This window comes from Colossoma macropomum, unplaced genomic scaffold (assembly GCF_904425465.1).
Source record: "Colossoma macropomum unplaced genomic scaffold, Colossoma_macropomum, whole genome shotgun sequence".
In the NCBI taxonomy this organism is placed as follows: Eukaryota; Metazoa; Chordata; class Actinopteri; order Characiformes; family Serrasalmidae; genus Colossoma; species Colossoma macropomum.
This window is the reverse complement of record NW_023494887.1, coordinates 2,700-74,788: the sequence shown is the minus strand read 5'-3', so window position 1 is coordinate 74,788 and position 72,089 is coordinate 2,700. Positions and strand designations below refer to the sequence as shown.

At 40.0% G+C, this 72,089-nt stretch overlaps 1 protein-coding gene and 2 long non-coding RNA genes across 5 annotated transcripts; 2 read left to right on the top strand and 1 right to left on the bottom strand.

Moving 5' to 3' along the window:
* Positions 1-1,878: 1,878 nt before the first annotated feature.
* Positions 1,879-3,890, bottom strand: LOC118800402. Its single transcript, XR_005006234.1, has 3 exons — positions 3,664-3,890; positions 3,508-3,578; positions 1,879-1,988 (listed from the first exon to the last, which is right to left on the bottom strand). It is a non-coding gene; the product is annotated as an uncharacterized LOC118800402 (long non-coding RNA).
* Positions 3,891-15,251: 11,361 nt separating this feature from the next.
* Positions 15,252-31,979, top strand: LOC118800401 (stonustoxin subunit beta-like). Of its 3 annotated transcripts, none has more exons than XR_005006232.1 (5): positions 15,252-15,369; positions 15,910-15,999; positions 18,490-18,586; positions 30,543-30,589; positions 31,188-31,979. XR_005006232.1 is itself a non-coding variant. In XM_036560611.1 (2 exons), the coding sequence occupies exons 1-2, from the start codon at positions 30,514-30,516 to the stop codon at positions 31,724-31,726; spliced, it is 615 nt and encodes a 204-aa protein (XP_036416504.1). In that variant the 5' UTR covers positions 30,082-30,513; the 3' UTR covers positions 31,727-31,979. The 3 variants fall into 3 exon arrangements, 1 of the variants encoding a protein (XP_036416504.1); XR_005006233.1 differs by lacking the exon at positions 15,252-15,369 and adding an exon at positions 15,409-15,504; XM_036560611.1 differs by lacking the exons at positions 15,252-15,369; positions 15,910-15,999; positions 18,490-18,586 and having other exon boundaries at positions 30,082-30,589.
* Positions 31,980-61,545: 29,566 nt separating this feature from the next.
* LOC118800400 lies at positions 61,546-69,295 on the top strand. Its single transcript, XR_005006231.1, has 6 exons — positions 61,546-61,652; positions 65,036-65,081; positions 65,231-65,251; positions 65,473-65,514; positions 67,908-68,031; positions 69,238-69,295. It is a non-coding gene; the product is annotated as an uncharacterized LOC118800400 (long non-coding RNA).
* The last annotated feature ends 2,794 nt before the right edge of the window (positions 69,296-72,089 follow it).

Here is a 72,089-nt window from a genome sequence, read left to right as displayed (position 1 = left end):
AAATGAAAATTTGTTAGAAAATACATACAAGAAGAGTAAAAGAATAAAACAATGACAGACAAAATGCATTTAATAATGAAAAACATCAAAGAATCAGAACATATTAATAGATGTGTGATTAAATATGAGAGATTATATCGACCCTGAAGGTAAAACGATTTAAAAATCAGCACATTTGGTAACAGAAGCTCTGTTAATTCTCAGTATGATGCTGTAACACTTTATTGTGTCTTTCTTTGTGCTTTTCTAACTTAACTAAATTAAAATCAAATGTAATTTACAAACCCATTCCTTTATAAAATCATGTCTGTTATAGATTCATTCTCTGATTTAAAACGCAGAATGTTTAAGTATGAAAAACTGAAGAAGACTTTACTTGAACTCTGCTACATAACGCTGACATAACCGTGCCATAAACATCTATAACATTCCCTGCTCATGGATAACTTAATGTTCAGGAGAGTCCTGAGATAACGGTGCCTAACTGTGCTCCAGTTAATGTGTTTTTATGATAAAAGCCTTTCCTGACTTCCCCACAACCCACTGATAAGAAAATCTGTGGAAGCTAAAAGAGGCAGCGTTCCTTATAAACACACTCTGGGCTCTTCCTCCCAGCTACACCTCTCCACCATGCTGTTTGTGTTTGGAGGCACTAAATTTATGAGTAAATGTTTCCTGAAAAAATGTTTCCAGTTTATTTTTTCCAACCATTTTCTGCTAAAGCTGAACAGAAAACAAGTTTTGTTGACATTCATAAAATATTGCTGAACTTTTCCATTTCCGTAGCCTAAATCGACAGACTTTCTAGAGCAGTAAATCATGTCCATTAAAAATCCTTTGGATGGCGACATACAGCATATTTATCATATGTTTATGAGATGTTAATGTCAGGGTTACATAACAGAGTTCTAGTAAAGTGTAGAGGACCAGCAGCATGCTACTTGGCTTTTGGGAGAGGATCGTCAGACGGGGGATTAGGAACACTGGTAAATCTCAGGTCACGGCAGTGGAGGACAGGTTCCTTGCCGAAGCCGAGCTGGTACTGCCACACGTACATTTTTTTTTTGGGCGGCAGGGTCACGCTCACCGCTTCTTCCTCGTCAGTCGCATCTGTCCAGATTTCACTGTCTGTTTTCACATATTTTCCACTGTATTCTGCTGAAAAGGACAATTCAGACATCAAGATGAGTTTGACCAGATCCGGCAGCAGCTTTCCAGTTATGTTCACCTTCCAGTTTTGCTCTATACTTGATGTTCGGGACTTGGTGTAGCCCACTTTGCGGGTTGTCTTCTTGTCGCATTTTACGTCGGTTTCAGAATCGTTGTGAATCGTCTTAATGAGCTCCCATTTCCCAAACACTGCGCCGTGTGTTTCCGCCACCCCTCCGGGAAGGAAGTTCAGAACATCTGGGTGAAATGACAATAGTTTCATGTCAGGAGATCTAGAAGGACTTTCAGAATTTCCTTTATAAAACTTAATCATCTGGAACTGGCTGCCCCACTCATTTGGCTTGATAAAACACGAGTAGGTGTCTGAGCCCCAGTAGTACAGGGCATCCTTTACTTCAGCATCAGATGTAATATTGTAAGTCTGTACAATTTTCTGGGTCAGGTCAGATGTTTTGAGATATGTGCTTTTGCTCAGATTGATTATGCAGAAAAATCCATCAGCCCACAGATAGAAGTTCCCCCCTTGACATTCTGGGTGGAGGTCAAACACTACAGCATCAGAATCTTTGCTCAAATCCGTCACACGGCGATAAGATTTGCCCTTGATGATGTAAAACTTGTTTTTATCGGCCAGGTAGTGGTCTCCACCCTGACAGCAGGGGTGCAAGCTGTAAACTTGAAGATCTTTTCCTGTATGGAAATCTGTTGATTCCATGTAGCAGCCGAGATCAGAGCGAATTATATAATGTTTTTTCTCTGTACCGCAGATATCCACACCTTTGGCTTTGCTCTTCGGGATGATGGCAGTCTTGTTTACGCTGAAAAGTGAATAAACAGATTTATTGTCCTCCAAAGCAGCAAAATTTATTATTTGAGCTTGGATAACTTACTGTCATTGGAAAAATGCAAATGAAATATGGACTAAAACGCAGCCTTAGCCTTCTTGAGATGTTCAGCTATGAACACACTCATACTGTAGGCTAACATTGCTCTGATATGACTGTGAGGGTTTATGAAGGAAGTGAATAGATTACGCCTGTAAAATGTGAACCCCAGGCTTTGTTCTTTATTCAGACCGCTGATCATGCTGGTAGATGAATCAGTGTGATACAGCCTGGCTGCAGTGGCTTATCAGTTTAGGCTACAAGCTCCAGCGTGAAGCCCTCAAATAAAAAAAAACAATGTTAGCTCAGTTTTAAGTTCACACACTACAGCCAGCATTTGGAGCTCACTGCACACCAGCCTATTGATTTCATAATATCACATAATTCAGAGTCAGCAGGCAGATCAGGCCAGACTGTGACTGTATGAGGAGCCGAAACTACCCTACACTTTAGATAGGGTTTGGTAGAGAGAGAGAGAGAGAGAGAGAGAGAGAGAGAGAGAGAAAGAGTGAGTGATGGAGAGGGACAGAGAGATAGAGAGAGAGATAGAGACAGACAGAGAGAGGGAGAGAGAGAGAGAGAGGGATAGAGAGAGAGATAGAGGCAGAGGGGGGGGGAGAGAGAGAGAGGGATAGAGAGAGAAAGAGAGTGAGTGATAGAGAGGGACAAAGAGATAGAGAGTGATAGAGAGTGATAGAGAGATGGAGGGGGTAGTGTAGGTTTCAACACATATTTCCAGCTGAAACTAAACATCTAATAAGTAGTTCAATTATTCATTAAATACACTTAAACAGGGTAGGAGTCTAATCAGTTTATGGAACAGTAATAGCAGTTCGTGGAAGAATGGAGGGATGAGGAAGAAACAAATGAAAGAAAAAGGTACATAACAGTTATGGATGGTTAAAAAGGAGCAATAATCTTGTTAAAAAACTAAAGGAGAAACTTAGGGTTGATGTAATTTTCATATCCAGCAGTTACTTTATTCACTGTGAGATGTGGGTCACATTTCTCCTAAATGGACATCATTAAAGTCCTGATCCTGATTACTGCCCTGTGTAGTTTGGACATCAGATGTGAAGCACGTGAAGTAAGATGCACAGCAGTGCTGCTGGAGCTTTTAAACACTGTGTCCACTCACTGTCCACTCTATTAGACACTCCTACCTTGTCACTCCACCTAGTAGATGTAAAGTCAGAGACGATAGCTCATCTGCTGCTGCACAGTTTGTGTTGGTCATCCTCTAATCCTTCATCAGTGGTTACAGGACGCTGCCCACAGGACGCCGTTGACTAGACGTCTTGAGTTCTCAGTCCAGCAGCGACACTGAGGTGTTTAAAAACTCCAGCAGCACTGCTGTGTCTGATCCACTCAGACCAGCACAACACACACTAACACACCACCACCACATCAGTGTTACTGCAGTGTTGAGAATGACCCACCACCCAAGTAATACCTGCTCTGTGAGGATCCCTGGGAGTACATCTTTGAACAGCAAGCTAAACTGAAGCTGGTTACCTCTTCTGTCTGTAGATGATGTGAAATGCTGGATTAAGTGGAACTGTAAAGTAAATGATACAGTAAAGCAAGACAAGGCAGAACAACTACTTACCGAAATACTTACAGTTAAGCTGCGCAGCAAAACAGGTGCAGTTCAGTCTTTCTTCTCCTACTGAAAGCAGTGAATGATGTTCAGTGGGGCATCTCTATATATACTGTACAGGGAAACATGTCTCCACCCGCAGGAAGAGAAACCAACCAATCACATCAAACTCATCCCACGCCAACATGTCCACAACGTGTCTGGGCACATCGACGGGGATCTGACTCACCATAATGATAATAACCATAATAATAATAATAATAATAATAATAATAATAATACAATAAAAATACAATCATGCAGTAAAACTGAAAAACAGACACAGAATCACAATCAATTTAAAAAAGGAATAAAAGAATCACTTTATTTCACCAAATATGTTACATATACAAGGAATTTGTCTTTGTCAGTGCATGTGTGTATATAACTCACTAAACAGACCAAACAAGCACAGAGACGTTACAAGCATTAAAAAAATACACTAAAATAGAAAAGAAAATAAAGATAAGAGAGCAGATATAAAACGATATAGATATAAAGTAGCACAGAGACGCTCATCTGAGGTCTGAAGATGAACAAATCAGAGCTCTTTAAGAACAATGTGCTTCCCAGCAAACACAAAAAGTCACAACATTGTAACAACCGCTGGTTTCATCATTCATAACACTGTAAAAAATGTTGTTGAAATGAAACACTTTAGAAGATCACCAAAATGTTGTTGTGTGACGCTACCTTTCAACAACGGTCCTGCAACGTTCCATCTCGTTTCAGACTTCGGTTCAAAAGGTAGACGTAATGTTATTGTTTAGCGCTATATTAACCCCTCCATCGATGGTGTTCACACATGAGGACTTTCCATTACCTGTTTAATAAAGGTGATTTAGTATTTAGTAAAAATCTTTAAAAAATTGGAGGCTTTTTAAAGAATACATGGACGAAATGGTTAAAACTGCATTTTTCTCAGGGTCACACATCTGTGCTTTTTCCCTTATATCAGTGATCAGCACTCCAGTGCTTGCATGGTTAGTTACTTTTTCTTCAAGAACGTCTTTCAAAGGTGTATTAAGTGTTTTTGTGTTAACTGATAACATAGCAGATATATTATGAATTGTGTATGAACATGTAATGTAAATATTATACGGTTGTATTGTAAAGAATAAAATCATTTACTAAATAGCAGAATAACAAAAGTAACTGATCATTTCTGATTAAACTGCTGGCTTCATTTGAGATGCTGCTGGATCCAGATCTGCCAAAGGCTGTGAGAAAAAGATGCATTTCACAGATTAAGAACTTTGCAGTGTGTCCACATAATCCTGCCATGAAGGCCGTAGATGGATGTCTAGCCTCAGTTTCTGCCATCTTTGACCCTGGATGACTTCTTCACATCACTGCTTCTGCATAGTTGGAACCACAAAATTTTAAACTTGATATATAAAAATTAAAAAAAAATGTATTTTTTCCCATAAACATGGATCATAATGATCGTTAGTTTGTATTTGCACACAAGTACTGCAGTCCACTCCTTATCACTGTGTATGTGGTTTGATGCTGAAGTGGGACTTTCCCTCTCCTGCTCCTGAGACTAAAGGAAGTCCATACTCTGGAGGATGCCAGCATCCGCATTGTGTATCATCCTGAATCTCCAAGAGAATTTCCCCCTAAGGTGGCAAGATACCCGACCTATGAAGAACTGGATATTTAGTGCAAATATTTTAATGTACGCTAATGAGGCCTAACAAGGCCTAATGCGGTTTAGGCCAGAGAGGCCTAACAAGGCCTAACGCAGTTTGCGCCTCATGTATAGAGAGAGGAAAATTCAAGGAAGTCAGAGTTTATCCAAAGGTCTTTATTTGCCATAATTGTTGAGCAGGGGTCTTTAAACATGACTTACGCTTAATTTCATATGTACTGGTCTATTGATCTTTGTAGAGCTTGATAAAGATCGTCAGCATAGATGTCAAAAAGAAAACCTTAGTGTGAAGCCAGCACAGCACAGGATGAGGGGATGGAAAAGAACGAGAAGCAAAAGAAAAAACTGTTTTTCTGTTGAAAACTTGCACAACACCCACATGGGAGTGAACTGTGTGTTTCTCTGGAACACGTTCCTCAGTTATAGGTGCTCATGGATGAGATGATACAGACCACAGTGAAGCTGTCAGTTACAACACAGTTGAGATGGTGATTAGGAGCACAAACAAAAACAATGCAGTGATGTGCAAATCATTTAAACCCTGTATTTAACTGAAAGAAGTACAAAGACAACATATCAGCTGTTGTCATCTCACCACTAATGTACGCTAATGAGGCCTAACAAGGCCTAATGCAGTTTGGGCCAGTGAGGCCTAACAAGGCCTAATGCAGTATGGGCCAGTGAGGCCTAACAAGGCCTAATGCAATTTGGGCCTGTGGGTCCTAACAAGGCCTAATGCGGTTTGGGCCGGTGAGGCCCAACAAGGCCTAATGCGGTTCGGGCTGGCGAGGCCCAACAAGGCCTAATGCAGTTTGGGCCAGAGAGGCCTAACAAGGCCTAATGCGGTTTGGGCCTGCGATGCCTAACAAGGCCTAAAGCGGTTTGGGCCAGTGAGGCTCAACAAGGCCTAATGCAGTTTGGGCCTGTGGGTCCTAACAAGGCCTAATGCGGTTTGGGCCGGTGAGGCTCAACAAGGCCTAATGCGGTTTGGGCTGGTGAGGCCCAACAGAGAGGCCTAACCAGACCTAATGTGGTTTGGGCCAGTGAGGCCTAACAAAGCCTAATGCGGTTTGGGCCAGTGAGGCCTAACAAAGCCTAATGCGGTTTAGGCCAGTGAGGCCTAACAAGGCCTAATGCGGTTTAGGCCAGTGAGGCCTAACAAGACCTAATGCAGTTTGCGCCTCATTTATAGAGAGAGGAAAATTCAAGGAAGTCAGAGTTTATCCAAAGGTCTTTATTTGCCATAATTGTTGAGCAGGGGTCTTTAAACATGACTTACGCTTAATTTCATATGTACTGGTCTATTGATCTTTGTAGAGCTTGATAAAGATTGTCAGCATAGATGTCCAAAAGCAAACCTTCGTGTGAAGCCAGCACAGCACAAGATGAAGGGATGTAAAAGAACGAGTGGCAATAGAAAAAATGTTTTTTCTGTTGAAAACTTGAACAACAGCCATGTGGGAGTGAACTGTGTGTTTCTCTGGAACACGTTCCTCAGTAATAGGTGCTCATGGATGAAATCAGACCACAGTAAAGCTGTCAGTTGCAACACAGTCGAGATGGTGATTAGGAGCACAAACAAAAAGTAGTGAGAAGAGACTGAATACCAGCTTGAAGTTCTTCTGAAATTAAAACTGTAATGGGAATTAGATGCGTCTCATGACTGAAATTGTGTTTTTATTGTGTTCTCTTTTGATGTCTAGTGCTTTCCCACCAGAACATTATTCAGCCGACATCAGTGGAGACTTATTTTCAGGTTGGTAAACCATCTGGTAAGAAGAGATGAGAAAAGAGACACTTTCTCTTATTCCATTTTGATTTTACTGAATATACTGTGAAGCCTAATAAGATCTGACTTACACATGATGTACAGGTGATTGATTAAAAACTGTACATATGTGTGTATTTAATTTAGAATGATTAAATACACTGAACAGTTCATTAAAGGTTTATAAACAGTTAAATCCTCATCTGCTAGCAGTATGGATAAGTAAATGAATATGGAGGAGATATAAACCCAGAAAGTCACTCGTTAATAGTGTTGATGTAAATCAGAGCTTTACCCAGAGTAAGGATATTACCCACTCACCTGTGTGGATGTAATCGTAATGTTTACTCTTTTCTGGCCTACAGTGGGGGGTTAGCCAAGCTTTTTCCCCTTCACCCCATTCAGAACCTGCACCAAACGCAGACAGCAGATTCAGTCCTGCTCACTGTAGGACGAGAAGATGCACTGAGGAGGTGTTTGAGCAGTTAAAGTCCAGATTTAACTGCCTGCAGCTTCTCCTAGTCACTCCACAGAGACTGTAGGCAGAACAGGGGAAATGACAGGAGCTGAAGACCTCATGGAAGGTAGATCTGTGAGGAACAGTGATTTACCCCCCATTATTAACCTGCATGTGTTCTTAATTTCACAAACTGCGAAGGCGAGAGGACAGGAACCTCCTCACAGTCCCTCTGCACAGCATGCAATGCACAGCTTTGGGAAGCACACGTTTTATATACTGTATTTGTTTCCACTTACAGAATAAGGAATCAGCAGAAAACTGATTTTCTGAATGTGTCCAACATGTAGTACAGCTCATCAGTTCATACAGATGAAGGATAAAGGAAGCAGCATCTCCAGACACACATACTCCTTATAAAGAAACAGGACAGTATTTGCCTTGTTTAATCCTCCAATATGAAGTTCACGCACTGCAAGTCTGTGCAGATGTCCAGTCTGCCAAACACTACCACTGCAAGCTGCTGCTTACGTCCTACATTTTCAGCGTCAGTGAACAGAGATCGGTATGACTCTTTTGAAAAATAGGTTCAACTTGAATAGGACTATAATCCAAATTCCACTCCTGGATTTTGTAATCGCTGGTGGTTAATTGAACTGTTGATGTAGCAGCTCCAACTCATCAGCTAATTCTGACATTCTTTATTAGCTGAATCAGGAATGTTGGAGCAGGAAAAATTAAGACTGTCCAGAGTAGAGGAGGACTGGAGGTGAGAGCCGCTGTTCTACAATATAAATGAATGAATGAAAATGAAATTACAGAATCCAAGACCAGAAACTGGATTCAATGGATTCTGGGTTCGGGATTTGATATGTCTGCCATAGATGTTTGTGACGTCTGGACAAAAATGCCCGGATATATCTTTTTCCCAAAGAGACACAGTCCTGCCTATAAACTCGTGGGTAGGTTTGTTTGTTGACTTAATTATTGTTTGTTTGCTTTGCATAATTAGGGAAAACTGAAATGAAATGAAGGAACACAAAAAGGATGCTTTGACTTGTATGTGCACTTTCACTTTCATTTCAGAGCTCAGTCCTTCAGCAGTATTGATGGATTGTTGTGGTTTCTGCCAAGTAGCCAACATCAAGTAGACCCCCAAAATGTTAGTGTGTGTTAGATACAGTGCCATGACGAAGAATTTGCCCTTTAGTGATTATTCAATATTTATCACAGTGAATACTTTTACCTAATTTATCTATTTAATATCTAATTTAAGGAGAAAAGTCGTTCACCATGAAAATCACCACCCATGTGAAAAAGTCCTAAGGAGATGAGTTGAAGTTGAAATATATCAGTCTACAAAGGGTCAAACAACTATTTCCATGGTTCTAGGACATCACCAAACCACAGTGGGAGCCATTATGTACAAATGGAGAACCCTAGGAACACTGGTGAATCTTAGCGGGAGTGGTCAGCCTGCCAGGATTTCTCCAAGGGCAGATCATCCAGGAAGTCACCAAAGGTTCCAGAGAACATCCAAGGAACTGCAGGTCTCTGATGCTGCAGTTAAGGTCAGTGTTCATGACTCTGCTAGAAGAAGGAGGGTGGGTCTCAGTGACATTCATGGAAGAGCAGCAAGGCAGAAACCCCTGCTAAGCAAAAATCACCATTCATTTCACATTTACAGCACAAGTAAATAACTAAATAAACAAGAAGACATGGAGAAGTTCTGTTCTGTATCAGAGAATTCTTAGAGAGTATCAGCTCATCTGTCCATGAGCTGAAGCTGAAAGGACATAAAGGTTTTGGAGTGGCCTGGTCAAAACTCTAACTTGAGCCCAGCAGAGATGCTGTGTCAGGGCCTCAGGTGGTTCATGCTTGAAAAGCTGCCAGTCTGTCTCAGTTAAAGCAGCCCTGCACAGAAGAGTGTGCTCAAATTTCCTGATAAAAATTAGAGGAAAGTTGTTTGCAGTTATGGCTGCTAAAGGCCTTGAAACAAGTTATCAGATTTAAAGGCCATTTTCTTTTTCACATGGGTGATTCACATGTTGGATGACTTTGCTTCTAAAATAAATGAAATCATTTGTAAAAAATCTTTTTTTTTCTGTTTCAAAAGTTCCTCTTTGTCTAATATTACATACAAATACATAAGAATAGTGACAATCAGGAAGGGGCAAGTACCTTTTCACAGCCCTTTAGCAGCCGTGGAGCAAAATCAAACCTTAGTGTGAAGCCAGTGCAGCACAGGATCAGGGGATGGAAAAGAACGAGAAGCAAAAGAAAAAACTGTTTTTCTGTTGAAAACCTGCACAACAGCCAGGTGGGAGTGAGTTGTGTGTTTCTCTGGAACACGTTCCTCAGTAATAGGTGTTCATGGATGAGATGATACAGACCACAGTAAGCTGCCAGTTACATCACAGCTGAAATGGTGAGGAGGAGCACAAACAGAAACAATGCAGTGATGTGCAAATCATTAAACCCTGTATTTAATTGGAAATAAGACAAAGACAACGTATCAAATGTTGTCATCTCACCACTAATTAGGCTAATTAGCAACAGGTCAGTAACATGACTGGTAAAAAGGGGAATCTCAGAGAGTCTTTCAGAAGTAAAGATGAGGAGGGGTTCAGCACTCTGTGAAAGACTGTTCAGGCAAATAGTGAAAAAATGCAAAAATAATGTTTCTCAGAGTAAAACAGCAAAGAACAAAATATCAGTATAAGATTCAGAGAATCCAGAGAAATCTCTGCGTGTAGGGACAAGGCTGAACACCAATATTGTCTGACCGTGATCTTCAGCCCTCAGAAGTCTTGGCTTCTTTTTTAAATGGAAGGGGCAATAAATGTTTAACCACCAGCTTTAGGATCCTACAGCAGCATTTGGCCTTCAATTTTGATACTTCTAAGTAATGTTTTTTGAACATATGTTGAGTTGTTGGTGGGGGGTGGGGAGGTGGGGGGGTGAGGTGTCATGCAGCAGTCACGGCTCCAGAAGAGTTTCACAAACCTAACGAAGGATTTACTTTTCCCTGTGGATTGTGTTCTTTGTGTATATAGCTCATTGTCCTATTCTTGTCCTCAGTCCCAACAGCCACACCTTATATAGTACGTAAGGGGGCTTTGGTCACTATCATGACTCAGTATCACACATAAAAATGGCTGATATCAGTATTATGAGCCGGAATCTTCAAGGCTTAAACAATCCTTTAAAACGATCAAGATGTCTGGAATTATTTAATTCAGGAGCCCCACCTTAGATTAGAAGATGTACCTTGTGCATAATAAGCAGAGTTGTCTGAACAGACTTACTGCATTAAGAGGAGAATTTAATTCTATTTCAATGGCTAAAGCTCTATTTTCTATTCACCACACTGGACAAAAATATTATTATCAGAGGGAAAGTATGAGCAAATTATTAGCACTTAAATCAAAATAAAGTGAATCTAAGGCAACAATCAACTCAGGATGAAGGTTGATACCGTAACAGCTAATGTAGAAACTACTGATCAATCTTTATTGGAGAATTAGACAAATCTGACCGGCTTTTGGACCAGGAGAGATGTACACTATATTGCCAAAAGTATTCACTCACCCATCCAAACCATTGAATTCAGGTGTTCCAATCACTTCCATGGCCACAGGTGTATAAAACCAAGCACCTAGGCCTGCAGACTGCTTCTACAAACATTAGTGAAAGAATGGGTCGCTCTCAGGAGCTCAGTGAATTCCAGCGTGGTACCATGATAGGATGCCACCTGTGCAACAAGTCCAGTCGTGAAATTTCCTCGCTACTAAATATTCCACAGTCAACTGTCAGTGGTATCATAACAAAGTGGAAGCAACTGAGAATGACAGCAACTCAGCCACGAAGTGGTCGGTGACGTAAAATGACAGAGCAGGGTCAGCGGATGCTGAGGCGCATAGTGTGCAGAGGTCACCAACTTTCTGCAGAGTCAATCGCTACAGACCTCCAGACTTCAAGAACAGTGTAGAGAGCTTCATGGATTGGGTTTCCATGGTTGAGCAGCTGCATCCAAGCCTTACATCACCAAGCGCAATGCAAAGCATCAAATGCAGTGGTGTAAAGCGCCGCCACTGGACTTTAGAGCAGTGGAGACATGTTCTCTGGAGTGACGAATCACGCTTCTCCATCTGGAAATCCGATGGACGAGTCTGGGTTTGGCGGTTGCCAGGAGAACGGTACTTGTCTGACTGCATTGTGCCAAGTGTAAAGTTTGGTGGAGGGGGATTATGGTGTGGGGTTGTTTTTCAGGAGTTGGGCTCGGCCCCTTAGTACCAGTGAAAGGAACTCTTAATGCTTCAGCAGACCAAGAGATTTTGGACAATTTCATGCTCCCAACTTTGTGGGAACAGTTTGGGGACGGCCCCTTCCTGTTCCAACACGACTGCGCACCAGTGCACAAAGCAAAGTCCATAAAGCCATGGATGAGCGAGTTTGGTGTGGAAGAACTTGACTGACCTGCACAGTCAACCCGACAGAACACCTTTGGGATGAATTAGAGCGGAGACTGCAAGCCAGGCCTTCTCGTCCAACATCAGTGTCTGACCTCACAAATGCGCTTCTGGAAGAATGGTCAAAAATTCCCATAAACACACTCCTAACCCTTGTGGAAGCCTTCCCAGAAGAGTTGAAGCTGTTATTGCTGCAAAGGATGGGCTGACATCATATTAAACCCTGTGGATTAAGAATGGGATGTCACTCAAGTTCATATGCATGTGAAGGCAGACAAGTGAATACTTTTGGCAATATAGTGTATAATCAGAGAACCTTGAACCCTAATTCCTCTTCTTTTCAACATTAGCTTTAAATACCAGCATAAAAAACCTCCCGTACATCAATAAACAGATAGCAGGTACTGTGCTAACAGCTTTAAGCTATTGTGTTAACCAGTTTAAGCTACTGTTCTAGCTGATGAGAGCTACTTAACAGTAGTTTTATATGATTTGCACTGGAGTATTCTTCATCAAGACAAAAAAACACAGGATGCATTTTGTTTTGAAAATGGCTTTCATGGTAAATGATGTGTTGAATAATGTTTAGCCTGCAGTGTTTTAATCCATTCAGAGAAGTTCCTGTAAAAGAGAAGTAATTACTGTAAAAAAAGAAAAGTAAAAGAGACTAAACGTTGGTAGGAGTATGTGATGAATGATCCTGTAAAGAGTGATGCTGATTTTGATCTGAATGTGATCGTTAAATATACTCACAGACCAGTTATTTTCTTCTTTTTTTCTCCCTTTCTTTTGTCTTTTTTGCTCCTTTGTGCTTGGAAATAACCTGTGCAAACACAACTAAAGCTAAACTTGAAATTACTGCTAAAGGAGAAAGTTGTGATTCCTGAAACTGACCCCAGTACATTCCGTAAGTGTAGATCAGAGGAATGATTCTGTGAAAAATCAGATTCACACAGTTTTTCACTTACCTCAGATGTACTCCATCACCCAAGACATGTTTGGTGTCAGAATAACAATAACATTCAAATAAAAGATGAGGTTTTGTTATTTTTAGTTCACAGTAGAAGTGTAACTATCGACTAAATCTCCAGTGAGTGGAAAATCATAAATTAAATTTTTTGTGGAACCATTCCTGAAATCTTTCTGTGTCTTTAGGCATAAGGTTTTGATTAAAATAAAAAAATAGGCATCTCAAATAAAATTATACTTTCTGAATTAGAGATGAGTGATAAGTGATTACTTGACAGTAATAATTGCATTATTTGCAAGAATTCTGATTGCAAATGTATCAAATAACAGACTGATTGTCCACATTGCGGGGAGCTATGAGCACTCAAGTGGCTTTTCTGTTTCACACTATAGTAAATGAATGAAACTACTTTTAAAGTAAAAGTTTCTGCATTAAACACTGCTGTATAACAATATACACAGCTGATCATTTTTTATTATAATTTAAAGCTTCTTTGTTCTTTTTTTCCAGTGAAGTATTTGGAATCCTTGAAAACTATACAGAGTTCATTATTATTCAGTAAGGTCTATTTTTGGCCTTTAAAATATATTCCTTGAAAATATATCACTTGATTTATCAATTAGACTATTACAAGTGATTGTAAAATAATGGGTAGATAATTTGATTACTAGTATAATTGTCAGTGATGGTTAGCTGATTATGCTAGTAATTTACATCACAGTATGTTTTCTCAGCATATTGTGGATATGATCAGTACTTAAAGAACACTGAGGCCCTGTTTACACCTGGTATTAAAATGTGTCCTGGGTGGTCTGATTGTAATTGGACACCAGGTATAAGTATAAACGGGATAGAATTTGTCTCAGAGACATGCTGTGTTCCGATCCCCCAAAACACCTTCGGAGGTGGTCAGGGACACAAATGACCACATAATCTTTGTAGTATGAACACTAAAGCATCTCAATACATCTTCAAAAGCAGTGGAGGACCACCTTAATCAGCTGAGTCATCACAGCACAGATGAAAGCAGCTGTGTAGTTTGTTTATTCGTCTCCTCTTCTGTTTGTTTACAAGTTGCGTTAGCAATCCATGCAGTCTAAACTGCTGCAGCAGCCATTACATTTTTACCAAAAAGGATGGACGCATGGGTGATGTTTGTCTAAAAACAAACACAGCGAGCAACTGCCATTGTAAATGTGGGTGTTCCTCTACTTCCAGCCACAGTATCCCACCACATGTGGTCACTGGAGATGCATTTGAGACTTGCCAGGTGTAAACAGCTATACGTTTCACTGTCCACTTATAATCACATTCTCACATCATTCTACTCAGTTTTATGGTGGCACTACTGGTGCATTCTGTCTGTTCTAACTTAGCAAAGCTCATAAAAAAAAACAACAATATTGTGATATATTTTGAATATCTTGAAACTTTGTTCTAGTATCATGATGTTATATTTTTAAACTGCATAACTGAGCAAATTAAAATACATAACTGAACAAATGGAACTGTATAACTGAGTAAATTCAATCTAATTAAGATCTGAATCACTCACTGGTCTGATTTAGAATCACTCACTGATCTGACTCAGAATCACTCACTCTTCTGATTCAGAATCACTCACTGATCTGACTCAGAATCACACACTGATCTGATTCAGAATCACATACAGATCTGATTAAGAATCACTCACTTCTGATTCAGAATCACTCACTGATCTGATTCAGAATCACTCACTGATCTATTACAGGATCAGGCAGCTGCAGTGGTATAAACAGAGATTGTGGATTTAGTGATGGTGAGTGTCAGGGGTCAAAGGTCATACATGAAGGAGGACAGGGAATGTCTTACAGATATCACACTTTATCTACATGTTTAAGATTCAGCAATGAGAGAGTTTTTACAGCTGAAATGTAAAGATATTCTGTAAGGGGTCAGTTTATTATAGATACAGTGGAGGTGAATAACGTGTAATGAAGTACTGAGGATGTGGATCATACAGATGACACTCCTTTCTGAAAGAACCTGCACACTTACACTTGTATGTGAAACAAGAACAGCGAGTCGTCATTACCGCCAGTGGATTTTCACAAGCTGAGTTTCCAGTTTTCACTCAGAACAGGCTGTTTGGATTTGCTGGTCTCTCAATCACACCTGTTCAGACAGGTAGCTCAGGAGAGTGCTGTGATTGGTCCAGTAGAAAAACACTCCACCCTCTTCAACCTGTAAAACACCTTCCAGCATTTCCTCCTGTGAAGGTGAACTAATCCAGTCCAAACAGGTTTAGAGTGAAAGTGAAAGTTGAGCAGCGTCTGTTCAGAAAAGAGAAGATCATAAACAGAGAAAAGCTCAGAGGTAATTACTGAAGATCAACACTCACAGTTTACTGAGGAGAACAATGAGAACCACACTAATCTGACAGTGTTTTCACATATAGCTCGTTTTAAAAGAAGTTGGTGGACGAAGATGTTTGTTATATGAACAGAAACAGTGAGTTTATGTTTGTGTTGTGTGGATCATTAACATATGAAATATAAAAGCAGATCAAAAGCCGGTTCTCCAGTCTGAATGTTACTTGCTGTGGGTGGAATGTTGTGATTTAGTGTTTCGGTCTGAAGCTCTAATGCAGGGACTGTAAACAGCAGTTCTACTTACCAAGGTCCTTACACCTAACTTTCCTTCCAAACAAGCTCTACAATAGAGCTTCATAGATCCACCAGTGGAGGAGGAACCTCTGACCCAACATGAGTAATATTTATATCAGTTTTTAATGTCTGAAAAAATAAAAATAATGTGTGAAATGAAATTGTTTATGACTTAGAGTAACTATGTTTCAATGAAGAGAGTGATTGAAGAGTAATTGCTGAACTCTCATTGTGGATGAACTGTTCTCAGGGTGAAGTGTGCAGGATCTCTGGACTCCAGAGACTGGACCATGCAAGACTGTCCTACAGTCAGCAGTGGAGCTGTGTCTCCTGATTCAGAGTGAGTTACACATTTAAAACTCTTTACATTGACTATTTATGTATCACTGTATCTTCAGTGGAATCACACACACTCTTCCACACATTCATCTTCTCTCTCTCTGTCCTGCCTTCTGTTCTGAAGTGATCAACTCTATGAATTAAAGGACTTTTATTCAGTCAGCATGAATTAAAAACTTTAAACTAATTTAAACGCACCTTCAGAAACTTCATAGACCAGCAAAGGTCAAATCCTCCTCTACCAAAACTCAGAGATACTGTATCTCACTTAAGGAAGAGGAACAGAAACTGAAATGTGCTCTCTGCTCCTCACCAACCACCAGGGTGCCCACCCATAACTACTCCCTCCCTCTTCTACTTCATATTTATCCTGTTAATCAAATGAGCTCTGATGTTTCACTGTTTGATTGGATTAAAGTGTAATAGTGGGAATGTTTATTAGGTTTACACTCCTCTACTGTCGAACAGCGGCATCCTCTGTAAGCATATATATATATATATATATATATATATATATATATGTGTATATATATATAATATATATATATATATATATGTATATACGTTCAGTCATCTTAATTAAGCTCTTCACAAGCTGTTAAAATTATTTTAGTGCACCTAAAACTACAACATGAAGTCCGGTGTGCTACACTCATCAGTGCAGGAAGAAGATAAAGCAGGAGTGACACATTTATTTTAGCCAGTGTGACCCAAAGAAGCAGACACTGTTATAAAAGTCACAGACAGCACAGCGAGATTCACCGACTCACACAAGAGCCTGTCCTTTCTCCTAAAGGTGTTTTCAGATGGTGCTGTTTCAGCTTGGAGCTCTGAGCACTAAAAATGAGTGAATAACTATGACACTGTAGCTCTGATTGGTCAGCTTGGTGATTAACACATATAAAACATAACACAAAACAGTAAATTCAACTTGCTCTGGTTAAAGTTTCATGCAGCATTGCAGTGCTGCAGTTTGACTGTTTTGGAACACAGTGTTTGAGGCCCGTTACACCTTCACTTGTCACATTCAAGAATGACTGTTTAACCAATGGTTCTTACACAGTTTCACACATTCACCATTGTGAAATAAGTAAAGTTAGATTCTATAAAAAGTAAGTCATAATCACAGAATATATCTTTTTTTAAAATATAACTTTAACACTGTACTTTTAAAGATGCTGAGTTTAATGAGCTGACCTGCGACATTCTGACCTAGGCAGAGTGTCAGAGACAGCAGACTATGTTTTGTCCATATCGGGCCCTGTCCTTAACAAAGCAAGCATTTGTGTGTCATAAGATACAGTTAGTAGAAACATTTAGCATAGTATCAAGGAGGGGCACGACTAGTGATTTTTAAAAGTCGACTAGTCCTAATTTCCGTAGCTAAAGCAGAAAGAAGTTTGGGAGGTCACTATTTTTAGTTTTTTTATTAGTGCAGTTAAAGGTTGATTGACAACAGCAATGAATGCCTCAAATCGTATTTAAAAAAACAGCCAAAGACTGGCTCAGTTAAACTTCCAGCTTCAGTGCTTCTTACCTCCCTTCCTGACCTCAGTATGTCTTTCTGGCATGATTGTCGAGCCCAGCGCTCTTGACTTTAACTCCGAGGTGTCTGTGAGGTAGTGAGCGGTGACTGATGTATGGCTTCATGGTGCTAGATGTTCATAGATCAGTAGTGAGTGAAGTGCTACGACCTTTCATCTCTGTGGAAATACAGAGATGGATAAAATTTTAATGGCCAATAAGGAAAGAACAGATTTAGATTCAGTGGTCAATAAGGCCAATAAGGAAAGTGAGTAGAATGTCTCACCTCAGCGATATTTAATGTTCAACACAAGCTGTTTTCAGCAGCTTTTCTTTCTTGAGAATGAGCTGCTCAACTTTCTTTACAATGAATTTATTTAACTTGGTACTTGGCGCAAACCTACGAACCTAGCTGTTTGCCATGACACCAAACAACTCCTTAAACAGTCCATTATTCAAAAAAAGAACAGCTAATCCACTCAGGCACAGTTTATAATCCATTTAAAACAAAGCAATGTCCACCCCAACCCATCAGCTTAATGTAATGCTAGCTACTTTCTCTACAGTAAGTCTGCACTGTCAAAACAAACCCCAAAAAAAGGTTTCCCTACTGCACCAGGGCTGTAGTCCTGGAGGCTGCAATCCTGGAGGCTGCAATCCTGGAGGCTGCAGTCCTGGAGGCTGTAGTCCTGGAGGCTGCAGTCCTGGAGGCTGTTGTCCAGCACAGTTTGATGAATATCCTGCTGTTTACACACCAACTAAACCTCTTAATTAGCTGCTGAGTTGAATCCGGTGTGTTTGAGTAGGGAAACCACCAATCTGTGCAGGACTCCAGCACCCAGGGACTGAAGTTCACCACCCCGACTTAAAAACCTGTTAAAATATTAAGACGTCAGAATCAATAAAATAATGTGTAATGAGTGGAGACAGAAAGGTCTTGAGTAATGCTAATGTGTGATGTTTCCAGGTTGCAGAGTAAGAGAGCAGCATCTCCAGTGTCCAGCTATGTGTCTATGAAGAGTGATCAGTCCCAGCCGTGTGTCCAGGAGAGAATACGCTGAAGAGTGAGTTATTCTGCTTCAGCATAACACTGATGAGTAATGAAGCAATTGTTCGAGAGCTTAAGCACATGTAGAGCTCACACTCTTACTGTCCATAACTGTAAACCTCATCAGTGAATTACTGCAGGTTATTTATACACATGAGTGTACTACACAGCACGAGATAGGAGATAAAACAAATATCCATAAACCACAAACACAGTGCATGTTAGCTGATCACTGCCCTTACGTTTATATTAGTGCTGCAGTCCAGCTAAGGGACATTCTTAATTAAGAACAGGAATAACCTGTAAATACTACACAAAGTCAATATGAACCAGACAGAAAGCCAGGTAAGACATTCATTTTGTTACGGAGTTGTGCTGTGATGATTGGATCATCAAGACTGTGAACTGTAACCTTTGCATATATAAGCATAAAAGACTTGAAAGCATGTGAACAATCAGAATATGATGTCAGTATAAATCCAGATTATCCAGCAGACCACATACATACTCAGTTGGCCTTCAGGATGTGGGACACATTGTGCTTCATGATTGAAAACATAATGAAGTTCACTATGGCAGCAATGGACAAACATAAAGAAGGAGCTGTTAAATTAATTATACTTTGCTCCAGGTTATTTATCCTTAAGTCAAAGAATATATCCTTAGTCCTTATATCCTTATATCCTTACTATATCCTTAATATATAAAGAATATATCCTTCGTCCTTATATTCTTATATCTTTATATCCTTACTATATCCTTAATATATAAACGATATATCCTTAGTCCTTATATCCTTATATCCTTACTATATCCTTAATATATAAAGAATATATCCTTAGTCCTTATATCCTTATATCCTTAATATATAAAGGATATGTCTTTAATCAAAGCCCCTACTGTTTTTACCTGACCTTGTCAGCTTGCCCTCTCTGTGTTCTCTTAGGTAGGGTGACCATGCGTCCTCTCTTTGCAGGACATGTCCTCTTTTTGGGACTTAAATAAACAGGGTTTCTGAATTGTTTGAAATGTCCAGGATTTAGTTTTGCTTTCATGTTGATATTTACTTTCTACAGTCTGTCCTTTGCCACCCTCCTGCCCCCAGTGTCTTCTGTTTTGAAAGCCAAAATATGGTCCCCCTACTTTACGGCAATCGCTGATCCCATCTTAAGTTTGTTACTTTACTCTGCTAACTTGCTATTTCGAAAGCTAAGGTTCTACAAACCTAGCAACAAAAAAGAAAGGCAGTGCACCAAACTTACACCAGACAAAGCTAGAATTAAAAATTACAAAGTTTATAAAGTTTGCTTAGTTAGCTAATTAGGAGGCTAGTCTAGTACAAGGACAATGACAACACTGGAAAAAAAATGCTCCTTGTTTTTCCCTGTTTGACCTTAGATGACCCCATGAAATTAACCATGACCTTTCATAGGTTCTCTTATTGTATCATTTTGGCATATGGTGTATTACATAAAGAGCATAGAGTCCTGGGAACCTAAGTAAGCTCCCCAACTTACCAGTCTGTGTCTCTGAAAGGTTCCTATCCAGTTCCTACCCGAATCTCATAGATTTGATAAATGCTTTGGTGCTGAGGCAGAGAGCTGGGGGTGAGAGGACTTTCAACTGTAAACAAATAACAAAATTCATAATAATTAACTTCACACAGTGCGGTATGCAGTATTACCGGGGGAGAGGATTGTTTAAAGAAGTATGACGCTTTTTGTATGAGAGGCCATTTAGGCCAAAACTCCAACTTACCTCTCACATTCACTATCAAACCTCTCACACACACCATCAAATCTCTCACACACACTATCAAACCTCACACACACACCATCAAATCTCTCACACACACTATCAAACCTCTCACACACACCATCAGATCTCTCACACACACTATCAAACCTCTCACACACACCATCAGATCTCTCACACACACTATCAAACGTCATACACACTATCAAACCCTCTGACACTCACTATCAAACCTCTCATACACACTATCAAACCCTCTGACACTCTCTATCAAATCTCTCACACTCACTATCAAACTCTCTCACACTCACTATCAAATCTCTCACACACACTAACAAACTCTCACACACACTATCAAACTCTCTCACACTCACTATCAAACCCTCTCACACTCACTATCAAACCCTCTCACACACACTAACAAACTCTCTCACACACACTATCAAACTCTCTCACACTCACTATCAAACCCTCTCACACACACTATCAAACTCTCTCACACACTATCAAACTCTCTCACACTCACTATCAAACCCTCTCACACTCACTATCAAATCTCTCACACACACTATCAAACCCTCTCACACTCACTATCAAATCTCTCACACACACTATCAAACTCTCTCACACACACTATCAAACCCTCTCACATTCACTATCAAACCTCTCACACACACCATCAAATCTCTCACACACACTATCAAACCTCTCACACACACCATCAAATCTCTCTCACACACTATCAAACGTCATACACACTATCAAACCTCTCACACACACCATCAAATCTCTCACACACACTATCAAACCTCTCACACACACCATCAAACCCTCTCACACTCACTATCAAACCTCTCACACACACTATCAAACCCTCTCACACTCACTATCAAATCTCTCACACTCACTATCAAACTCTCTCACACACACTATCAAACCCTCTCACACTCACTATCAAACCTCTCACACACACCATCAAATCTCTCACACACACTATCAAACTCTCTCACACACACTATCAAACCCTCTCACACTCACTATCAAACTCTCTCACACACACTATCAAACCCTCTCACACTCACTATCAAATCTCTCACACACACTATCAAACTCTCTCACACACACTATCAAACTCTCTCACACTCACTATCAAACCCTCTCACATTCACTATCAAACCTCTCACACACACCATCAAATCTCTCACACACACTATCAAACCCCTCACACACACTATCAAACGTCATACACACTATCAAACCCTCTGACACTCTCTATCAAACCCTCTCACACACACCACCAAACTCTCCCACACTCTCTATCAAACTCTCTCACACTCACCACCAAACTCTCTCACGCTCACCATCAAACTCTAAGGCGTTCTTGATAGTGAGTGTAAGAGAACTTGATGGTCACGTTTTCTGATTGGCCCAGAGAGTGATCATTTAAATCATTAGTTTCTGATTGGTTCATAGTCAAATATGCAGTTCACTCTTAAAACAGATGGTTCTTCAGAGGTCGTTTAGTAAAGACAGTGGTTCTATATAGAACTAGGACCACATAAACAACCATTTACCTGATTAAAGAGCTCTTTGCCTGGTGAAATGGGTCTTCAGATTGATAGACAATGTGCTGTAGATGGTGTGACTGAAGTCGTTTTGGTGCTATAGCGGTCCGGGTGTTCTCGGCTTTTATTCTGTTATTGTCAGTGGAAAAATCACGAATTAGCTTTGTTTCACAGTGTCACACACTAAGCATAATAATAATAACAAACAACAACGGAATAAAGGTCCGTAAACTACTTATCAAAAAAACTATCACCTAAACCTGAAGTGGATGTGCAGAGGGCGCGCCTGGTCTCAGAAGGCTCTTTGCGTGCACGCGCCTCTCGCAGGCATGCGGACACTTTAGATTATACTCGCGATTTAGGTTGTTTCTGTGTAAATAACGGTTAATCCAGACTTTTCCTTCACAACAAACAGCACATCAGGGCCTAAAGCCGAACACAGAGTCTCAGTGAGAGTTTAGTTTAATGTACCGAAGGCGCCTCGGCGCAGCTCCGCATACCGCGCCTCTAAAGCTCCTTCCCAAAACAGAGCCGCCACAGTATCATATGAACAATATGAACACAGGACAGCGCACAGCTTTAATTCTTAAGTCTGGAGCTGCATCACTGTAACGAAGTTCACATCTGACGACGCGACATTACAGTGAATTTTTCTCATCATTACTGGGCGGCGCGACTTTCATTCCTCTTTAATTTCGCTGTTAAATGGTGGGAATCCTGTAGAGTCTTTTCCCCATATCGCTTCAGTTTTTTGCTGGTAGAATATCATTTTTAACCGCGATCGCCTGATTGTTGAGCTTCTGCGACCAGACGTGCCCTCTGCACGCTTATTTCTAGTTAAAGTGATAGAACTTTTTACATTTGGGTAAATAAAATACGACCCTTTATTCTACTTCTGTTTTTTATTATTTTATGCTTAGTGTGTGAAACTGAAACAAAGCTATTTTGTGATTTTTCCACTGACAATAACAGAATAAAAGCCGAGAACACAGGAACAGCGGAGCTCACAGCTTTAATTCTTAAGAGAGTCAGGATTCTGCACAACCCCGACAAAAAGGCTTGATTTCAGTGATTTCTTAGTTTCTGAGACCAGGCGCGCCCTCTTCACGTCTACCTTAGGTTAAAGAGCTAGATTTTTTTTATTTGGATAAGTAATTTATGACCCTTATTCCATTGTTGTTTGTTAGTTTATTATTTAATTTCATGCTTAGTGTGTGACACTGTGAAACAAAGCTATTTTGTGATTTTTCCACTGACAATAACAGAATAAAAGACAAGAATACACAGACCGCTATAGCACCAAAACGACTTCAGTCACACCATCTGCAGCACATTGTCCATCAATCTGAAGAACATTTCACCAGGCAAAGAGCTCTTTAATCAGGCAAATGGTTGTTTTTGTGTTCCTAGTTGTATATAGAACCACTGTCTTCACTAAAGGACCCTTGAAGAACCATCTGTTTTAAGAGTGAACTACCGCACATGGGCGACGGGCGTATCTGACTACGAGCAAATCAGGAACTGCTAATTTACATGATCACTCTCTAGGCCAATCAGAAAACGTGACCATCAAGTTCTCTCATACACTCTATCAAGTTCTCTCACACTCACTATCAAGAACGCCTTAGAGTTTGATAGTGAGTGTGAGAGGGTTTGATAGTGAGTGTGAGAGGGTTTGATAGTGAGTGTGAGAGAGTTTGATAGTGTGTGTGAGAGGGTTTGATAGTGAGTGTGAGAGAGTTTGATAGTGTGTGTGAGAGGGTTTGATAGTGAGTGTGAGAGGGTTTGATAGTGTGTGTGAGAGGGTTTGATAGTGAGTGTGAGAGAGTTTGATAGTGAGTGTGAGAGGGTTTGATAGTGAGTGTGAGAGATTTGATAGTGTGTGTGAGAGGGTTTGATAGTGAGTGTGAGAGGGTTTGATAGTGAGTGTAAGAGGGTTTGATAGTGAGTGTGAGAGAGTTTGATAGTGTGTGTGAGAGGGTTTGATAGTGAGTGTGAGAGGGTTTGATAGTGAGTGTGAGAGGGTTTGATAGTGAGTGTGGGCGAGTTTGATGGTGAGTGTGAGAGGGTTTGATAGTGAGTGTGAGAGGGTTTGATGGTGAGTGTGAGAGGGTTTGATAGTGAATGTGAGAGGGTTTGATGGTGAGTGTGAGACGTTTGATAAAGAGTGTGAGAGGTTTGATAGTGAGTGTGAGAGGTTTGATAGTGAGTGTGAGAGGGTTTGATGGGGAGTGTGAGACGTTTGATAGAGAGTTTGAGAGGTTTGATAGTCATTGTGAGAGGTTTGATGGTGAGTGTGAGAGAGTTTGATGGTGAGTGTGAGAGGTTTGATGGTGAGTGTGAGAGGTTTGATGGCGAGTGTGAGAGAGTTTGATGGCAAGTGTGAGAGAGCTTGATGGTGAGTGTGAGAGGTTTGATGGTGAGTGTGAGAGAGTTTGATGGTCAGTGTGAGAGAGTTTGATAGTGTGTGTGAGAGAGTTTGATCGTATATGTGAGAGGTTTGATAGTGAGTGTGAGAGAGTTTGATAGTGTGTGTGAGAGGGTTTGATAGTGAGTGTGAGAGAGTTTGATAGTGTGTGTGAGAGGTTTGATAGTGAGTGTGAGAGAGTTTGATAGTGTGTGTGAGAGGGTTTGATAGTGAGTGTGAGAGAGTTTGATAGTGAGTGTGAGAGGGTTTGATAGTGAGTGTGAGAGATTTGATAGTGTGTGTGAGAGGGTTTGATAGTGAGTGTGAGAGGGTTTGATAGTGAGTGTAGAGGGTTTGATAGTGAGTGTGAGAGAGTTTGATAGTGTGTGTGAGAGGGTTTGATAGTGAGTGTGAGAGGGTTTGATAGTGAGTGTGAGAGGGTTTGATAGTGAGTGTGGGCGAGTTTGATGGTGAGTGTGAGAGGGTTTGATAGTGAGTGTGAGAGGGTTTGATGGTGAGTGTGAGACGTTTGATAGAGAGTGTGAGAGGTTTGATAGTGAGTGTGAGAGGTTTGATAGTGAGTGTGAGAGGGTTTGATGGGGAGTGTGAGACGTTTGATAGAGAGTTTGAGAGGTTTGATAGTCATTGTGAGAGGTTTGATGGTGAGTGTGAGAGGTTTGATGGCGAGTGTGAGAGAGTTTGATGGCAAGTGTGAGAGAGCTTGATGGTGAGTGTGAGAGGTTTGATGGTGAGTGTGAGAGAGTTTGATGGTCAGTGTGAGAGAGTTTGATAGTGTGTGTGTGAGAGGGTTTGATGGCGAGTGTGAGAGAGTTTGATAGTGAGTGTGAGAGGATTTTATGGGGAGTGTGAGATGTTTTATGGCGAGTGTGAGACGTTTGATGGCGAGTGTGAGTGAGTTTGATGGTGAGTGTGAGAGGGTTTGATGGCAAGTGTGAGAGGGTTTGATGGCGAGTGTGAGAGAGTTTTATGGTGAGTGTGAGAGGTTTGATAGTACTCTAAGGCGTACTTGATAGTGTGTGTGAGAGAACTTGATAGAGTGTATAAGGGGTTACATTTTCTGATTGGCCCAGAGAGTTATCATTTAAATTAGCAGTTTCTGATTCGGTCATAGTCAAATATGCACGTTCCCCATGTGCGGTAGTTCACTCTTAAAAACAGATGGTTCTTCAAAGATCCTAAAGACAGTGGTTCTGTATAGAACTAGGATTACAAAAGAACCATTTGCCTGATTAAAGAGCTATTTGTATGATGAAATGGTTCTTCAGATTGATAGACAATGTACTGTAGATGGTATGACTGAATTCTTTTTGGTGCTGTATCGGTCCATGTATTCTCGTTGTTTATTCTGTTATTGTCAGTGGAAATTTCACAACGTCCTTACCAGGGCTGCAGAGCGTTGAGAGAAACAGCAGGAAAAGCAGTCAAAGAAGTATATAAATCCACAGCTCCCCCCCCCCACCAGTTAAACCAGTTAACTAAACCAGAGTTAAACCAGTTCTTTGTGCGGTTCGACAACGGTTCCTCTCCTGCTCCATTGTGTCTGTCTCCTACGCAGATTAACACGCCTACACAACTACGCCATGGGCCATCCACAGCCTCACCTTCCTCCACCACAGCGACTCACACCTGTGACCATCAGCAACCACTGTCTGCAATGGACACCTTTCATCCTCCCCCCACAACTGGAATGTGCAGTGATGTTACATTCACTGCTAATCAGGTGAAGAAAACTGAAAAAACTCAAGCAGAGCAAAGCAGCGGGACCTGATGACATTGAACCCAGGGTGCTGAAACTGTGTGCGGAGCAGCTGTGTGGAATTCTTCAGCACATCTTCAATCTGAGCTGCAGCCTGAAGAGAGTCAGGATGGCATTGGAGTGGATGATGCAGTTATCTACCTGCTGGACAGAACGTACTCTCACCTGGACACATCAGGCAGCACTGTGAGGATCATGTTCTTCGATTTCTCCAGTGCATTCAACACCATACATCCTGTGCTGTTAGGGGAGAAACTACGGCTGATGCAGGTGGATGAATCCATCATCTCATGGACAGTGGACTATCTGACTGGATGACCCCAGTATGTGCGACTGCAGGGCTATGTCTCGGACATGGCTGTGTGCAGTGTTGGGGCACCCCAGGGAACTGTGTTAGCTCCATTCCTGTTCAACCTGTACATCTCTGACTTCAGGTACAACACAGAGTTGTGTCATCTGCAGAATTTCTCGGATGACACGGCCATTGTGGGGTGCATGAGGAACGGACAGGAGGAGGAATACAGGAAGCTGGTTAAGGACTTTGTTGACTGGTGTAAGCTGAACCAGCTGCAGCTAAACGTCAGTCAAACCTGCCTCGTCACCAGTCATCATTGATTGAGCTGGACTGGAGCTGTAACACTCGCAGTGTACAAGAGAGGCCAAAGCCGTCTCTAATTCCTGAGGAGGCTGAGGTCTTTTGGTGTGAGCACTAAGCTCCTATGGTCATCCTACCAGTCTGTTGTAGTGACTGCTCTATTCTGTGCTGTTGTGTTCTGGAGCAGCAACATCAACAAACAAAATTCACAAACTTATTAGGAAGGCTGGCTCTGTTGTTGGAGTCAAGCTGGACTCTTTGGAGTTTGTGGCAGAACAGAGAACGCTTAACAAGCTGTTAGCCATCTTGGACAACACCTCACACCCCCTGCATGCTACACTGGATAAACAGAGAAGCTCATTCAGTGGCGACTGTTACAGCTGCGCTGTGTTAAAGGCTAACTAGCCTAGCACTGTGATTTAGCGCTAACTAGCCTAGCACTGTGATTTAGAGCTAACTAACTGAGCCGTGTGATTTAGCGCTAACTATCCTACAGTGTGATTTAGAGCAAACTAGCCTAGCAATGTGATTTAGTGCTGACTATCCTACAGTGTGATTTAGCACTAACTAGCTTAGCACTTCGATTTAGCACAAACTTGCCTAGCATTGTGATTTAGAGCTAACTAGCCTAGCAGTGTGATTTAGAGCTAACTAGCATTAGGATTTAGCACTAACTACCCTAGCACTGTGTTTTAGCACTAACTAGCCTATCATTGTGATTTGGAGCTAACTAGCCCAGCACTGTGATTTAGAGCTAACTATCCTACAGTGTGATTTAGCGTTAGGTTGCCTAACATTGTGATTCAGACTTCACTAGCCTAGCATTGTGATTTAGCGCTAAGTATCCAACAGTGTGATTTAGAGCTAATTAGCATTATGATTTAGCGCTAACTATACTACAGTGTGATTTAGAGCTAACTAGCCTAGGGGTGTGATGTGGAGCTAACTAGCCTAGCATTGTGATTTAGAGCTAACTAACCTCGTACTGTGATTTATAGCTAACTAGCCTAGCAGTGTGATATAGAGTTAATTAGCATTATGTTTTAGCGCTAACTTTCCTACAGTGTGATTTAGAGCTAACTAGCCTAGGGGTGTGATGTGGAGCTAACTAGCCTAGCATTGTGATTTAGAGCTAACTAACCTCATACTGTGATTTAGCGCTAACTAGACTAGCAGTGTGATTTAGTGCTAAATAACCTAGGGGTGTGATTTAGAGCTCACTAGCCTAGCATTGTGATTTAGCAGAAACCTGTCTAGCATTGTAATTTAGAGCTAACAGCTCTAGCACTGTGATTTAGTGCTAACTATCCTACAGTGTGATTTAACGCTAAGTTGCCTTACAATGTGATTCAGACTTCACTAGCTTAGCACTGTGATTTAGAGCTAACTAGCCTTGCATTGTGATTTAGAGCTAACTAGTCTAGCATTGTGATTTAGCGCTAACTATCCTACAGTGTGATTTAGCTCTAACTAGCCTAGGGGTGTGATTTAGAACTAACTAGCCAAACAGTGTGATTTAGCGCTAATTAGCCTAGGGGTGTGATTTAGAGTTAACTAGCCTAGCACTGTGATTTAGAGCTAACCAACCTAGAACTGTGATTTAGCCCAAACTTACCTAGCCATGTGATGTAGAGCTAATTAGCCTAGCAGTGTGATTGAGTGCTAACTAGCTTAGCACTATGATTTAGTGCAAACCTGCCTAGCATTGTGATTTAGAGCTAACTACCCTAGCAGTGTTATTTAGAGGTAACTAACCTAGAGGTGTGATTTAGCGCTAACTAGCCTAGCACTGTGATTTAGAGCTAACTAGCCTTGGAGTTTGATTTTTGCAGTGTACCATAGCAGCGCAAATAACAGTTAACTAGCCTGACACTGTGATTTAGTGCTAACTAGACTAGCAGTGTGATTTAGAGCTAACTAGCCTAGCACTGTGATTTAGAGCTAACTAGCCTAGCATTGTGATTTAGAGCTAACTAGCTTAGCATTGTGTTTTAGAGCTAACTTGCCTAGCATTGTGATTTAGAGCTAACTAGCCTGGCATTGTGATTTAGAGCTAACTAGCCTAGCTGTGTGATTTTGCGCTAGGTAGCATAACAGTGTGATTCACACTTCACTAGGCTAGCATTGTGATTTAGCGCTGACTATCATACAAACTGATTTATAGCTAACTAGCCTAGCACTGTGATTTAGTTAACTAGCTTACCAGTGTGATTTATAGCTAACTAGACTCGCAGTGTGATTTAACGCTAACTATCCTACAGTGTGATTTAGCTCTAACTAGCCTAGGGGTGTGATTTAGAGCTAACTAGCCAAACAGTGTGATTTAGCGCTAATTAGCCTAGGGGTGTGATTTAGAGTTAACTAGCCTAGCACTGTGATTTAGAGCTAACCAACCTAGAACTGTGATTTAGCCCAAACTTACCTAGCCATGTGATGTAGAGCTAATTAGCCTAGCAGTGTGATTTAGTGCTAACTAGCTTAGCACTATGATTTAGTGCAAACTTGCCTAGCATTGTGATTTAGAGCTAACTACCCTAGCAGTGTTATTTAGAGGTAACTAACCTAGAGGTGTGATTTAGCGCTAACTAGCCTCGCACTGTGATTTAGAGCTAACTAGCATAGCATTGTGATTTAGAGCTAACTAGCTTAGCATTGTGTTTTAGAGCTAACTTGCCTAGCATTGTGATTTAGAGCTAACTAGCCTGGCATTGTGATTTAGAGCTAACTAGCCTAGCTGTGTGATTTTGCGCTAGGTAGCATAACAGTGTGATTCACACTTCACTAGGCTAGCATTGTGATTTAGCGCTGACTATCATACAAACTGATTTATAGCTAACTAGCCTAGCACTGTGATTTAGTTAACTAGCTTACCAGTGTGATTTATAGCTAACTAGACTCGCAGTGTGATTTAACGCTAACTATCCTACAGTGTGATTAAGTGCTAAATTGCCTAACATTGTGGTTTAGACTTCACTAGCTTAGCATTGTGATTTAGCACTAACTATCCAACAGTGCGATTTAGAGCTAACTAGCCTAGCATTTGAGTTACAGCTAACTAGCCAAACTGTGTATTTTAGCGCTATGTAGCCTAACAGTGTGATTCAAACATCACTAGCTTAGCATTGTGATTTAGTGTTTACTCTCCTAGGGGTGTGATTTAGAGCTAACTAGCCTACCATTGTGATTGAGAACTGATTAGCCTAGCACTGTGATTTAGAGCTAACTAGCCTAGCATTGTGATTGAGCGCTAACTAGCCTAGCAGTGTGATTTAGCGCCAACTATCCTATAGTGTGATTTAGCGCTAACTAGCCTAGGGGTGTGATTTAGCGCTAACTATCCTACAGTGTGATTTAGCGCCAACTATCCTATAGTGTGATGTTGAGCTAACTAGCCTAGGGGTGTAATTTAGTGCTGGTTAGCCCAGCATTGTAATTTGGCGCTAAATATTCCTCTGTGTGATTTAGTGCTAACTATCCTACAGTGTGATTTAGAGATAGCTAGCCCAGCATTGTGATTTAGCACTAATTATCCTAGAGTGTGATTTAGCGCTAACTAGCCTAGCAGTGTGATTTAGTGCTAACTAACCTAGGGGTGTGATTTTAGTTTTATCTGGACTGTAAGGTCTGAAGGGTGTTTTATACCGTAATGATCTGTTTTAGTCTTTATTTTAGTTTAGTTTTATCTGGACTGTAAGGTCTGAAGGGTGTTTTATACTGTAATGATCCGTTTTAGTGTTTAGTTTAGTTTTATCTGGACTGTAAGGTCTGAAGGGTGTTTTATACTGTAATGATCTGTTTTAGTCTTTATTTTAGTTTAATTTTGTTTTGATATGAAGTTTAATGAATGTATAAATGTGTGTGTTTGTTCTTCAGGGTGGATCATGGAGGGAAGATCAGGATCAAACCAAGACTGAAGAAATGTAACACACACACACACACAAACTACACACACACACAGACACACAAATACATACACACACACACACACACAGACACATACACACACACACACACACACACACAATCACACACACAAACTACACACACACACACACACACATACACACATACACACACACACACACACAGACATACACACAGATACACACACACACAGACATACACACACACACACACACACACAGATACACACAGATACACACACACAGACATACACACACATACACACACACACAGACATACACACGGACACACAGATACACACACACACACACACACACATACACACAAACACACACACAGATACACACACAAACACATAGATAAACACACAGAGGAGACACAACACAGAGAAAATTTAATGTGTGTGTGACTCTGTAAGATATGAATATGTGTATGTGTTTGTATGATTTATATATAAACGTGTGTATGTATTTGTGTGTATGTGTGTGTGTGTGTGTGTCGTGTGTGTGTGTGTGTTTGTGTATCTGTGTGTATCTGTGTGTAACTGTGTGTGTGTTTGTGTATCTGTGTGTATCTGTGTGTGTGTGTATACAGATGCTGTTAATCTCACTCTGGATCCAAACACAGTGGACAGTCGTCTCTCTCTGTCTGAGAGGAACAGAGAGGTGAAGTGGGTGAGAGAAGATCAGTCGTATCCAGATCATCCAGCCAGATTTGAGTACTGGTCTCAGGTTCTGAGTGTGGAGAGTCTGACTGGACGCTGTTACTGGGAGGTTCAGTGGAGTGGATGGGTTTATATATCAGTATCATACAGAGGAATCAGGAGGAAAGGAGGCAGTAATGACTGTGTGTTTGGATTCAATAATCACTCCTGGAGTCTGATCTGCTCTAATAAGAGATACTCTGTCTATCACAATAATCAGAGAACTGTCCTACCTGCCCCCCCCTTCCCCTCTAACAGAGTAGGAGTGTATCTGGACTGGGGGTCCAGCACTCTGTCCTTCTACACCATCTCACCTAACACACACACACTGACCCACCTACACACACTCACCACCACATTCACTGAACCGCTCTACGCTGGATTTAGAGTTTATTATGACTCCTCAGTGAGTCTGTGTGAGGTAGAATAACCTGTACAGAGAGAGAGAGAGAGAGAGAGAGAGAGAGAGACAGAGAGAGATACAGATAGAGAGAGAGAGACAGAGAGAGAGAGAGAGAGAGAGAGAGAGGGAGTGGGGGGGTGGGGTCAGGTTGGTGAAAATGTGTTTGTTGTTTATCAGTTTGATCTCAGACTGTAAATATGAGAGAATTCAAACCTTTCTGTGTTTAAATTATTCAGAATAAATAAAGAGAATAAAATAAACTGTTTTCTCTAAAATGTGATTCAGAAAAAGATTCACTAAACAGAACAAACACACATATTTATACACACACACATTAACACAAACACATTACACATTTACACACACACACACATTTACACACACACACTCAAACACGCACTCACACACATAAATCTCACTCACCAGAGAAATGTTATTATTTTATTTAAAGTAAAGTATTATTTTATTAAAGTCAGTAATAAAGTATTTTGAAGGGAATATAAACCTACACTGTATAAAGAAATTGTAAGATAAAGCTCACGAGGCTATCAGCAAGCAGATGACCGCGCGCCCGGAGGCTGCACTTATTGTTGCGGGGGACTTTAATCGGAATAACCTGCGAACCTACTGTCCGACATTATTCCAGCACGTAACATGTTTCACTCGGAAAGACAGGATTTTAGACCATGTTTACTCCAGCATCCGGAACTGTTACAAATCCCTCCCCCGACCCCCGTTCGGCAAATCAGATCACTCCTCCATCCTGCTCCTGCCCACCTATAGGCAGAAGCTGAAACGGGGGCCGGTCACTACCAGGGAGGTGCGCCGCTGGTCTGACCAATCAGACGCTATGCTGCAGGATTGTTTTGATCATGTGGACTGGGAAATGTTCCGTGATTCGTCGGGCAGCGTTGACGAGTACGCAGACACAGTCATTGCCTTCATACGCAAGTGTGTGGATGACGTAGTGCCCTGCAGACAAGTCCGCGTTTACCCCAATCAGAAGCCCTGGCTGAACTGTGAGGTTCGCTCCGCCCTCAGCACACGTAGCGCTGCATTCAGAGCGGGAAATACGGAGGAGTACAAGCAATCCAACTACGCTCTCCGTAAATCCATCAGAGCAGCTAAACGCGCGTACAGAGTGAAAGTGGAAGCACAGTTCAACACAGCCAACACACGAAAGCTTATGGCAGGGGTTAAATACAGTCTCTGACTATAAAACTGCCTCTCGCACTCTGCCCAGTACCAGCGCTGATCTGCCGGATGAGCTTAATAACTTCTACGCTCGCTTCGACGGAATTCCCGCAGCACCACTGGAGAGCGCCCCGCCCACCGCTGATCCCAACCCCCCCTCCGTCTCCGTAGCTGATGTGTGCAGAGCCTTCAAGAGGGTGAACCCACGCAAGTCAGCAGGACCAGATGGCATTCCCGGGAGAGTGCTTAAAGCCTGCTACAGGAAACTAGCAGGAGTTTTTGCAGACATTTATAACACCTCACTGTCTCTCTCGGTCGTGCCAGCTAGTTTCAAACTAGCCACCATTGTGCCAGTTCCAAAGACAGCTAGTATTACCTGTCTGAACGACTGGCGACCTGTTGCCCTGACCTCCATCTTAAGCAAATGCTTTGAGAGGCTGGTCAGGGATATCATCTGTTCCTCACTGCCTGCCACCCTGGACCCACTGCAATTTGCATATAGGCGGAATAGATCCACCAACGATGCAATCGCCCTGACCCTGCACACTGCCCTCTCCCACCTGGAAAAGAAGGACACGTATGTGAGAATGCTGTTTGTAGACTACAGTTCAGCATTCAACACAATCGTTCCTTCGAGGCTCGACTGCAAGCTCCGGGATCTGGGTCTGAACAGCACACTGTGCAGCTGGATCCTGAACTTCCTGACGGACCGACGGCAGGTGGTAAGGATGGGAAATTTTCACATCCTCTTCTTTGACCCTCAACATCGGAGCCCCCCAGGGTTGTGTGCTCAGCCCGCTCCTGTACTCCCTGTACACCCATGACTGCACTGCTAGACACAGCTCCAACGTCATCATAAAGTTTGCTGACGACACAACAGTTGTGGGCCTGATCTCCAACAACGATGAATCGGCCTACAGAGAGGAGGTTAAAATCCTGGAAAACTGGTGCCAGGAGAATAACCTCTCTCTAAACATCAGTAAGACCAAGGAGCTGATCGTGGACTTCAGGAAGCAGGAGAGAGTACACCCATCGATTTCCATCAATGGGACTGCGGTAGAGAGGGTCAGCAGCTTTAAGTTTCTCGGTGTTCACATCAGCGAGGACCTGACATGGGCAGTGCACACCTCACAGGTGGTGAAGAAGGCCCACCAGCGCCTCTACTTCCTCAGAAGGCTGAGGAGGTTTGGCCTGAACCCCAGCATCCTTAAGACCTTCTACACCTGCACTGTGGAAAGCATCCTGACGGGCAGCATCACCACCTGGTACGGGAACTGTACTGTTCGTGAGAGGAAATCTCTGCAGAGGGTGGTGCGGACAGCACAGTCCATCACCGGGGTTCAGCTCCCTAATCTATTGGATTTATACACCAGCCGCTGCCTGAGGAAATCCAGAAGGATTATGAAGGACCCCTCCCATCCTAGCCACTGTCTGTTCTCTCAGCTGCCGAGTGGTAGGAGGCTCAGAAGCTTAAAAGCCAGAACCAGTCGGCTCAAAGACAGCTTCTTCCCCCATGCAACCAGGCTATTGAACAGCCAGTAATCACTGCTCTGCCCAGCCCAACCCTTCCCATTACACGTACGTGCACCCACTGTACTCCCGCACTTTGCTTGCATAGTTGGACTTTGAATACCTATCCAAAGACAATACTCTCCCCCTGCGCTTCCACTTAACTTCCTGTACCTTGCACTTTACTAAATACTCTGCCACCTACTGTACCATCTTCTACCTCCACACCTAGTGTGATTATTTGCACATCTACATAGCATTGTAATATCCATTACTATATATAGTATATAGTTGATTACACCCACCCTACATTCCCAGTGCAATATTATATGTCTCGGTGCACTATTATTATTTTTAAGTTATTGTGTAAGATTATATGTATATATTTTAGTTAAATTGGTTTTATCTATTCTTCTATCCTATCTATAGTTTTGTTTATCTATGTTGTAAATACTGTTCTCTGCATAATTTGTGGAACTCGCACTCAAGTTTTTCACTCACCTGTGTCCCTGTACTCTTGTGATGTGACAATAAATCTGATTTGATTTGATTTGATTTGACATGACTGTGTTGGTTCAATGGTGACTGGTGTTACGGTAAATTCAGTCCCCCTGTGTCCCCTCATTGCGCATATCTAAATCATGACGTCTTCAGCTGACGCTGCACTGCAGGGCTTAGATGGTCTGACTGTCTGAACTGAGTCTGAGGAGGATGTCGTCCAATCTTTAATGTCCTACACATCACATTAATCTAAGATTAATGTTCATTAATTTTATACAGTTTTATACAGTTGTATGTAACACAGCTCATAAACTGTGTGGTTTGGGTCAAATTTGAAGTGGCCAGTTTAGCAGCTTCCATACAAATGAACACAGGCACAACTTTGTAATTAACATCTGGCCAACACAACACAGAGCCCTGATAGAGCTCTTTCTGCTGGTTGGAGAAAAAATCAGTTTTGGTTCATATTGTGACTCATTAGGTTAAAATAAGTATTTTTTCTTCAGATTTTCAAAAATAAAGTCTCAATAATCTCATTACTCAACAAGGAAGCGCATAATTATTTTATAATGAGTAATTATTTTGAGAAAATAAGATTATTTGAGTCAGAAAATTCTGGAAAATATTTATTCATTTGGACTTTCTGATTTGGAACACCTGCTCATCTCAGATGAGGTTGAGTTCAGTACATTTGGAAACTGTGAGATATTGTACATTTTTAAAACTTGCTCTTAAGACACTTTGTTGAGTGTAAATAGACCCAAAGTTTCAGGAACAGCAGTTTGAAACTGCACACAGTCAGTATTAACTGGTATTCACCATCAGCCCACTGTGAGAGAGATCAGAGTAGGTGCTGTTTATGGTGCAGAAAACTTTAGTAAATTTGTTCTTTAGGCTCGTGTTTCATACAGAACTCGCAGATTTACACTTGAAACTGGATCTACAAGCTCAGAACATCAGGTCCTCTGTTTACTCCAGATCACCCAGAGAAGGTCGGGGCTGATTCCACTTCAAAACATCTACTGCATTAAGAGTCTGCTGGTATGTTTGAGTTCAGTCTGTAATGAACCCTGAAAGCCACGCCCCCTACCAGAGTCTGATGTCTGATCACTGTATTCTCAGAAAGTAATTCAGGCTTCTGTTTTCAGCTTCATGCTAATGATCTTTAGTCCATGTTTATAATAACAGTGAGTCATACAGAGTCAGAAACCACATAATCAAGACTATTAGAGACACTGAAGACCTCCACACAGGAGCTTCAGGGGTTTTAGCTGCACTGTGTCCTCAGTGTAGAGGTCTGCACTCCCACAGGACCCGACACAATATCTGGTGGCAGGGGAGTAATTTTCAGTGTTGCTCGCAGGAGCAGGCGGGAAAAAGCATGCATGAAGAGAAATCCCACAAATTAATGAACAGCCTAAATAAAATAGAACAATCACTAAATCATATATATAAACAATATAGAAAGAAAACAGTAAAACAATTAAAATGTCATTCTAAAGAGCTGTGAAGCAGCTGATCACATAAACATTCTCTGGGATTCATTGTCCCAGAGGAAACAGCTCAAAACAGACATTAACGTCACCCAGCGCTCACAGTAACACTGTGGTTTAATTCCTGCTCTTAAATGGTGAATAAACGCCGTTTGGTGAAGTTACTCACAGTGAGCCCGATGACCATGACTGTCATGTTATTTCAGCAGAGAATAATGTATCTGTGATTAGACTGTGTCAGATATTAGATGTCAGTTTGCCTTGACGAGACTGCACGGGCGGAGGTGGGACAAAACGTTCAGTCGTGGGAGGGAGCGGGACAAATGATTCAGATTTTCTGCTGGACTGAAAATACAGTCCCGCAGAGACCTCTACTCCAGGGCAGCAGACTGGAATGTGTTCTGACCGGTTCCTGCCGTTTAGAAAGCTTATCGGATAATCACTGGGTCTGGACAGGGTGAAGCACAGACTGTGTGTATGTAAGGGAACAGAGAGGTCTGATGAGAGCTGTTCTGAACTGTTCTCTCTAAACTAATCCTGCTCATCCTGATGAACACAGACCTGAACTTCCTTCTTTACTGAGGGCTGAATCCACAACAGCTGACTCTGCTCTCAGGTACTGTGTGTGTACATTAACCTAGTTTACTGTGGTTCTTCATGACAGTGAGTTTTAGTTCAGTGTGGAAAGACTGCATAGTGTTCAGGCTGAGTGTGTGTGTGTGTGTGTGTGTGTGTTACCTGTTTTATTATCTAGTAGGATGAAGTAAACACTTCTGCTAGACACTTTTTATGCATTTCTTATTCATATCACTGCTGTCGGAACAAAACCTCGTATCTCCAAAATGAAAACTTTACAGGAGAAGGAAAAAACACACTCTACTTTTAATGTAAGTCAATGGAAACAGACTTTTTTCCAAGTAATTGTGGTTCATTTCTTTTGGTCCATTTTGTCATTAAATTTACACACAATATAAAAGACAACAGGTATTTTCACATTATATAAAAACTGAAAAACAACAAAAATTGAGATATGAGGTTTTGTTCTGACAGCAGTGATATATTAACCATATAATTATAAAATGGTTTATTATACGATTAAAAATGATAAAAAGGCAGTGGTCATCTGACACTCTGACACAGGACTGAGATGGAAAAGTAGAGTTTAACTAAAGGACGATAAACTCTGTCTGCTGTTAACCTGGACAGTAGACTTGAGCAGTGCATTGTGGGAGGTCACTAGTTAAGTGTTTAAAAATCTGAATATTTAGTGTTTCTGGTTTTAATTAATAAGATCACAGAAAACTCTCTATTAAACCTGAGTCTGTTGTGCCTCTTCATGTTCAGTGATGAACGCGCTCTAAAAGAGCTGCAGATGACGGATCTGGAAGAGTTCCAACGCTATCTGATCAAAGGAGTGGAGGGTTTTAAAAGCGTTCTGAAGGGTCTGATGGAGAACCCTGATGAAGACGGCACTGTGGACAGGATGGTGGAGAGTTACAGCCTGAATGGAGCTGTGGAGATCAGCCTGAAGATCCTGGAGAAGATAAACCAGAACCAGCTCACTGAGGATCTCAGACAGAGGATCAGTCTCAGAGAGAGCAGCACAGGTAAAACCACATTTACCCAATTAATAAAAAATTCTTTTCTTCCATGATGTACAATCTTTTTCATCCTCTTTACATTTTCAACCAGCAGAGTGCACTGTCCTACTAATACATTTATTATTTACTATTCATCTTTTTTATTTTCCATATAGGGTACATATAATGTTTATATATTTTTACAAATGAACGTTGGTAAATAAAACTCAGTAATTACTCAAAACATTACAGCTCAGTTATTTTCACAAAAGACATCATCAAATTCTCTGTTCATGTTGTCCATCTTTTCACTGTCAGAAACCAAAGACTGGAACAGTAAGATTTATTATTCCTTAATAATAATAAATATGAAACAGTCTGTCTATATGTTTGAAATGATAAGCACTTCAGTTTAAATTAAAAAGTTAAAAAGTGTTGGGGTAACTGTTACAAAGTAACGCATTACAGTTAAATATTTTGTAATCACATTACAGTTACTAAAATCATTAAAAGTGTTCCTTGCGTTACTCATGTTTTTCTATAAAAATATTAATTTAATACACAAAATATAAAGAAGTTTCCAAGCGTTTCTGTTTTCTGTTACTTTGTGGGCAGCATAGCTGGTCATGTGACCATGACTGTGAAACACAGTTTGGCAACAATGTCACAGGATGAGAGTGGATGCTTCCACAAATGGAGATTCTCATTATTCTGAATTGGTTTCACACAAAAACAGTACCGTGAAGTGAAGTGTAGCTCTGTCCAAACCAAAAACACCTTTAAACTGCTGAAGAACTTAATCAGGGTGGAGGCTAAAACAAAACACGTGGCTAAAGACCCCTGTACTGAAGGATAGAGAGCCCCAACAACCAAATAAGATAAACAGGGTTTTCATTCAGCGCCAGGAATGAAAGGAGAAATGAAGAGACTTGTAACGAGATACATAGTCAAGGAAATGCTGCCACTGTCTACTGCAGATTTGCCATCATATAGACCAGGAGTCGGCAACCCACCTTAAATGGTGCCTGAGGCGGAAGAATGTAACTGCTGCACCATTTAAGGTGGAACTGGAAAATTCTAATGAGAAGCCGACTACAGCTTCACAACGTTTTAGTGTTTGACAGTGTCTCATTGCAGATTAAACGTATCAAGAAACCAGTTGGAGTCATTTATAAATGCTAATAAATTAATTCGTCTCCAAATTATCAATTGGACTATAATCTTCTATTGCACAAACACATATGGACTTGTTCTGAGAAAATAGTAGCACCAAATATAGTGACATTCATTTCATACATGTTTAATGTTGCTGTTTCTGGTACATTTTGTTTCTAAATAAACTAAGGAAGAAGAACGATCGTCTACTATTTTTGTACTTTCCAGATATGTTTATAGCTTTGATTCCAGTATGTTTTGTATGGGTTTTAGAATGTAACTTAAAAGTAATGAGGTTTGAGATTCCATTTTCCAGAAAGTAATGAGTAAAGTAATCCCATTACAATTGTAGTTAAGTACTGAGTAATCGGTAATGGATTACTTTTTTTGAGTCACTACCCCAAAACTGTTCATGACTGCATGAGTGCACAGTAAAATCTGTCATGTGACATAAGCTGTTGTGACATTATGCATTAGTTATGTAAAGAAAGTATAAATATATTCTGATCACGATAATCAACAACATAGATTTTCATGAATGTTTGATTAATAACTAATACTTTTCAGAATATAATTAAAGGAATTATTCCTAAAAAGTAACAAATATACTGTTGTCCACTCACCCCAGACGTAATCTATCAGCCAAGACTTGTTTGGTGTCCAAATTCAGCTTCTTTAGCTTAGAACTGGAGCTACAGGGCTAATCTAGCTAACAAACAGTAGGAGTGAATAGTCACCCAAATCTTTTCTGTAAATCCATCTCCAAAACTTGTCTCAACCTCCCTTAAACCTCATCCAGGTCTTTATGAAGGTGGTGCAGGCTTGTAGCTGTGGTTTGGAACACAGTGTGATTTACTGTGAGATATAAACATGAACTAAACTCCACTGTGTAGCTGAACTCTGCACTCAGACCCTTCAGATAAACAGGTGTTGTGCTGGAGTCTGACTTGTCCACACAATCCATCTTCCCTTTACGTTCATGATACACAGTCATACAATAGCAGTGGAACTTTGACTGGACTTTTGTCTCCAAAGGCCCTGAGAACCTTGTTAAGACACACAGCATCTCAGTCTACATGAAGTATAGAGATTTTATGTCTCTCTTTGAGCTGCAAGTGTGTTCAGTGGCCTGTGGTGTCGCTGTGTGTTGTCTAATTCTAGACTCACAGTAATGATGTGTATTTCAGGATGGAGAAAGAGTGGTAATCTGTAATCTGATTACTGTATTTTTTTCTCAGTCTCAGTTACTTAACACTATTACATGTTCTACATTGCTACTCAAGTCTGCTGATGTCTGCTAAATCTTCTGTTTACCTCACTATGGTGGAATCAGACAGTTACACTATTTTTATTTGCTTTGTAATCACATCTTTGTTGCTGATGTTGGTATATAAAACAGGGTGATTAAAAAAGATTCATCCGATTTCAAAATGATTTATTTCGCTTGTAAATCATTACAGAACAATACAGTAAACTGTAAATGGTTTAAATGATCATAAAGTTTATTATGTAATTTTACAAGTGCTCAATATGAACCTCCTCCAGCTGTACAGACAACAACAACACCATTCCATACTCGATTGAGCATGTCGGGTGTCACTGCACTCACAGCTCTTTCAGTGAGATTTCGGAGATCATCCAGTGTTGTTGGGAGTGGAACATAAAAAGAATCCATAACAGACATAAGACGTGAGATCTGGTGATGCTGGTGACTTTTTTCTTGGAACGGTTGGTACCAATGACCAAAACTCTAAGCTGTTGGAGGTTCACTGCCAGACTGACAGTCAGAAACTCTGTGTCCCTTCTTTCAATTGGTAGGTGGTTCCTTGGCGCCTCACGGCTGTAGAAATATGGCGCTTTAAAATCGGATGAATCTTTTTGAATCACGCTGTATTTCTACTAAAGCTAAAAAGCAGTAAATTGGCAATTTACACATCAGTTTATTCACCATTGCCAATATCTCAAAAGGTGCCTCCATGATGGTGGAGCACTCCACCAGTTTTTTAAAAAATTCCTCCATAATTCACTGTGTGAAGTGTAAACAGAGTGATTCAGAATGGTTTGGTGTGAAATGGTTCAGATGTCTTCACAGTGGTGCTGATAGGAACCAGGGGTCGCCATGACTACAACACTTTTTATTTACTATCCACAACCACCAGTGAACCTACACATGTCTGCTGAGTTTATATGGAATGTTGATGATGGAAAATAGTGGAAAATCTAAAATAATTCCTTTTTTGGGGACTACTGGGTGCTTCAACAAGTGTTTTTCAGACTCTGGTCACCTTCTGGAAAGGATTAAGTCAAAGTAAAGACTATATCTGAGTGCAGAAACAGTACATGTATTAGATGGGTAAGGTTAAGTTTAGAGTTTGGGTTATTGGCTGTGTATACTGGGTACATTATGCTAAAGGCTAGGCTGCTACCCTGTACGTTTAACTGTCACAGGAGCAGCCAAGTAAAGCTTCACAAGCTACACAATCAATAAGTACAACTTTCCCAGAGTTTCCTATCACACTCCTATTGTCTACGGCTCATCCTGGTTCAGATATGAAACAAAAAATAAAGAGAGATTTTAAGATAAATATAATAGAATTCATTCAGCGACAAATGAACGACTGATATGTGTCCTCAGTGCAGACATTAATTCAGTTGATCATGATGTTCTTCTGTTTATCTGTCCTCTGTTGGTATCACTGCCATAGTGGTACATATTTACTTCACATAAAAGATCCCATCATAAATCTCTTCCATATAGATCACACCTCATATTATCAGTGAATATTAATCTTATACTACATTTCTCACACAAGCTGCCCCCAAGATTCACTTCTTACTCCCCACATTTTCATCAGATAGTAGTGATGTTACTACTGACACTGAAGCTCTGGAGCAAAAAACCAACACACTTGACTTTGAAGCTTTGTATCAATGTTTGGTTCATTTTGTTTGTGGTCAATGACGTCTAAAGCTACTTCGGGGACACAACCACGTGACTGCTTTGGAGACGGATTCAAAATAAGTGAATTGGAGTGGGTGTATGAAGCAGATACTAAATGAGTATTTATTGATTTAGATTTCATATATAAACACCTTGATTATGAAAGAATGTGTGGAAGGTGATGTTGAATGAGATTATGCTGGTCTTGTGTTTTCTGTGTTTACATTCCAGATTCCATCCTGTGGCTCCGCCCCTCCTGCTCCCAGATCCTGCTGTGTTCCACTCTATGGTTTCACCTCCTCCCACCTGTTTAAAAGGCGCCCCGGCCCCCAGCAATGAAAACCTCTGTTAACCCTGCGAGCCCCTCCTGGTCCTACACTACTGTTTCCACGGCTGAGATGCAGGGATGTTTTTATTGTTATGAACAGGGTCACCTTATTGCGGAATGTTCCGCTCTCACACATATACGTTCTCACTTGAGTTCCCCAACTAAGAAGGTAGATGCTTTGAGTACGTTACCTTCTGATGAACTGCACATTCAGCCAAGTACTCTGACCTGTTCTGACATTAAGCCTGAGTTTAAACCTTTCATGTTCAGTGGGTCTGTTTCCTTGTCCGAGTCCAGTTATGAGAGGCAGCCACTCCCTACAGCCGGTACATACTGACTATTTACAATATATACAATATACACACAGTTATTAGGGGCTGAGTCAGAGTCAAATACAGGCAAAGTCAGCAAGAAGTGAACAGGAAAAGAATGAAGAACTACAAAGTGAACACAACAGGCTAAACAGTGATGATGAGGAAGTCTCCTTCTGACCAGGACGCCGGGCGCCTTTTGAGGAGGTGGGAGGAGGCGAAATCATGGAGGATCCAGGAGCGGGAAGGGCGGAGCCACGGGATGGAATCTGGAACATACACACAGAACACATAAGACCAGGTGAAAACACGAGACATAACAGGGCCTCTGATGTGATGTCACTTTTTATCATCTCCAACATGTTTATGTCACTGTTTAACTTTATTGCTTTGGAAATGAATCATATGCTGTTAAATCACTAGGAGACAAAGATTTGGATGTTTATCCTAAAACATCCCCATGAAAAAGTGTAGATTTATAGCTGCTATTCTTGCTTTTAACCACCAGGTGTCCTTAAAGTTCTCTGGTTTTAAAAGCTTTGAGCGACAAACCCTTTTCTGGTACAGTTTAAAGCAGTGTTTCTCAGTCCTGGTCCTGGAGGCAGACTGTCCTGCACATTTCAGTACTTGCCATGCTTTGACCCGCCCACTTCAACTCAGTAAAAGGCTAATAATGAGCTGATTGGTTGGATCAGGTGTGCTTGGAGCAGGAAGAACACTAAGAAGTGCAGGGCGGTGGGCCTCCAGGACCAGGACTGAGAAACACTGATATAAAGGAACTTTCACTGATTCAGGAAGCTTCGTTTTACCATCACCATCAAATGAATGCTTTATTTTACCAGGTCATTCAGAGCTCATCATGATGCAGTCAAGTGGATATTGCTTTTCTACATGTAGGTGAGGGAGAATATAAATAGACTTAGTGAAGCAGGTTCAGGTGTGTCTCTTTAGTCTTAGTGCATTCCAGTGATTCCAGCTCCCCCTGGTGGTTCACAGCTACACTAACAATGCTCCTGGCTGCTACTTACACACTCACAAGTTCTTGTGATATTTGCTGTATTTTTTGATTTATTGAGAATTATTTTACAGTTTTTTTTCTTTTTTACATTCAGAAATGACAAACAGCTTTTATGATAGGTCGGCATGGTCCATCACTTTGCTGACAAAATGTTTTTTTTTCCAGTAACCTACTGAGTACCTAAACAAACATCTAACAAAAACACTGCACTGCAGAGTATCTGAACTAACAGCTCTGTATGAAGAATTAAATATGAACCGAAAGTCAGCACATCTCAGCCTACCGACCACAAAAGGATCAAAAATGGATGCAGATAAATCAGAGAGCAGGAAGCCGACAGAGGGCATGATCAAGGTAGGACTGTCTCCATCATTTTGGCAGTAATATTTTAGGTGAACAACATTAAATACTACATAAGTAGCTTTAGTAGGTACAGTATGGAACTGGATGTACTGACTACATGGAACAGTAAAGTACCATAAAATACAATAAGCTATTTCTTTTGAACCATTTCAAATGACTGATAAATAAAGCTAATTCAATCTTATGTTGCAGGATAGGGATGTAGCACAACCCCACTATGTAGCACTAGCACTAAACACTCACAGTTTAGAGCTAAAAAATAGTGTAAGTAGTATATCAGTACACAGAAAATAATTAGGGATAAAGGGAATAATTAGCTTTTCAGTGCAGGTGGATCTGAGCCTTCATTAAAGTTATTAACTTTTGAATAATACAGCTAAATGTGAATTGAAGCAAACTGATCTGTTAATTTTCTTTTTTTCTTAATATTGAAAAGCTTCAAAATCACAATCAGAGCTTAAGATAAACAAAATCAAAATAAATGATGGTTAAGAATGTAAATGCTCAGTTTTAGTAGCCTCTACATACAGTAAGTCTCTATACCATACAGGATCCCAGACTTCCTGACTGGGAGAGCTGAGTCTGTCAGGATCAGTAAGACCACCTGCAGCACCACCACACTGAATGTTGTGTTATCCTGTCTTGTTAGAGCATCATCTGTATATTTATCATTCTGTGTGTTTATTGTGTTGTGTATGTACTGCAGGGGTTTCACAGACTAGTGGACTTTTCAGCTTTACGACTCCACAACGTCACTTTAAGCTTGATGTCGAACAGTCACTGATTTCGTGATTATGATACACAACCTGGACACCTCAGAGAGGATCTCCGTATCTCTGGTTCCCTGAAGGCGAGCAGTGCGATCCAGGGCTCTGCTGACCTGTGGAATTTGGCCTTGTCACAGATTTTTAAAGTCTCTTGTTGCTTGTTGTCCCTTCTCCTGTGGTTTTATTCACGATGTCATCAGCGATTAGTTGACGTCGATCCGACTTTCAAAACATAACTGTTGATTTAAGAAATTCTGAAGTCGTGCAGCCCCTAATGTCCTATTCTTTATGTTCATTGTCTGTAGTGAATGAAGGGAGATGTTTAGATGAATTCTGCCTTCTGGACAGCAGATTGGTAATTCCCACCTACCAGCATGGTCTGTGATGGTGACGACCATTGGAGACACATGTTGGAAGTGAAACAGTGCAGTATTGAAAGTTTGAGACACAAAAGAGGATAAAGTCTCTGTGTTGATGATAAATGGCAAACCGAGTAAACAACGATCATTTGTGGATGTCTAAAATGTGTTTAAATATACTCAGTCCATCGGGACATGTTTCAAACATCAATGGATGTCCAAAATCAGTTTTAAAGAAGTCAGTTCATTGGTGACCTGTTAATAACGTCTCTAGACGTCCTAAATCAGTTTTAAAGAAGTCAGTTCATTTGGGATCTATTTATTATGTCAATGGGTGTTTCACTTATAACTTATAATAATGATAATATGATGATCATAATAACAGTACTACTACCACTGCTGCTAGCCTACCACTACTAATACTACTAATAAGAAGATGACGAAGAAGAAAAAGAAGAACCAACAAAAACATCTGTATTCCAGCCCAGCAATGGGAAATTAAAGGCATGGTTTCCAAAACTAATTTTCCAATACAGATTTTTTTTTGTCAAGTCACGTCAACAAAGCTAAGTCTGAAAAAACAATTAGTTAATTGTGAAGAATTTCACTCACATCTCCAAGGTAGTATGGTATGGTTATAAGAATTAATCTGATTTTTCATATTTCTTCTCTTGAAAATACCAAATGTTAAATATAGATGGTTTTGGCTTACTGTTCTGTTAGATGTTGATTGTTCGTGAAATAACTTGCTGAATGTTAATATTCTACACATCTCTATGATGTTAAAAACATGCCATATGACATCACTTGCAGTGTGGTGGTCATTATTCCACATGGTGCCATCAGCTTTTCTTTGTAATACTTTTCTGGACTTTTTTCAAATTTAAATGCAAATGCTAAATGGTGTACATTTACAATTGCATATCCCATAGGTGTGGAATACTTTTATTATAGAAAAGCATTTTTGTCTATTCATTTTCATTGTCTTAATGGTCTTAATGGACTTAATGGACAAAAACGCCCATTTGCAATTGCATTTATCATCATGGTGCTCCAGCTCTGCCAAATTGAAAATATATTTGCAAGTCAGTCTTATCAATCAAATGCTGTGGGTTTGGGGGATGCACCAAATGCTTTAAAAAATAGACGCATTATCCATTTGAACAGGCATGGAGTAACGCCCCTTTAGAAGGTTCTCGTTTCAGAACGTCAACTTCAGCGAATCACCCAGGGCAAACGCAGATATTGTCGACTTTGATCTAGGTGAATAAACATCACACAACAGGTGAATCGTTTGTTTATGAATAGAGGGTATACGTTAGCCAGCTAGCTAGTTAGTATTTTATACAACTGCAGAAGCTATCTTGCTAAGGAAGGGGTCAGTAACATGGCTTCGGAGCCGCATGCGGCTCATTTACTGCTCTGTCCAGCTCCACAGCAGAATTAGTTTTTTAGGTAAAAATAAAATAATCCTCCTTTGCAGTAAAATAAAGCTCTGCTGATCATTCAACACAGTTTAACAATAAATGATCTTAAACGCTGGAGTTAATGCAGCCTATAACTGGTCATTCACCGACCTACCCTGAAGGTTGGCACGCAGACCGCTGATCATCACAGCAATGCAGACAAGAATTTTGCCGAGCTAGTAGCTATCGAAACGGCAACGAGAGAGATAATTCAGAGCCGAATGGTCTTATTTGCATTTATAAGCACTCAGCTGGTTTCTGATAAATTTAATCTGCAAAAAACGGACAAACACTTAAGTCGTGAAGCCAAAAGTTCAAATTTTCCTGTTCCACCTTAAATAGCACCAAAATGTAACTGCTGTACCATTTAAGGTGGAATCGGAAAATTCAAACAAGAAGCCGGTGAATGAGAAGCGACTACAGCCTCAGAAAAAGTCAAATGTTGAGAGACATTTTACAAGAAAATATTCTACTTTTAAGGAAACGTTTCCTGGTGGATATGCGAGAAAAGCGACTACAGCTGAACGTTAAAGCTTAAAGCACAGCAAAGTAAGTCTCTGTTTTTGTTTATGTTAGCTATATTTTGGGCTTATGCCAGTTAATTAGCACATAATGTGATATATTTACAGCTAGGGGTGGGAATCTCTAGGCACCTCACGATTCAATTCAATTACGATTCAGAGGCTGCGATGCGATTATAAAACGATTATTGATGCATATTGATGCATCTTTTTTTCTATACAGGATTTCACTTTTTCTCACTATGTGAGCACTTGGTACTTTTAAAGCAAAGTATTTGTAATAATCTACAATGAATTTACTTCCAATATCTTTTTTAATAAAACAAATGGGAGTGATGTGGCAAGTGAACTAGAAGGCTCTCATTCACTGCTCTTGTTTGGAGCACGAGATGCTGCTGCCACTCATCGGTGGTAAAATGCGGATGCAAATCCTTGGCAATAAAAGTTGCGATAGAGTTTGTAATTTGAGTCGGGTGGAAGTTTTGACATCGCTTGATCAATTGTCCTCTGGTTTGTTGGCAGCAACTACAACCAGATGGAAAATGGTTGGAAATATGTAATATGGTTTTCCCCCTCAACTGCATAGTAGCCAAAGTGCTTCCATACGCTAGCTCAGGAATCGGTAACCGGTGGCTCTTTTACTGGCCTAATGTGGCTCCACATCAGAGTTAGATTTCTAGGTAAAATTAAAATAATCCTCCTTTGAAGTAAAATAAAGCTCTGCTGATCGTTCAACACAGTTTTAACAATAAATGATCTTAAACACTGGAGTTAATGTAGCCTATAACCACTAGTTCACCTACCTAGTAGCTAAAGAAAAGGCAAAGAGAAAAATTTAAGACAAACATCCATTATTTGGAGACAATGGACTTATTTGCATTTATAATCACTCCAGCTGGTTTCCTGATAACTTTAATCTGCAACGAGAAACTGTCAAACACTAAAAAAACATATGAAACCGAAGTCAGTTTCTCGTTCTCCAGCTTCTCATTCAAATTGTCCCGTTTCACCTTAAATTGTGTGGCAGTTACATTCTGGCACCTCAGGCACCATTTAAGGTGGAACAGGAAAATTTGAACGAGAAGCTGGAAAACGGGAAGCTGGAGAACGAGAAGCGACTTCAGACTCGTAAAAAGTAGAACATTGAGAGACATTTTACAAGAAACTGTACTACTTTTGCGGAAAAGTTTCCAGCTGGTGATGCAAGAAAAGCGGTTATATCTGAGCTAAAGCTTAAAGCAGAGCAGAGTAAGTCTGTATTTTTGTTTATATTTTGAGCCTACACTAGGACATTAGCACATACTGAGACACAAGATGGTAAAATGGACTCAAGATGTTGGACCACCCAAGGTGATTTGATTTTTGTTGAAAATACAAAATGACCACAGATGGCCGGGCGCTGCACTTCTGCACTTAGCAAAGTTCCGCCTTTTGCGTTCTGTCATTACATTATGAATTAAAATGTAGAAAATCGATTTTAGGCATTTGTGAATCCATGTCCACATCGCGATGCATCTAAGAATCAGATTTAAAGATTTGTCTGCCTTGGGTAGATATAGCGAATTAAAATTTTACTAACAAAGGTAACGTTACTGAAGAGTTTATTTCCCTCAATTCACTGCCATTGATGGTCCTGATAAAAGCTAACTAATCTCGCTAGTTAGGTTCATTTTCTTGGTTCAACACAACACATGTTTTCTGACGTTAGCTGTTTTTTTTGTTGCCCAATGTATGAGCTTTTGCTAACTATTTAGAAAAACCACATAATCATTCTAGAAAAACACTTTTCAAAATTAGCAGTGTATTGTGTATTTAGTACTTCTGTAGCTGTATATTGTATATTTAGCATTTCATGTAACATCTACATCAGTGTGTGGTATCTTGGATTTTTGCACAGGCTCATTTGTAAAAATTAGCCATTAGCTATGTTGAGCTAATGTTACATTTGCTATATTCGACTAAACTTGTAGTCACATGCATGAATAGTTTGAGGCTTATTTTAAAACTTCCAGAAGCATATTTTTACTTTGAAACAAAGTACTACAGCTGACTAATGACTGTTTTATAATATTCCAAAGTAGTTGTGAGTAGCTAGCTCCCTAACTAGCTAGCTAGCTCATTTATTATACAACTGCAGAAGCTACAGCTGTTTTTCTGGATGTTGGTAGGCAGGGAAAAATATGGCCGTCATCCTAATCCTTCGTTCATTAGCTTTGGTTACACAAGGTAAATGCATTAGGGAGTTTTTATTAGACGATGAAATGTACAAGCAGAGGTACTGGTTTGACTGTAATAGCTGACTGTCTTCTTTTGTAAATGTTTCAGAAGCTAACTGGATTTGTCTGTGTGCCACATCATCATCCAGGCTGTGGGTCAAATAATACAAACATGTTGAGAAAGTAAGTCTTATTGCAAACACAAGATCACTTAATGTGGTATAACATTTATGTACAGTTCTCCTGGTTATTAGTTGCCAAACTCTTTTTATGACTAAGAACCCATTTAAAGGACTGGTTTAAAAGATCTTCCAGATGTAACCTTGAATTCTGGTTCTAGCATGCATCAAAATTTTACAGACTATGGATATTCTGAAAGTGTGGAATCCTCTGAGGCAGATGCAGAACTTTTAAATGAAGACTCCGACAGAGATTGCGATGGACCTGACCTTGCCTCAGACCTTTCAAAATGGGCCACAAATAATAGAGCCACTCAAAGCAGCATAGTTCTGTGGACAGTCAAAGCTCCATCCACTAGTGGACTACCTTGATGACTTCCTAGAAGAGCAGGGAAAACTACAGAATGAAGGGTTTGTCTTTCAGGGAAACACCTACAAAGTGCACATCCAAGCATTTACATGTGATGCACCTGCTAGAGCTTTTTTAACATGTACCAGAATGCATAATGCTTATTTTAGCTGTGAGAGGGGTACAGCTCCTGGCCAGTGGGAAGGGAGGGTTGTATTTGATCAAAAGCAAACTTTTAAGCACAGAACGGATGAAGAGTTCAGTCAGTTTGCAGACCACGAAAACCACCATTAAAAAAAGCCCACTTATTACAGCTGGAATATCATGTGTCAGTAGTTTTGTGTTGGACTACATGCATTTGGTGTGTGTTTGTGTTGTGAAACATGTGTTTGTGTTTTTTATGCACAGGACCCAATACCTGTCATTTGTCAGTTAGACAGAGAACTGAAATATCAACGAAACTTGTTAGCTTGACTGGAGTTATGCCCACTGAATTTGCCAGACAGTCTCCTTCATTACAGGATGTTGATTGATGGAAAGCCGCCAAATTCAGGCAATTTATGCTTTACACTGGACCCACCGTCTTAAGAAATACAGTGTCCCAGGAAGTACACACGCATTTCCTCTCTTTAACTGTTTCACCGTCCATCCTGCTTGAGTCTGATGCTGACAGACGGAATGCCTACCTTGGATATGCAAAAGAACTCTTGAGTTACTTTGTTGAGAATAGCACTGAGATTTATGGCAAAACCTTTGCAGTGTACAATGTACATAATCTTATTCATTTACCAGAAGATGTTTCTTGTATTGCATTATTTTCATTTGGAACTGAAACATTCCTGACTGAGCCATTCAGCTAAATAGAATAAAGTTGGCTTGTTTTCCACAGTTTGTATGTTGCTTTATTTGCACTTATTCGTGGCATTCCAGTATAAAGGTTATGACAAAACTCATAGCTCAGGAAGAACCTCAGGATGACTGTGTTCCATATTTTAATAATATTGAGTGGTACTGTAGCTTTAATGTGATCTTTTTGTAGGCCCCAACCTAAGCACACATCTTCCTGTCCCACCTGAGAAAGTCACAGCAAGTTACAGCAAGGCCAGAGCATTAACCTCAGCACCTAATGCAACTAGTGAGTGTTGAGTTGATTTAGTGACTGTGGTGTTATGCACTGTGATGTGAGATTAACGGTGAAATTACCTATTATTCCAGAAAGGACTCTAGATCCATGTGTTAAGGATTATCTGCACCAAGACTGAAGTGTACCTGCCCCTTTAAGTTCAGGTATATGTACAGTAATAGCATGAGACAAAGGAGAATGTTGTACTGTTGCATTGAATTGGTGGTGATGGTGTGTGTGTGTGTTTTAAACTTTCATGTTTCCTAAAGAGGGGGCAACATCTGTTCATGACCAGGAAGATTCTGAGCAGGTGTGCTCATCACTCTGAAAGCATATATGTGCCTCCAGTCAGTCTTCAGTTCATGGTACGAGTTATTTATTTAGCTGGTTTACATGTTTTCTTTTCAGACTAATCATCCCCTTGGAATTATAAGGTTTTATTGACATTTTGTCAAATTTGAGTTATTCACATGTTCTTGTTCTGTGATACTTTCTTAACATTATGTGAGGTGGTGTTGTATGTAAGCTGTTGGCGGTTTTGACTCTTTGTCCAGAAAAGAAAAAAAAGTTCTATATCCAAAATCAAACTCTAACTTGGTTCTATAAGGTTCTGTCTGCAAGCCAATCAGCACTGTCAATACACACAAGAGGACCAGTCAGATTCTGCTTCTGTGTCATGTTGCCGCACTGGTCAGTGACTGCAGGAAGTGTTTATAAAACTTTAAAACTCTGCCTGTCTTCTTGTAGTTCTTAAAAAGTCTTACTGTCTTATATTGTATAAATATTAGAATTAATAAAATAGTAAACATTTGTATTGATGGTGTTGTAACTACAACATAAACATTAATTTAATTTGTTCATCCATCTTTTCTTTTTCCTTTTTTTCTCCAAAATAAGATATTGTGGTGCATTAGAGTCAAGACTTCTGATACAGAACAAAAACTCATACTATGTTAAAACTGGTCTGCTACACTTACTCGCTGGGACAGTTCATTACAGCAGCTGTTTGCTGTCTGACCTAAAGCAAACTTAATGGTTCCTACCGAAAACTGACCTCTGCACTGGACAAAATATTTAGCACTGAGTTTTATACTTATCTGCAATGCTCTTTTGAATAAGAAAAATATGATTTGTCCTAAAGCAAGAAGTAAATGTCATAAAAAATAAATAATACAAATAAAGCTCATGTCACAGAAAGCATTAAATGTAACCATCTGATATGTGTAAACACTCTGCTAGAACACAGATTTTATGTTTTAAAAGAAATGAGTAAACTGTTTGTGTTCCTTTAAAATCATAGCTTCTTTTCATGTTTTGCCAGGTAGCACCTTATAATTCCAAGTAGAAATTAAGTTATTAGTAAAAATGCATTTACAGATTTGATAGTATTTTGACATCTAGAATAAATTTAGAGTGTCTGTGGTTTTCATGTATGAAAGAGACGTGTTCCTCATATCAGTTTTGCTATTTGTAATGCAAAATCTTTGAAGCTCAATATCAAAACTGCTCAGAGCACAGATGGAACCTAATTTCAAGGGGTCATAATGGCATTTGGTATACAAAACCTTAACCTTGATTCTACCTATGCTGTAGGAAGTGTGTCACATGAGGCTTCAGGATCCCCTCAACCTGGGCCCTTTCCAATGTCTACAGCAAGTATGATGGTTACTCTTGATAACTGAATACAAACATCAGCCACTTTACTAAGTACTTGTTTCCACACTCATTGTCCATTTTATCAGCTCCACTTACTATATAGGTGCACTTTGTAGTTCTACAATTACAGACTGTAGTCCATCTGTTTCTCTGCATACTTTGTTAGCCCCCTTTTACCCTGTTCTTCAGTGGTCAGGACCCCCATGGACCCTCACAGAGCAGGTACTATTTGGGTGGTGGGTCATTCACAGCACTGCAGTGACACTGTCGTGGTGGTGCTGTGTTGGTGGTGATCCTCAGTGTGCTCCTACTTGTTTGGAATGAAAACCTGGAGCTGTGAATTTGCTATATTATTGGAATGTACCTGACTTATTTCCTATTATTTATCACCTTTTGTTACTGCAAATAAATAAATAAACAAATGACATATTAAAACCCAACATTGGTGCAATATCTTTTATTGTGAACTTTGTTGTAATATTTCACACTACAGTATCAAGATGATCTGGGAATAGACTGTCATTGATGACCAACTTTCTCAGAGTCCTCAGAGCACAGAGGATTGTGTCCACATTTGGGGCAAGGCTGGGTCAGTGCTCTGGAAACCAGGCTGCTCATGTCAGCCAGCACCGATGGTGACAATGAAGGGATACAGAGTGAGATCAATGCAGCTAAGGTGGTCTGCAGCTGGGCAGGGTTCAGGTGGAGGTCTGTGGTGGTGGTCTGGGCCACATCAGTCATTTTGGCCAGAAGAGAAAGCAGGGTAGAGTCCAGGCTCAACAGGGAGGTCAGGGATGGAGCATCGCTGATGGCGTCCTGGTTGAAGCTGAGATCCAGAGAAGTGTTGGTGGTATTAGGAGTCGCCTCCTCAATCAGGCTTTTATAGTGTAGCTTTTACTGTACGAGGACCCTCGATCTCAGTTTCAGTTTGAGTCACCAATAGCATAATCATGTTTGATTTTAAGAAGCGACACTATGTCTTTATATTTTTCGATCCAAGATCAACGTAAAATTCAATGAGCTGCTCCATCTCTGAGCTTAGGCAAAGCACAGCTTTTGCAAGCGATTGCAAACCGTTTGCATCATAATGTGAAACATTTGCGAGGTAACGCAATGACATTAACCTTTTTTTTAACCACAGCCCTTTAGGGACTCCGTACAACAGCTCTGTAGCAGTGGAGAGATTATTCAGCTGCTTATTCAGTTGATTCTTCTCCCAAACAAGTCAGGGTCACTGGTGAAAATTTTGAGGCTGAAGTGTTGCTAAAGTTTAATTAAGGACTCTGAATGTCATGTCTGTAAATATTGTGTTGAAATGTTTAAATTGGAGCGGTTTTATTTGAACAGTTGACAACTCTTTGCACAAAGTTGTGTGTTTGTATGCAGTTATTTTTGTTGATTTTTGTTAGGAAAAATTTGGAATAATTGATTTAGCCTTTATTTAGTCTAAATTTCTGTTGAATATCACACCTGGTTACGCACTGGTTGTGTGAATTTGATTGTTGGTTACATTTAAACTGACTTTTTGGTGATCTTTTTGTATATTTGCAGCTTTTAAATTGTATGTTTCTTTCTGGCACATGATTAAATGCAGTGTCTTGTTCACACTGTCAGTTGGGCTTGTTTGGTGTGTCAGGTGGAGATTCACAAATATTCTGACAATCGGCCTTTGAAAGTAGCTAAAAAGTAGCACACTACTTTTTGAAAAGTAGCTAAATTGTATCAGCTACAAAGTTTGGGAAAGCAGCTACAAAGTAGCTAACTACAAATTTTTCAGTAGCTATCCCAACCCTGACTAAATGTAAATGCAATACATCGCAGGTTCCCAACCCTGGTCCTTCGGTTCCACTGCCCTGCAAATTTTAGTATTTTCCCTGTTCCAAACACACCCACTTCAGGTGATGAAGGTCTTGTTAATCAGCTGATTAGTTGGATCAGGTTGATCAGCTCGTCGTGCAGCCTGAGGTGTGCAATGGTCTGGGTTGTGTCAGCCTCTGCCATTAGCTTTCTCCTCTCCCAAACCCCTGCTATTGAACGTGGACCGGAGAAATTCCACTCAATCAATGTCAGAACCGCTCCCTTCTTTGCGGTCGCTGCCATGTCTCGGACACAGGCTCACGAACATCCTCTGTTTTAAAATCCTGGCTACAAACGCAGGTATGGGGGCTAACAGTAAAGTTCTCCCTCCGGATAGTGACAATGCATTGGTTTCTGCATTGGAGGGAAACGTATGAAAACTAAATACTTACTGGAGGCATGACAGACACAAAGACACACAACAATGTTCAGCTGTATCGTGGTCGGTCTGTTGAAACTTAAACTTCTTTTCCTGAGACATTATCCCACTTAACACAGCAACAGTGTGAATAGTGGACATGTTGTGGCTGGCTGAGATTTTCCTGGAATTACGTCAGTGCTTTGTGTGCATATAGCCCATTGTGGCAAACTTTAGAGTGTGCAGGCTCTGCTCTTTCCCTGGCCTCACTGTTTCGGTAGGGCACACACTGTCTTTTTCCCTCACTTGACAGTTCTGTGCTCATAGATCTTACTCTCTTCTTAGTGGACTACGCTGCCTCAGGCTTCTCTATTAAACTCCTTGTACTTGGCCATCAGTAATGGGGGAAAACATTAATACACCAACAAATGAAAGGAGGCTGTTAAAACAGTTAAATAAATTAATGGTTTAGCTTGTGCTATTCACTGCTCTATAGTCAGACACTACCTTACAACATTGTCAACAAATCTATACTTGTATCTTTGTGCATGCTATAATGTTTTGTTGGTGAATGCTTCTTCATGTGGCTGCTACAGATCTATACTTAAAAAGGTAGGTTTTTGTCACATATCAACATAGTGTTCCTGGTGACAGGTTCACCTCTTACTGTCCTTTCTGTATTCATCACAGGAGGCCAATTTGATTGGTCTGCTTTTGATGGATGACTGTGAGTCTGAGGAATCCACTGTCTATCTGAGAGGGACTCAGAGGGACTCCAGTCGCTGTGTGATAGGGACACAGAGAAACTACTCGTCAAGCTGTGTGAGGGGGACAACTTCTTCTGTGGCTGTGTGACGGGGGACCCACTGGAGCTTCTCCTCTGGCCGGACGAGGGTGACTCACTGGATGCGAACCGTGGCCGAATAACGTGTTCTTTTAACAGCAAGCTTGAATGCATTCTGGATGATGAGCCCAGCGCTCAGCCATTAGAACTTCTCATCAGCTCCTGTGATGCTGACGAAGATGAAACTGGAGCTGATGTTGTTGATTGCTTTTTAATTGTTTATCTTTGGATGAGCCACATGAAGCATTGTCATTTGTGCTTGTGGGTCAGTTTATGAGCGAGACTCGTTCATACTAATGTCACATATAGGTAGCATTTAAAAGACATTCTGAACAGCCTAACAAAAAAAATTGATTTAGTGAGAAAATCAGATTTGAGCAACTTTTATCTGCTGTGTAAAAGCAGCTTTTGATTCCCAATCGGCAGCAAAAATGGCTGAACATAGCCACCTACCAGACTGTGCATTCTTCTGAACATTTTTGGGTACAGAGGGAAGAAGTGGGAGCTCATCTATGATGGAACAAGCAGCAGCCATTATTAACACTTATTTTGGTACATTAACAATACCAATACTGATAATAACTACTTTATGTGACAAAAAAAAATCATATCAACATAAAGTTTAGTAATGCATTGGGCCACAAGCCACCATGACAACATTAATGCGCCTTATTGGCATAGATTTCTTAAGTTTATGTTGGTGTACTGGAAAGATGGAACACCATATTACCAGAAAATAATTTAATGTGAAAATCATTTTTCTAAATCCAAAATGTGCATCCTTGTTACACACCTGAGATCTCATGTGTTTGGAAGCCAACAACAGCCAGTGTTTTAATGCCATCCACCTCACTGACAAGGTCATCTGCACTAAGTTACACTTAATATTTTACTTTGAGCTACTAAAAATACTTCAGTTATCTACAGCCCTGAAGAATAATATATTATAACCACAGCACTGCAGCTATAATATAAACTCAAAGTTTTTAATTGATGTTTCAGTCAGGTGACATTCTTCAGCATAACAGTAAAGTGTTGCACAGGTTTTTAAGTCTAAAGAAACGACTGAAGACCTGACTGAAGTGTTTAAACTTTTAAAGTACAACAGTGTTTTGATGGTATTCTGTTTTGGTGATGTTGTATTATTCCTCAGCTACTGCACATTTTGTTTCACCTGCATAAAAAGGTGTGCAGACCTGTACGGTTAGTCTTGTACAAGCCTGAAAAGAATATCAGATCTTACAAATGATCGAATAAGTACTAATTTGTACATTATTTAAAGATCCACCTCTATTTAAAATTGTTGTCTAAAGTAGCAGAGTGGAAAACAAATGGAAGTGTGTGTGTGTTTGAGCAAGCGTGCACACAGCGGAGTGGTAGAGGAGTTTTGCGACTACTTGCATATTCACATACCAGCGCATACTAAATTAAGGAGGACGCAGAGTCACGTTTTAAGCTATTTTAAGTTTATCTATCTCTTCAGATATCATTTGTTTGCACAGAGATGAGGATATAACCAATGCCTGGAGTGGGACTTAACAGTATAATACACCCATTTGGTAGTCTGGGAAGGTCTTCTTTTTTGGATTCCTGTTTTTGGGAATCTTTAGTGGCTCCTCCTCTGAGCAGCTCAATTCAGTAGTGGTTGTGAAATCATAATTTTTGCATTCCTTCCTCTTATCTGAAAACCATTATTATTCACAGGCATTATAGAATCAAGAATCCAAGCAAAAATTCATAGAACTGAGTTCAGGACCACTTGGGTGCACAGGAAGTGAAAAACAGGTCAACAACAAACTGGAATCATGAAGAACACTGTGCCTGGCCCACATACCAGATCATTTCTGATTACAGATGTGCAATTTGTGTAAACAAAATATGAAATCACATACCTGACTGAATTTTAGTCCATCTGTGCATCTTCCTGCAGGTTTTCATGGCCTCTTTCACCCCTTGATGAGCCCAATACACACAACCATTCTTTACCCAGCAGGACGGTATGACTTCCTCCATCCCTGCGTTGCCTTCTCTCCATACAGCTCTTGCCCACATTGTTCTGGTCTTTTACTAGACAAACAAACACAGAAACACAACGTGAAAGCTACTATTAATGTAAGTATTGCTCATTTGTGGGGATGTGGGATTTTCAGTATTGCACACTTGTTGCACAGAATCTGGTGAACGCCTATTTCTACTTTTTGTGACAAATGTGTAGATGATTAAATAGATAACAGGATACTGAAATAATATTATTTCAGTAATCACAGATGTAGGCTAATAGTAAAAAAGTGGTTATCACAAATAGTTATGAATATAGTTTAAGGTGTGTTCATACACCTGTGGGGTATAAACACCTCTACAGTGAGGAGTCTATGTTCAAAATAACATGTTTGTTAATATAGTCCAACACTAATAATTACATATCCTTAAAACACTGAACATTTGTGTAAAAAAATAAATACCATGTCTAACATAGTTCACTGCCATTAAGCATTGGTATTAGAACAAAACCATTTCCGTATGGAAGACATACAGCTTTCCTCCATAAGTTCCTCTGTTTAAATAGCTTTCATTTTCAATTTCTTCTTTCATCCCTTAAAAGTGCTATGTTGGTAAGTTTAGAGTCACATGCATTGTCAAAGAAACTCTCTATGCCAGGGGTGTTTCATTAAAATTCAAAAAGGTCCAGTTAAAGAAAATTTCCTCAAGCAAAGGTTCGGAACATCATAATTATGATTCAGTGGTATAAACTGTATATCGAAGTAGCCTAGTAGTTATATCAGCAACTGAATGTCAAATCAAATAAAGTGCAATTTAATAATATTTCAACAATATTTATTGTCAGTTTTCACACTGAACCGGAACAATAAAAAATACTCCAAATAAATGTTCTTTTCTCACTTCAAGTAAAAACAAGGGCTGCATTTAAAAAATAAAACAGAAAACTTTTGAAAAAATGTGCAGCTTAATTTTAGAGAAAAGTATATAGAAAGTGTAGTTTGGGTTGCACTATTTCAGCATTTTTGTAAACTCTGTTTCACATCTTAACAGTCTGAGCCAATTTAAAATAAAAAATCTTACATCCTAACAGCTGAACAGCTTCAACACCACCTTTTCTCTTTTTTTGACTCTTGTATCCCCCCACCCCCTCCCCTACCACACACATACATGCACACACTCTTGTTCAGTGAGAGAAGTGAGCTTTTGCTTGTCCTGCTAGGATTTTAAACCTGGGCTGAAATGGTGTCAGGGCCATTCTCATACACATGTGAAGGTGCTCATTGGTGAGCCTGGAACAATATTTGGTCTTAATAATGTTTATCGTTGAGAAAGGTGCCTCACAGTTGTACGTAGAGCCAAACATAGTCAAGATGTACAGGGCTACTCTCTTCAGACCTGGGAAAGCTGTCTCTGAGACCATTTGGAGCCAGACAGTGGCAGTGTCAGCTGCACCAAAATATTCTTTCAGGGCCACATTGATCAGTTGCATCTGAAGATGCCCAGCATTTGCCCAATTGAAAAGCTGTGTGACTTCCTTTGAGAACCCAGTGACATCTGTGATAAGAAAGGGGTTTGAATGAACAGGGTGAGCTGCTGTCCAAGGCTGAAGCTGTCAAAACATTTGCTGAAGTTTACAATCAGCTTGTATGCAAAGTCAACAAAAGAAGATACATCTCTCTCATGCTGAATCTGCTCCTGCACAGTCTCCCCGCAGGTCTTCCTTGAACACCTCCAGGTTCCTCTGGAAGGAGCGGACAGGTGTTGTCAGGTCACAAACTGTATTGTCCTTGCCCTGTAGCTTTAAATTCAGTTTATTCAGATGTGAAGTGATATCAACCAAAAAAAGGCAAATATCCATCTTCTTGTTCTCTTCTAAAAATAAAAAAAGGTATTGCCTTCTGGCTCTTCAGCTGTGCCAAGAAAGTTGCAATTTCCCTTCGGATGGACCAAAGTGCTCCAACACCCTGCCTTTGCTGAGCCATCTTACATTATTATGTACCAAAGTTCATCAGCATTTGCATCAACTTCTCTGAGGAATTCCCTGAGCATGTGATGCTGTTGGGAAGAGGATGCCCTCAGAAAGTTAATCATTCTCATCATTGTGTTCATCACCTCAGCATACTCATCTGACGGGGCGGCACATAGGACTGATTGATGAGTTATGCAAAGGTAAGACATGAGCTCAGGATTGTCCTCTTTCATTCTAGTCACAGCTCTCCCTCCCTACCATGGCAGGGGGATCCATCTATGGTTATTGAGACATCTTGTTTTGGCTCTGTTCCCCTCTGTTGATGATGCTGACATAGGTATTTGCTTGATTTTTTCACAAAAGTCTTCCTTTTTTCCTCCAAGTAAGGTTTCAACTACCGCACTCTAGCACTGACAATCCCTCTGTCAGTAAATGTTATTTTTATGTTGACCTAAAATCCAAGCAACATTCCAAGGGAACATTCGTTATCACATTGTTGAGCAGTGAATGAATGTGTGAGGATTCTGGTGGACTGATCATATTGGGCTGTTAGTTCATTTATTTTCTGTGACCTCAGTTCAGACTTGAGTGGGTATGTTTGCTCAAAGATTTGTGTTTGCTGCTTTTAATAATCGCCATGGTGTCAGAACATATGCGACGTGTTGGTACGATTCTGTCCATTGTTGGTAGAAAGTTCGGTTTTCGTTGTCCACTTTTATCTTTTTAGAGCACGTCATCTATACTGCCTTTCTTCTCAGACTGCTGTTTCTCGCCTCATACCTCCCCTGTGTGCGTCACTCACTAGAGTCTAGATGCTCATCATAATACACAGATCTGTTTGGCTGAGTAGTGTTTTATGTGATTTTTATAACGCATGCGATTGGTGTGTGTTTCTTGGGCTGCTAAACCGGTACTATAAATGCTAGAAAAGTTACGCCGTTTACAATAGAAATACTCCGTCAAAATGAAATAATTCTCAGCAGTTTATTGGTTATAGACCAAGGGTACTTGAGCAAGTGCTGTCAGCTCAGGGGATCAAACCAGCAACCTTCTGGTCACAAGCATGTTCAGTAATTTTACATCAACTCTTCAATGTATAATGATCTTTTCCAATGAACTGGTTCCTCTCAGGACGTGTCCAAAATAAGAGATTATTATTATTATATTATTAGTATTAGTATTATTATTATAGGAGCTTCTACTTCAGACAGTGGCAGTATATAGGATCACAGCTTTATCTTATCATTTTCTGTGCTGTCACAGATAAAATATTTTTATAAGAGCTTTAACAAGATTTTGGCAGACGGGTGGATCAGGTGACAGACAGTCCAGTCTCTGTAGAAGAGGACTGTACGGTGAGGTATAAAGTGATTGAGAGCCTGTGGATCAGAGAGGCCAGTCTCTGTAGAAGAGGACAGGGCCGTATGGTGATCTATAAAGTGATTGACATGCCTGTGGATCAGACAGTCCAGTCTCTGTAGAAGAGGACAGTGCCGTGTAGTGATTAATAAAGTGAAATCATCCTAAAATAAGTACAAGTGAATGGAGATCTTTTCTCAGATCTTCCTCTTCTGCCTAGGCAGCTCATTTCTGGTGGCGCAGGTTTGACGGCAAAAGCTAGAGGCCTGTTATCTCCACACAGAAACTTCAGGTTTTTTTTTTAGCTGCTTTGTGCACAGTCAGTGCAGCATAACTAGAATGTATTCTGACTGGGTTTTGCAGATTCCATTTAAAAAAAGGATTCTGTAGACAGCTTATTATTCAGCGTGGACTCCAGAGGTGAACAGACTGTTCTTTTCTCTTTCATAGCTTTGTACATTCATACTGATTATCCTGATGGACCTGGTCTTTTTCTTTACTGAGGATTGAACCACAAATTGTGACACTGATCTTAGGTATTGTATGCATATATGATGGTAGATCTTCATGAGAGTGAATTTTGTTTCGTGGTGAAAGGACTGGTGCTGAGACTCTGTGTGTGTGTGGGTATATGATACAGCAATGTGCTTGAGTGTTGTACATTTAAGTTTTGTATGTTCGAGTGTTGTATATTTGAGTGCATTGCATCTGTGAGAGTGAAGAGGGGCTACAGGTATGCTGAATGGATGGGCAGTATATTCATGAGGGTACAGTGGGCTACAGGTACACTATGTGGTTGTGCAGAGTATTGATGTGGGGGAAGAGGGCTGTGTCTATGAGGGTAAAGTGGGCTACAGGTATGGTAATAGGTCGGGCAGTGTGTCTATGAGGGTGAAGTGGGCTACAGGTATGGTAATAGGTCGGGCAGTGTGTCTATGAGGGTGAAGTGGGCTACAGGGTATGCTATACGGTCAGGCAGTGTGTCTATGAGGGTGAAGTGGGCTACGGGTATGTTTTACGGTCGTGCAGTGTGTCTATGAGGGTGAAGTGGGCTACGGGTATGTTTTACGGTCGCACAGTGTGTCTATGAGGGTGAAGTGGGCTACAGGTATGTTTTAAGGTCGCGCAGTGTGTCTATGAGGGTGAAGTGGGCTACGGGTATGTTTTACGTCGCACAGTGTGTCTATGAGGGTAAAGTGGGCTACGGGTATGCTTTACGGTCGGGCAGTGTGTCTATGAGGGTGAAGTGGGCTACAGGTATGTTTTATGGTCAGGCAGTATGTCTATGAGGGTGAAGTGGGCTACGGGTATGCTATACGGTCACGCAGTGTGTCTATGAGGGTGAAGTGGGCTACAGGTATGTTTTACGGTCGCGCAGTGTGTCTATGAGGGTGAAGTGGGCTACAGGTATGCTATACGGTCGGGCAGTGTGTCTATGAGGGTGAAGTGGGCTACAGGTATGTTTTACGGTCGTGCAGTGTGTCTATGAGGGTGAAGTGGGCTACAGGTATGTTTTACGGTCGCGCAGTGTGTCTATGAGGGTGAAGTGGGCTACGGGTATGTTTTACGGTCGCGCAGTGTGTCTATGAGGGTGAAGTGGGCTACAGGGTATGTTTTACGGTCGTGCAGTGTGTCTATGAGGGTGAAGTGGGCTACAGGTATGTTTTACGGTCGCACAGTGTGTTTCTGAGGGTGATGTGGGCTACAGGTATGTTTTACGGTCGCGCAGTGTGTCTATGAGGGTGAAGTGGGCTACAGGTATGTTTTACGGTCGCGCAGTGTGTCTATGAGGGTGAAGTGGGCTACAGGTATGTTTTACGGTCGCACAGTGTGTTTCTGAGGGTGAAGTGGGCTACAGGTATGTTTTACGGTCGCACAGTGTATTTCTGAGGGTGAAGTGGGCTACAGGTATGTTTTACGGTCGCGCAGTGTGTCTATGAGGGTGAAGTGAGCTACAGGTATGCTTTACGGTCGGGCAGTGTGTCTATGAGGGTGAAGTGAGCTACAAGTACAGGCTATTATTAGAATATGATTCATCATTCAGTCCTACTAATCAAGATTGCTTTTGGATTTTTGACATATCTTGACATTTAAAAAAAAGAACTCTAATGTATTAAAAATTTTCTTATTAAACAGATGTATTAATTCATTTACTCTATTCCAGACCTGTGAATTAAAAGCCAGAAGTGTTTTTTGCCTTTCGCTCAGCCATTGTCAACAGTGCCTCACTCAACAAACTGCAGGAAGCAATGCCGCTCTCCCCGTTACTGCTGTTTCTGTGGTTATATTTATGTTGTCTGTGGGAGGATAAAGTTCTGTAATATGAGTATTTCATTGATTGTTGAATGCTTTTCATGCTGAATACATATAACAATAATCTGGACAGAGTTAATTTGCATTGTGCATTTATAGATAATTGTGTGAGGTAACTGGGTGACATATTCATGTGTGTGCATTTTCAAAATTCGAAACAGCGTGTATTTTTAAAATTGTTTTAAAAATTCTGGCTGTTTTTTGTGGCCAATTTGTTTATACATAAGATCAGAAAACTCTCCATTAAACTTGAATCTGTTGTGCTTCTTCATGTACAGTGATGAAAGATGGCGAACATTAAAAGCCTTTTACTGGACATTCTACAAGAGCTACAGAACGATTTTATAATGTACAAACATATACTGTTTATTTATTAGTAATCTCATTTAAAGAAATACAGTAATAATTTGTGGTAACACCTTATTTTACAATGTAACTACTGTTAATTAATTGCTGAATAGAGAGTAGTTCTGAACCAGTTTTATATGTTTTTCTTATGTTTTATATTGCAAAGGTAAAAAATCACTAGCACACCAAAAGCCACAATGTTAAACATTTCAGAGCTCTTTTATTTAACAGACATGGTGCTCACATGTAGGGTGCACATATGAAAAACATAAAAGGAAAATGTGGCAGCAAACATTTCAGTTAACAGATTTTCATCAGTGATACACAACGATAATCGAAAGCTATCGTTTTTTGGCTGGTGAGTCATTTGGTTTTTTGAGCTACTCACCCAAACACCTTTATCATATCCACTGCATGTAAGGCACAGTTTTGAGGTCCTTATTATTATTTATTTATTTATTTTTATATTTTTTATATAAAAACGTAGGAAACTGTCAGCACATATGTTGTCTGGGTGACACCTTTTAATGTGTTTTGATTGTATTGAGTTTATATCCCATAACAAGCATTTCTTGTTACCATATTTCTCACTAAAACTAAAACTAGTCCTATAAGCAAGGCGAGGGTATATATCCCAAATACTCCTGTGATGACAAAACAAGACTTTAGAAAAAGAAAAGAAGGAAAATGACAGTGCACGTACACAGCCACAGAAAAAGTCTTTTCTCATTTATTTTTTAGGTGATTGCACTTTCGTTTTGACAGCCTTGTCTTGTCAGTCAGGCCACAGAAAAGAAAAAGAATCTTTATCTGAAGAGAACCAAAGAGCACAGGTGTCCCATCTTATCAGGCTTAGTTTCCGATCTTATCTGCAAAGGGTCGGTGTGGCTGCAGGTTTTCATTCCAACAAAGCCGGACCTCACATGATCTGTTGTTTGAAGACTGACTAATTGATCAAACAAGTGGAATCAGGTGTGCTCCTGCTTGTTTGGAATGATTTAGCTTGAGTTAATGATATTAAACTCAAACTTTTAAATAGTTTGAAAATCTGAGCCGCAGCAGTTACAGACGTCCACAAGGTTCTTGTAATTTGTCATAAAGACAGATTTTGGGTTTCTAAACTCTGCATTATTCTTTTATTCAGTGAGAAATATTTTACCGTTTTCTGTTGTCTTACACTGAAGAAGGACAGACTGCTTTGACACGGAATAAGCATGGACCATCACTGTACTGCTTTTTTCTTTTCTTTTTTTTACAGAAAAACATGGTTTGGACTTCACAACAAACGCTATAACATCACTTCGGTAAACGGTGTCAGATTTCCTCACTGCTTACATCACACATATAAAATAATGAATGATTATAGACATCACACAGTTTAAATCATTTTTACTGACTACATTAATAAAGAAATAAACCAAGCTTTTCATTATTGTTTTTGTCCCTGTCACAGTAATGAAATCGCTGATTTAAGGTAAGAACGTGCCTTTTGCATTATCATGTGTAATTTTTGGAAACTTCATTTCACAAAATTCTAAATGATTGTAGAGAAGTTGACAAAAGAAATGAAATTTGTATTCTTTCAAAACCTGCTTTCAAGTAGGTGTATTCAATTATTTAACTGGTACTGTAAAGCATCTTCATGAAATAATAAATAAAGGAGCTAATTATTTGAATTTCATTTTTAATGCCTAGAGCAGAGAATGTAAACCTGAAGATGGAAGTGAATGATTTAAGGTAAGAAAATACCACAACTAAGGATTCATTTGTATTTATATCATTTAGACAGGAGGATGGGGACCTGCTACAGCAAAATCCTTCCAATTTCCATTACAAACTTAATGTTAAAAATGTGTGACGGTGTAATGGTTTTGGTGCAGTGGTCACTTCCCCTACGAGTGACACAACCTGCTGCACAGACATGCATCACATGGCTGTGTGGAAAGCCATTCAGAATGAAATGGACAAACTCATTTTGGCCAGCTTGACGTTTATTAATAGATATCAGACATTCTGTGAGTGTGGGCAGAACGTCTGAGGCTTCAGCAGAAGAAGAGTTGGAGAAATCCATGCTTCTGCTAAAGTGAAAGTGCTCTTTACTAAACAGCAGCAGAAAAGGTACGTACAAATAACTAGAATGGCAAGAAAGGTCACTTCTAAACTCCCGCTCACAGTAAAGAACAACACAGCAACAACAATAAACAACACAACAAATGTCCCTTTTTATGGAGGTATGGCGGCACGTGGCTAAGATCTGCATACGCACATCTAAAATATTTTCCCCCAAAACTGGAGCCACTGTCCGCCGACACAATATTATAATTTCGTTCATATTAAAACCAGACATCCTAAATGTTAGTACACCAATGCACTGTTATAAAGGTTCTGTGTAGGTATGTTTTTCATTCATCAAGATACAAACAGTGTAAATGTTCCCTAAAATGTATGACAGTGGTTTTAAGGTCTAATTGTGTACCTTAAATAGGTTTGTCCCAGTGGAAAAGTATGTATTTGTACCTTTTTATAACATAATTTTTTAAAACAGAACAATATAATAAAAAGCCTGGAGATGAGACGGGGTGCGTGGAGTCAGTACAGCTTAGAAAATATCATTTCAGTTGATTACGGTACAATTATGTTCCCTGACTAAAGGTACTGAGATGTACCCTTGAGGGAACCACCCCAGTGACAAGAGGGGCACTGCCCCAGTGACAGTTTACTACCTTTATTTCTGAGAGTGTACTATGAACTTAGAAACCATCTTTCAGAAGTTAAGATTTTATCCCCTGCACTTTCTATCATTACACAAATAAAGTTTGAATACAGTCATCACATTTAATGTGTCGGATATGATGAAAATAAACTGCTGAGTCAGAACGAGTCAGTGGTAACAGACAGACATAACAAACAGAAAGACATTTTGCTTTTCTACCAAAAGAAGTGCGGATGGGTGTGAGTAAGATCTGTTTTTCTCATACTGTCTCTGTGTGGAATGAGTGATGGCGAATGTCTTGCTTTTCATTTCCGTGATCATGTTAACTAGAGCGATCACACAGCCTGCGCAAGCAGCACTGAATTCCAGCGGTCAAGCCTGTTTTTCTGTCCCATGTCACGCAGCAAAACACAATAAAAACACAATGAGAATGAAACTGAAAACCAAATAAAAATTCTAACAAATAACAGAAAATCCAGCAAATCATTCATGGTTATTATCACACAAACGCTATTGAACCATTTTGTGCTGCATAGACAAATTCTTATACATCTACAGATTTCAAACAATCACAACTCAGAAAGTTGCCCAGGAAAAACAAAAGCCATACTCTTTTATAAATTATCTTTCTGTTGAATAAAGTAAGTGAACTGACTATTTATCCATTCTGTAGAAGGGTGTCTGTAGAACCTGTTTGCTGTATCACACTGCAGAGTAAAAGCTGTATTAGTGACTGACCAATGCATCTGGGCTGTAGCGGTTACGCTGCTCACATCACACAGACACAGGATGAGTGAAACTGGCCTGATTTCTGTCCATTTGAACAATATGAAGACTGACCAGCCCCACTGCTTTTTGTGATGTGCAAGCAAGGGCAAGCTATTTATAACAAAACACACACATGGAGCAGCCAGTGGGAAGTGCTCAATCAGCTTCAATGTAAATTAATGAACACAGTTAAAGTGCAGATGATGTGAAATGCAACTATTTCTTCTACAGTTAACTAAAGCTTTAGATTAGCCATTATTAACGTCAGTGTCAGGTTAGCTTGAATATAAATATTTATTTATTTATTTATTTTTGCTATGAATCACATGCCACTATGAGCATGCATAAACTACACTTTCACACTGATGTAGAAACTTAAAACAAAAGACCAAACTTGTGAGAAATGGAGTGAACTCCATGTTAGAAATGGAGTGAATGTACAGCACCTTGACTTGGGAAGAAGGGTTTATTTAAATTTTCAGAGACTAAGCTGTGTCTCTATGTAGGTCTGTTTTTTTTTTTCAAAAGATTTCAAATTTGTTAGTCAAAAAACATAAAAAATAAAAATTCAAGCCATCGAGTCTAAGATTTAATGAAAGCAACTCCATAATTACAAAATCGATAATTCCTTCATTTCTACTGGTTAAAGGTGGATAGCAAAGTAGGGAAGAACGAACTGCCAAGACATCTGCGCCTAATACAGACAAAATGGACCACAAATGAACACACACAACCCAAAAAACATCAGGAATCAGGCAGCAGAAATAATCAAGGTAGGAACATTTTAATCTTTTTGGTCACTATTTTAGATGAACAGCATTAACGATAACAGTTTACTACAATGTAAACTGTCCAAATGCACCAAGTAGGAATTAGACATGTTCATGCTACCTTAAACTTTGTTTCAGTTTTCCTTTCACCCCCTCAAAGACAAGGCAAGTTTACTTGTATAGCAACTTTTCATACACATCTGCAATTCAGTGTTTCACACAAACACAGAAACATAAAGGCATTAAATAATAAAGCTTATGATGTCCTAAGATCTAGCACCTCACTAAGCCATTTGCAAAACTAGTTACAACAAATTAAAGTACATTGCAGAGATAAAAAAAAATAGAAAATGAATAAAATAAATGAGTAAAAGAAATGAGAAAACTGAAGTGATAGGAAAATTGCAGCACTAAACAACGTGCAAGAAGACAAGGGCATATTTAAACTTCACTTAAAGATGGCTACACTCTGAGCATATCTGACCTCATCTGGCCATTTGTTCCAGCAGATGGCAGCATAGTGACTGAATGCTGCCTCACCCTGTTTAGTTCTGATTGTTGGCTCTACTAACTGACCGGTCCTAAGTGTTCATAAATCCTATAATTTCAGCAGATATTCTGTGGCTAATTGGTCACCAGTGCAGTGAATGGAGGATTGGAAGATTCTAGCAGCTGCGTTCTGAATAAGCTGTAGCTGTGTGTGGTCTTGGGAAAGCCAGTAAAGAGACCACTGTGAATCCAGCCTGCTGGAGATAAATGCATGAATTATTTTTTCTAGGTGTTGTTGTGACATGAACCTTTTAAACTTTGATATATTATTGAGATGGTAAAAGACTTCATTTCTTTTATTTCATTACTGCTTTTACACGGCTGCTGAAATTCAGATCTAAATCAATTAGTATGTCAGGATTTCTGACTTCTGGCTTTGTGTTGTGGTTTCAAAATGGCTGTGTAAAACAGAAAAAAGGTTCTGGTTGAGTAAAGCATAATCTACACAGCACAGATGGGTGAGACTCATGAACGTGGTGCTTGAGTAAAGTAGTATATGTTCAAAATGGCCAGGTGAGACTGATGAAGGTTGTGGTTTTGTCTGACATAAATTAAAAAAATGACTGCTTTTATAATCACTATGCTGACAAAGTTCTCTACATTACTTGCTGGTCACCTTAGCAAACATTTAACAAAAAACATTTTTATTCTTTTTTACAGATTTAAGACGTGGTTTGGCCATCACACCTGACTCCTCCTGTTCCGGAGCACAAATTCAGTACTTTTCTTTAATACTTTTTTTAATGTTTTGCATGTATCACATGAACAAAGTGCAAAACTATTATTGTTTGTACATTTTAAAGTACAGTCAATTACAAAAACTGCTTTCAAACAGTTGTACTGAATTATTTAACAGTTATGGTAAATCAGCTTTTTATTAGAAAGTAAATTACAGTGATTGTTATCATTATTTGTTAATTTTGTAGATTGGAGCATGAGATCTGCAAAAAGGATGTTCATGATTTAAGGTAAGAAAATATCATACGACTGCTGTAAGACTAAAAGGTTTATGAATACTTTAAAAATTATTGTATTAATTGTTATTCATTAGGTAATAAACAACTTAAAACTGTTAATAAGTAGTTAAAACACAGAAATAAATGGCAGCAGTCACCTGTTTCTTGCCAAAAAGTGAGCCCATATTCATCTATACTGTTAAAGCTCAGATCATGCTTTTTCTTCTCTGTCAGTCAGCATTAAACCTGCCATTTTTTTTATTTATGTGTTATAACTGTTAATCAATGCATTGTTTATTACCTAGTTATGTGTGTTGCTCTCATATATCAAAACTTGTATTACTCAGTTGTTTATGTCTAGCTTTCAGGGCAAATGTACCTTTTCCTCTTTTTTTCAAGAATGGAAAAGGAAGCAGTCCACAAATTGGAGAGGAGTGGAACTTCGTCTGAAGACCTTGCTAATCCTGGCAGAGTATCTAAATTAATAGCTGTGTATGAGGAAATAAATAAGAACCAGTTACCAGCACATCTGGATTTACAGAAAACAAAAGAAAAAGAACTGGATTCAGACAAATCAGAAAGCATCAGGAAGCAGACAGAGAATATGGTTAAGGTAGGAATGTATCCATTTTTTTCAAGTATTTCAGATGAAGTAGAACTAGCAGGAAGTAGCATTAAGAACTGCACTCCTGGGCAAAAAAGGGTAAAAAATGGCAAAACATTGTTTTTTTATAATCCCAACAACAAATCCTTAAATAAACAGAAAAGGGAACTTAATATGGGAGAGTTTTTTCCTTTGGTTTCTTCAACTGTTGGAGTGTAGTGTGTGAATGTGCAGACAGTCTTTTATAGAAAGGAGAGTCAGTATTGATCCACTCTGCACTGATGACTTCAAACAGCTGAAAACCATTGCTGAGCTAGTTTGTGTTTAATGTGAAATCAAATATTATCTATAAGGTTTAAATCTGTACTCTGACCAGTGAGGGCTAAATTAGGGTTATATTTTATCCTCATGTTTAAAATCAACATCGAAATAACAGCTGAAGTATCATTATACCACTCTGGTTTTGGGCAACTCGATTGTAACTGCAAGCTAACGAGCTAATGCTCTGTCCTGAGTCCATGCTGCTGCACTGTTCACATGCATCAAGCAACCAAATGCCAACAAAAACCTGTTACTTGACAGAGGTGTTATGGCTACCTGACACTGAAGCTGAGAAAAGTGGCCTTTATAACTGCTGCCTATTGGAAAAGGTGATTTATGTGGGGAAAGTTATCATCCCACTGCCATCTCATTAACCAAGCTAATAATTCATCATATCCAAGTAACAAAATTTTGAGTAGGTAGCAATGTGATTTTCACTTAATGACATGCAATTTGCTGCAAAAAGTGTGCACTTGTCTAGTATAACACAGATACTTAACTTATCATTTGTGAAAATGTCAATAACTGAAGAGATGTTGATGTTAAGTAATTGCTCAAAAGAGCTCAAAAGTGCTCAGTCTGATCAAATTGATTTATCAGTCAACTCAGGCTTTAGCAGAGCTCAATAATACTGAGATTAATAACTGATCACATTGATTTATCAGTCTACTCAGGCTTTAGCAGAGCTCAGTAACACTGAGATTAATAACTGATCATCACATTGATTTATCAGTCTACTCAGGCTTTAGCAGAGCTCAGTAACACTGAGATTAATAACTGATCATCACATTGATTTATCAGTCAACTCAGGCTTTAGCAGAGCTCAGTAACACTGAGATTAATAACTGATCACATTGATTTATCAGTCAACTCAGGCTTTAGCAGAGCTCAGTAACACTGAGATTAATAACTGATCACATTGATTTATCAGTCTACTTAGGCTTTAGCAGAGCTCAGTAACACTGAGATTAATAACTAATCATCACATTGATTTATCAGTCTACTCAGGCTTTAGCAGAGCTCAGTAACTCTGAGACAGGGAAAAAGAGCCCAGAACACTCTTTATAACAATTCATTAAGTAAGCCTGTTTGATTTGTTTTGGTTGCCTAGCTTAATGTATAAATAAAGCACATTTGTTAACTTTGTTAACTGTGTCTCTGAGTCTCTGGGTTTTCCAGTCAGTGTGTGTTGGCTCTTCCCTAGACTGGCACCATAACAACACCCACACCTATACCAACACACACACACATACACACACACTGTTTGCCAATGCTGTTTCCTATCCGGTGTTGACCAGAGGAGGATGGGTTCCACCTTTTGGGTCTTGGTTCCTCTCAAGGTTTCTTCCTCTTGCTCTTAGAGAGTTTTTCTTTGCCATTGTCACCATTGGCGATGCTTATGGGGGCCCAGATTTTTCTGTAAAGCTGCTTTGGGACAACACCTGTTGTAAAAAGTGCTACATGAATAAACTTTGACTTGAGTTGACTTGACAGACACACAAAAAAATGTATTAGTTAACTTACTGAATTTCAGTAAATAATATGAAATATTTAAAACAAATAAATGTTTATTTTATTCTTGAGTAGCTAAATGACTTTCTTATTGTTTCTACTTTTAGGATTTCAGTTTC

Coding starts and splice junctions, on each gene's coding strand:
- LOC118800401 (XM_036560611.1), top strand. CDS start 30,514: ATGTATAAATGTGTGTGTTTGTTCTTCAGGGTGGATCATGGAGGGAAG. Junction 30,590..31,187: donor CAAACCAAGACTGAAGAAAT/GTAACACACACA, acceptor GTGTGTATACAG/ATGCTGTTAATCTCACTCTG.